At 38.1% G+C, this 72,089-nt stretch overlaps 1 long non-coding RNA gene across 6 annotated transcripts; it reads left to right on the top strand.

Moving 5' to 3' along the window:
• Nucleotides 1–24,653: 24,653 nt before the first annotated feature.
• Nucleotides 24,654–71,373, top strand: LOC128206678 (uncharacterized). Of its 6 annotated transcripts, XR_008256534.1 has the most exons (8): nucleotides 24,654–24,831; nucleotides 32,493–32,573; nucleotides 38,361–38,484; nucleotides 44,828–44,935; nucleotides 46,858–46,961; nucleotides 48,887–49,046; nucleotides 49,445–49,672; nucleotides 67,946–71,373. It is a non-coding gene; the product is annotated as an uncharacterized LOC128206678 (long non-coding RNA). The 6 variants fall into 6 exon arrangements; XR_008256538.1 differs by lacking the exon at nucleotides 48,887–49,046; XR_008256533.1 differs by having other exon boundaries at nucleotides 48,887–49,672.
• Nucleotides 71,374–72,089: the final 716 nt, after the last annotated feature.

The raw sequence follows: 72,089 nt of genomic DNA, 5'->3' as shown, positions 1-72,089 counted from the left end.
TGGGACCAATTTTTCCATGTAGGGGACGCTAAACCCTTCAAGATGCACCCCTTGGGGTGTGCGGGATGATAGTTTTTGACTGGTTTCAACAGCGTCAAAGTACGCGCAAATTCGCGACATTTCGTACACAAAACGCGCTCCCATATAGCTACTAAGGGGGAGCTAATCTCGAAGGTATCTTCGGAACCAAGAGTGATAGGAGCTTGGTTCTGGTATTGAAATTTACGTCTCACCATACCCTACGTCACGCGCACGTCGGTGCGTCGCTGTCGTTATTACGTGACCGTTTCCATTCGCCTATAACGTTATTTTATACACTAAAATGCAGCACAAAATGCCGTAAAATGGGGTTGGCAATCTCGAAGATATCTCAGCATCCCTACACGTGATCAGGCTGGGACCAATTTTTCCATGTAGGGGACGCTAAACCCTTCAAGATGCACCCCTTGGGGTGTGCGGGATGATAGTTTTTGACTGGTTTCAACAGCGTCAAAGTACGCGCAAATTCGCGACATTTCGTACACAAAACGCGCTCCCATATAGCTACTAAGGGGGAGCTAATCTCGAAGGTATCTTCGGAACCAAGAGTGATAGGAGCTTGGTTCTGGTATTGAAATTTACGTCTCACCATACCCTACGTCACGCGCACGTCGGTGCGTCGCTGTCGTTATTACGTGACCGTTTCCATTCGCCTATAACGTTATTTTATACACTAAAATGCAGCACAAAATGCCGTAAAATGGGGTTGGCAATCTCGAAGATATCTCAGCATCCCTACACGTGATCAGGCTGGGACCAATTTTTCCATGTAGGGGACGCTAAACCCTTCAAGATGCACCCCTTGGGGTGTGCGGGATGATAGTTTTTGACTGGTTTCAACAGCGTCAAAGTACGCGCAAATTCGCGACATTTCGTACACAAAACGCGCTCCCATATAGCTACTAAGGGGGAGCTAATCTCGAAGGTATCTTCGGAACCAAGAGTGATAGGAGCTTGGTTCTGGTATTGAAATTTACGTCTCACCATACCCTACGTCACGCGCACGTCGGTGCGTCGCTGTCGTTATTACGTGACCGTTTCCATTCGCCTATAACGTTATTTTATACACTAAAATGCAGCACAAAATGCCGTAAAATGGGGTTGGCAATCTCGAAGATATCTCAGCATCCCTACACGTGATCAGGCTGGGACCAATTTTTCCATGTAGGGGACGCTAAACCCTTCAAGATGCACCCCTTGGGGTGTGCGGGATGATAGTTTTTGACTGGTTTCAACAGCGTCAAAGTACGCGCAAATTCGCGACATTTCGTACACAAAACGCGCTCCCATATAGCTACTAAGGGGGAGCTAATCTCGAAGGTATCTTCGGAACCAAGAGTGATAGGAGCTTGGTTCTGGTATTGAAATTTACGTCTCACCATACCCTACGTCACGCGCACGTCGGTGCATCGCTGGCGTTATTACGTGACCGTTTCCATTCGCCTATAACGTTATTTTATACACTAAAATGCAGCACAAAATGCCGTAAAATGGGGTTGGCAATCTCGAAGATATCTCAGCATCCCTACACGTGATCAGGCTGGGACCAATTTTTCCATGTAGGGGACGCTAAACCCTTCAAGATGCACCCCTTGGGGTGTGCGGGATGATAGTTTTTTGACTGGTTTCAACAGCGTCAAAGTACGCGCAAATTCGCGACATTTCGTACACAAAACGCGCTCCCATATAGCTACTAAGGGGGAGCTAATCTCGAAGGTATCTTCGGAACCAAGAGTGATAGGAGCTTGGTTCTGGTATTGAAATTTACGTCTCACCATACCCTACGTCACGCGCACGTCGGTGCATCGCTGGCGTTATTACGTGACCGTTTCCATTCGCCTATAACGTTATTTTATACACTAAAATGCAGCACAAAATGCCGTAAAATGGGGTTGGCAATCTCGAAGATATCTCAGCATCCCTACACGTGATCAGGCTGGGACCAATTTTTCCATGTAGGGGACGCTAAACCCTTCAAGATGCACCCCTTGGGGTGTGCGGGATGATAGTTTTTGACTGGTTTCAACAGCGTCAAAGTACGCGCAAATTCGCGACATTTCGTACACAAAACGCGCTCCCATATAGCTACTAAGGGGGAGCTAATCTCGAAGGTATCTTCGGAACCAAGAGTGATAGGAGCTTGGTTCTGGTATTGAAATTTACGTCTCACCATACCCTACGTCACGCGCACGTCGGTGCGTCGCTGTCGTTATTACGTGACCGTTTCCATTCGCCTATAACGTTATTTTATACACTAAAATGCAGCACAAAATGCCGTAAAATGGGGTTGGCAATCTCGAAGATATCTCAGCATCCCTACACGTGATCAGGCTGGGACCAATTTTTCCATGTAGGGGACGCTAAACCCTTCAAGATGCACCCCTTGGGGTGTGCGGGATGATAGTTTTTGACTGGTTTCAACAGCGTCAAAGTACGCGCAAATTCGCGACATTTCGTACACAAAACGCGCTCCCATATAGCTACTAAGGGGGAGCTAATCTCGAAGGTATCTTCGGAACCAAGAGTGATAGGAGCTTGGTTCTGGTATTGAAATTTACGTCTCACCATACCCTACGTCACGCGCACGTCGGTGCGTCGCTGTCGTTATTACGTGACCGTTTCCATTCGCCTATAACGTTATTTTATACACTAAAATGCAGCACAAAATGCCGTAAAATGGGGTTGGCAATCTCGAAGATATCTCAGCATCCCTACACGTGATCAGGCTGGGACCAATTTTTCCATGTAGGGGACGCTAAACCCTTCAAGATGCACCCCTTGGGGTGTGCGGGATGATAGTTTTTGACTGGTTTCAACAGCGTCAAAGTACGCGCAAATTCGCGACATTTCGTACACAAAACGCGCTCCCATATAGCTACTAAGGGGGAGCTAATCTCGAAGGTATCTTCGGAACCAAGAGTGATAGGAGCTTGGTTCTGGTATTGAAATTTACGTCTCACCATACCCTACGTCACGCGCACGTCGGTGCGTCGCTGTCGTTATTACGTGACCGTTTCCATTCGCCTATAACGTTATTTTATACACTAAAATGCAGCACAAAATGCCGTAAAATGGGGTTGGCAATCTCGAAGATATCTCAGCATCCCTACACGTGATCAGGCTGGGACCAATTTTTCCATGTAGGGGACGCTAAACCCTTCAAGATGCACCCCTTGGGGTGTGCGGGATGATAGTTTTTGACTGGTTTCAACAGCGTCAAAGTACGCGCAAATTCGCGACATTTCGTACACAAAACGCGCTCCCATATAGCTACTAAGGGGGAGCTAATCTCGAAGGTATCTTCGGAACCAAGAGTGATAGGAGCTTGGTTCTGGTATTGAAATTTACGTCTCACCATACCCTACGTCACGCGCACGTCGGTGCGTCGCTGTCGTTATTACGTGACCGTTTCCATTCGCCTATAACGTTATTTTATACACTAAAATGCAGCACAAAATGCCGTAAAATGGGGTTGGCAATCTCGAAGATATCTCAGCATCCCTACACGTGATCAGGCTGGGACCAATTTTTCCATGTAGGGGACGCTAAACCCTTCAAGATGCACCCCTTGGGGTGTGCGGGATGATAGTTTTTGACTGGTTTCAACAGCGTCAAAGTACGCGCAAATTCGCGACATTTCGTACACAAAACGCGCTCCCATATAGCTACTAAGGGGGAGCTAATCTCGAAGGTATCTTCGGAACCAAGAGTGATAGGAGCTTGGTTCTGGTATTGAAATTTACGTCTCACCATACCCTACGTCACGCGCACGTCGGTGCGTCGCTGTCGTTATTACGTGACCGTTTCCATTCGCCTATAACGTTATTTTATACACTAAAATGCAGCACAAAATGCCGTAAAATGGGGTTGGCAATCTCGAAGATATCTCAGCATCCCTACACGTGATCAGGCTGGGACCAATTTTTCCATGTAGGGGACGCTAAACCCTTCAAGATGCACCCCTTGGGGTGTGCGGGATGATAGTTTTTGACTGGTTTCAACAGCGTCAAAGTACGCGCAAATTCGCGACATTTCGTACACAAAACGCGCTCCCATATAGCTACTAAGGGGGAGCTAATCTCGAAGGTATCTTCGGAACCAAGAGTGATAGGAGCTTGGTTCTGGTATTGAAATTTACGTCTCACCATACCCTACGTCACGCGCACGTCGGTGCGTCGCTGTCGTTATTACGTGACCGTTTCCATTCGCCTATAACGTTATTTTATACACTAAAATGCAGCACAAAATGCCGTAAAATGGGGTTGGCAATCTCGAAGATATCTCAGCATCCCTACACGTGATCAGGCTGGGACCAATTTTTCCATGTAGGGGACGCTAAACCCTTCAAGATGCACCCCTTGGGGTGTGCGGGATGATAGTTTTTGACTGGTTTCAACAGCGTCAAAGTACGCGCAAATTCGCGACATTTCGTACACAAAACGCGCTCCCATATAGCTACTAAGGGGGAGCTAATCTCGAAGGTATCTTCGGAACCAAGAGTGATAGGAGCTTGGTTCTGGTATTGAAATTTACGTCTCACCATACCCTACGTCACGCGCACGTCGGTGCGTCGCTGTCGTTATTACGTGACCGTTTCCATTCGCCTATAACGTTATTTTATACACTAAAATGCAGCACAAAATGCCGTAAAATGGGGTTGGCAATCTCGAAGATATCTCAGCATCCCTACACGTGATCAGGCTGGGACCAATTTTTCCATGTAGGGGACGCTAAACCCTTCAAGATGCACCCCTTGGGGTGTGCGGGATGATAGTTTTTGACTGGTTTCAACAGCGTCAAAGTACGCGCAAATTCGCGACATTTCGTACACAAAACGCGCTCCCATATAGCTACTAAGGGGGAGCTAATCTCGAAGGTATCTTCGGAACCAAGAGTGATAGGAGCTTGGTTCTGGTATTGAAATTTACGTCTCACCATACCCTACGTCACGCGCACGTCGGTGCGTCGCTGTCGTTATTACGTGACCGTTTCCATTCGCCTATAACGTTATTTTATACACTAAAATGCAGCACAAAATGCCGTAAAATGGGGTTGGCAATCTCGAAGATATCTCAGCATCCCTACACGTGATCAGGCTGGGACCAATTTTTCCATGTAGGGGACGCTAAACCCTTCAAGATGCACCCCTTGGGGTGTGCGGGATGATAGTTTTTGACTGGTTTCAACAGCGTCAAAGTACGCGCAAATTCGCGACATTTCGTACACAAAACGCGCTCCCATATAGCTACTAAGGGGGAGCTAATCTCGAAGGTATCTTCGGAACCAAGAGTGATAGGAGCTTGGTTCTGGTATTGAAATTTACGTCTCACCATACCCTACGTCACGCGCACGTCGGTGCGTCGCTGGCGTTATTACGTGACCGTTTCCATTCGCCTATAACGTTATTTTATACACTAAAATGCAGCACAAAATGCCGTAAAATGGGGTTGGCAATCTCGAAGATATCTCAGCATCCCTACACGTGATCAGGCTGGGACCAATTTTTCCATGTAGGGGACGCTAAACCCTTCAAGATGCACCCCTTGGGGTGTGCGGGATGATAGTTTTTGACTGGTTTCAACAGCGTCAAAGTACGCGCAAATTCGCGACATTTCGTACACAAAACGCGCTCCCATATAGCTACTAAGGGGGAGCTAATCTCGAAGGTATCTTCGGAACCAAGAGTGATAGGAGCTTGGTTCTGGTATTGAAATTTACGTCTCACCATACCCTACGTCACGCGCACGTCGGTGCGTCGCTGTCGTTATTACGTGACCGTTTCCATTCGCCTATAACGTTATTTTATACACTAAAATGCAGCACAAAATGCCGTAAAATGGGGTTGGCAATCTCGAAGATATCTCAGCATCCCTACACGTGATCAGGCTGGGACCAATTTTTCCATGTAGGGGACGCTAAACCCTTCAAGATGCACCCCTTGGGGTGTGCGGGATGATAGTTTTTGACTGGTTTCAACAGCGTCAAAGTACGCGCAAATTCGCGACATTTCGTACACAAAACGCGCTCCCATATAGCTACTAAGGGGGAGCTAATCTCGAAGGTATCTTCGGAACCAAGAGTGATAGGAGCTTGGTTCTGGTATTGAAATTTACGTCTCACCATACCCTACGTCACGCGCACGTCGGTGCGTCGCTGTCGTTATTACGTGACCGTTTCCATTCGCCTATAACGTTATTTTATACACTAAAATGCAGCACAAAATGCCGTAAAATGGGGTTGGCAATCTCGAAGATATCTCAGCATCCCTACACGTGATCAGGCTGGGACCAATTTTTCCATGTAGGGGACGCTAAACCCTTCAAGATGCACCCCTTGGGGTGTGCGGGATGATAGTTTTTGACTGGTTTCAACAGCGTCAAAGTACGCGCAAATTCGCGACATTTCGTACACAAAACGCGCTCCCATATAGCTACTAAGGGGGAGCTAATCTCGAAGGTATCTTCGGAACCAAGAGTGATAGGAGCTTGGTTCTGGTATTGAAATTTACGTCTCACCATACCCTACGTCACGCGCACGTCGGTGCGTCGCTGTCGTTATTACGTGACCGTTTCCATTCGCCTATAACGTTATTTTATACACTAAAATGCAGCACAAAATGCCGTAAAATGGGGTTGGCAATCTCGAAGATATCTCAGCATCCCTACACGTGATCAGGCTGGGACCAATTTTTCCATGTAGGGGACGCTAAACCCTTCAAGATGCACCCCTTGGGGTGTGCGGGATGATAGTTTTTGACTGGTTTCAACAGCGTCAAAGTACGCGCAAATTCGCGACATTTCGTACACAAAACGCGCTCCCATATAGCTACTAAGGGGGAGCTAATCTCGAAGGTATCTTCGGAACCAAGAGTGATAGGAGCTTGGTTCTGGTATTGAAATTTACGTCTCACCATACCCTACGTCACGCGCACGTCGGTGCATCGCTGGCGTTATTACGTGACCGTTTCCATTCGCCTATAACGTTATTTTATACACTAAAATGCAGCACAAAATGCCGTAAAATGGGGTTGGCAATCTCGAAGATATCTCAGCATCCCTACACGTGATCAGGCTGGGACCAATTTTTCCATGTAGGGGACGCTAAACCCTTCAAGATGCACCCCTTGGGGTGTGCGGGATGATAGTTTTTGACTGGTTTCAACAGCGTCAAAGTACGCGCAAATTCGCGACATTTCGTACACAAAACGCGCTCCCATATAGCTACTAAGGGGGAGCTAATCTCGAAGGTATCTTCGGAACCAAGAGTGATAGGAGCTTGGTTCTGGTATTGAAATTTACGTCTCACCATACCCTACGTCACGCGCACGTCGGTGCGTCGCTGTCGTTATTACGTGACCGTTTCCATTCGCCTATAACGTTATTTTATACACTAAAATGCAGCACAAAATGCCGTAAAATGGGGTTGGCAATCTCGAAGATATCTCAGCATCCCTACACGTGATCAGGCTGGGACCAATTTTTCCATGTAGGGGACGCTAAACCCTTCAAGATGCACCCCTTGGGGTGTGCGGGATGATAGTTTTTGACTGGTTTCAACAGCGTCAAAGTACGCGCAAATTAGCGACATTTCGTACACAAAACGCGCTCCCATATAGCTACTAAGGGGGAGCTAATCTCGAAGGTATCTTCGGAACCAAGAGTGATAGGAGCTTGGTTCTGGTATTGAAATTTACGTCTCACCATACCCTACGTCACGCGCACGTCGGTGCGTCGCTGTCGTTATTACGTGACCGTTTCCATTCGCCTATAACGTTATTTTATACACTAAAATGCAGCACAAAATGCCGTAAAATGGGGTTGGCAATCTCGAAGATATCTCAGCATCCCTACACGTGATCAGGCTGGGACCAATTTTTCCATGTAGGGGACGCTAAACCCTTCAAGATGCACCCCTTGGGGTGTGCGGGATGATAGTTTTTGACTGGTTTCAACAGCGTCAAAGTACGCGCAAATTCGCGACATTTCGTACACAAAACGCGCTCCCATATAGCTACTAAGGGGGAGCTAATCTCGAAGGTATCTTCGGAACCAAGAGTGATAGGAGCTTGGTTCTGGTATTGAAATTTACGTCTCACCATACCCTACGTCACGCGCACGTCGGTGCGTCGCTGTCGTTATTACGTGACCGTTTCCATTCGCCTATAACGTTATTTTATACACTAAAATGCAGCACAAAATGCCGTAAAATGGGGTTGGCAATCTCGAAGATATCTCAGCATCCCTACACGTGATCAGGCTGGGACCAATTTTTCCATGTAGGGGACGCTAAACCCTTCAAGATGCACCCCTTGGGGTGTGCGGGATGATAGTTTTTGACTGGTTTCAACAGCGTCAAAGTACGCGCAAATTCGCGACATTTCGTACACAAAACGCGCTCCCATATAGCTACTAAGGGGGAGCTAATCTCGAAGGTATCTTCGGAACCAAGAGTGATAGGAGCTTGGTTCTGGTATTGAAATTTACGTCTCACCATACCCTACGTCACGCGCACGTCGGTGCATCGCTGGCGTTATTACGTGACCGTTTCCATTCGCCTATAACGTTATTTTATACACTAAAATGCAGCACAAAATGCCGTAAAATGGGGTTGGCAATCTCGAAGATATCTCAGCATCCCTACACGTGATCAGGCTGGGACCAATTTTTCCATGTAGGGGACGCTAAACCCTTCAAGATGCACCCCTTGGGGTGTGCGGGATGATAGTTTTTGACTGGTTTCAACAGCGTCAAAGTACGCGCAAATTCGCGACATTTCGTACACAAAACGCGCTCCCATATAGCTACTAAGGGGGAGCTAATCTCGAAGGTATCTTCGGAACCAAGAGTGATAGGAGCTTGGTTCTGGTATTGAAATTTACGTCTCACCATACCCTACGTCACGCGCACGTCGGTGCGTCGCTGTCGTTATTACGTGACCGTTTCCATTCGCCTATAACGTTATTTTATACACTAAAATGCAGCACAAAATGCCGTAAAATGGGGTTGGCAATCTCGAAGATATCTCAGCATCCCTACACGTGATCAGGCTGGGACCAATTTTTCCATGTAGGGGACGCTAAACCCTTCAAGATGCACCCCTTGGGGTGTGCGGGATGATAGTTTTTGACTGGTTTCAACAGCGTCAAAGTACGCGCAAATTCGCGACATTTCGTACACAAAACGCGCTCCCATATAGCTACTAAGGGGGAGCTAATCTCGAAGGTATCTTCGGAACCAAGAGTGATAGGAGCTTGGTTCTGGTATTGAAATTTACGTCTCACCATACCCTACGTCACGCGCACGTCGGTGCGTCGCTGTCGTTATTACGTGACCGTTTCCATTCGCCTATAACGTTATTTTATACACTAAAATGCAGCACAAAATGCCGTAAAATGGGGTTGGCAATCTCGAAGATATCTCAGCATCCCTACACGTGATCAGGCTGGGACCAATTTTTCCATGTAGGGGACGCTAAACCCTTCAAGATGCACCCCTTGGGGTGTGCGGGATGATAGTTTTTGACTGGTTTCAACAGCGTCAAAGTACGCGCAAATTCGCGACATTTCGTACACAAAACGCGCTCCCATATAGCTACTAAGGGGGAGCTAATCTCGAAGGTATCTTCGGAACCAAGAGTGATAGGAGCTTGGTTCTGGTATTGAAATTTACGTCTCACCATACCCTACGTCACGCGCACGTCGGTGCGTCGCTGTCGTTATTACGTGACCGTTTCCATTCGCCTATAACGTTATTTTATACACTAAAATGCAGCACAAAATGCCGTAAAATGGGGTTGGCAATCTCGAAGATATCTCAGCATCCCTACACGTGATCAGGCTGGGACCAATTTTTCCATGTAGGGGACGCTAAACCCTTCAAGATGCACCCCTTGGGGTGTGCGGGATGATAGTTTTTGACTGGTTTCAACAGCGTCAAAGTACGCGCAAATTCGCGACATTTCGTACACAAAACGCGCTCCCATATAGCTACTAAGGGGGAGCTAATCTCGAAGGTATCTTCGGAACCAAGAGTGATAGGAGCTTGGTTCTGGTATTGAAATTTACGTCTCACCATACCCTACGTCACGCGCACGTCGGTGCGTCGCTGTCGTTATTACGTGACCGTTTCCATTCGCCTATAACGTTATTTTATACACTAAAATGCAGCACAAAATGCCGTAAAATGGGGTTGGCAATCTCGAAGATATCTCAGCATCCCTACACGTGATCAGGCTGGGACCAATTTTTCCATGTAGGGGACGCTAAACCCTTCAAGATGCACCCCTTGGGGTGTGCGGGATGATAGTTTTTGACTGGTTTCAACAGCGTCAAAGTACGCGCAAATTCGCGACATTTCGTACACAAAACGCGCTCCCATATAGCTACTAAGGGGGAGCTAATCTCGAAGGTATCTTCGGAACCAAGAGTGATAGGAGCTTGGTTCTGGTATTGAAATTTACGTCTCACCATACCCTACGTCACGCGCACGTCGGTGCGTCGCTGTCGTTATTACGTGACCGTTTCCATTCGCCTATAACGTTATTTTATACACTAAAATGCAGCACAAAATGCCGTAAAATGGGGTTGGCAATCTCGAAGATATCTCAGCATCCCTACACGTGATCAGGCTGGGACCAATTTTTCCATGTAGGGGACGCTAAACCCTTCAAGATGCACCCCTTGGGGTGTGCGGGATGATAGTTTTTGACTGGTTTCAACAGCGTCAAAGTACGCGCAAATTCGCGACATTTCGTACACAAAACGCGCTCCCATATAGCTACTAAGGGGGAGCTAATCTCGAAGGTATCTTCGGAACCAAGAGTGATAGGAGCTTGGTTCTGGTATTGAAATTTACGTCTCACCATACCCTACGTCACGCGCACGTCGGTGCGTCGCTGTCGTTATTACGTGACCGTTTCCATTCGCCTATAACGTTATTTTATACACTAAAATGCAGCACAAAATGCCGTAAAATGGGGTTGGCAATCTCGAAGATATCTCAGCATCCCTACACGTGATCAGGCTGGGACCAATTTTTCCATGTAGGGGACGCTAAACCCTTCAAGATGCACCCCTTGGGGTGTGCGGGATGATAGTTTTTGACTGGTTTCAACAGCGTCAAAGTACGCGCAAATTCGCGACATTTCGTACACAAAACGCGCTCCCATATAGCTACTAAGGGGGAGCTAATCTCGAAGGTATCTTCGGAACCAAGAGTGATAGGAGCTTGGTTCTGGTATTGAAATTTACGTCTCACCATACCCTACGTCACGCGCACGTCGGTGCGTCGCTGTCGTTATTACGTGACCGTTTCCATTCGCCTATAACGTTATTTTATACACTAAAATGCAGCACAAAATGCCGTAAAATGGGGTTGGCAATCTCGAAGATATCTCAGCATCCCTACACGTGATCAGGCTGGGACCAATTTTTCCATGTAGGGGACGCTAAACCCTTCAAGATGCACCCCTTGGGGTGTGCGGGATGATAGTTTTTGACTGGTTTCAACAGCGTCAAAGTACGCGCAAATTCGCGACATTTCGTACACAAAACGCGCTCCCATATAGCTACTAAGGGGGAGCTAATCTCGAAGGTATCTTCGGAACCAAGAGTGATAGGAGCTTGGTTCTGGTATTGAAATTTACGTCTCACCATACCCTACGTCACGCGCACGTCGGTGCGTCGCTGTCGTTATTACGTGACCGTTTCCATTCGCCTATAACGTTATTTTATACACTAAAATGCAGCACAAAATGCCGTAAAATGGGGTTGGCAATCTCGAAGATATCTCAGCATCCCTACACGTGATCAGGCTGGGACCAATTTTTCCATGTAGGGGACGCTAAACCCTTCAAGATGCACCCCTTGGGGTGTGCGGGATGATAGTTTTTGACTGGTTTCAACAGCGTCAAAGTACGCGCAAATTCGCGACATTTCGTACACAAAACGCGCTCCCATATAGCTACTAAGGGGGAGCTAATCTCGAAGGTATCTTCGGAACCAAGAGTGATAGGAGCTTGGTTCTGGTATTGAAATTTACGTCTCACCATACCCTACGTCACGCGCACGTCGGTGCGTCGCTGTCGTTATTACGTGACCGTTTCCATTCGCCTATAACGTTATTTTATACACTAAAATGCAGCACAAAATGCCGTAAAATGGGGTTGGCAATCTCGAAGATATCTCAGCATCCCTACACGTGATCAGGCTGGGACCAATTTTTCCATGTAGGGGACGCTAAACCCTTCAAGATGCACCCCTTGGGGTGTGCGGGATGATAGTTTTTGACTGGTTTCAACAGCGTCAAAGTACGCGCAAATTCGCGACATTTCGTACACAAAACGCGCTCCCATATAGCTACTAAGGGGGAGCTAATCTCGAAGGTATCTTCGGAACCAAGAGTGATAGGAGCTTGGTTCTGGTATTGAAATTTACGTCTCACCATACCCTACGTCACGCGCACGTCGGTGCATCGCTGTCGTTATTACGTGACCGTTTCCATTCGCCTATAACGTTATTTTATACACTAAAATGCAGCACAAAATGCCGTAAAATGGGGTTGGCAATCTCGAAGATATCTCAGCATCCCTACACGTGATCAGGCTGGGACCAATTTTTCCATGTAGGGGACGCTAAACCCTTCAAGATGCACCCCTTGGGGTGTGCGGGATGATAGTTTTTGACTGGTTTCAACAGCGTCAAAGTACGCGCAAATTCGCGACATTTCGTACACAAAACGCGCTCCCATATAGCTACTAAGGGGGAGCTAATCTCGAAGGTATCTTCGGAACCAAGAGTGATAGGAGCTTGGTTCTGGTATTGAAATTTACGTCTCACCATACCCTACGTCACGCGCACGTCGGTGCATCGCTGTCGTTATTACGTGACCGTTTCCATTCGCCTATAACGTTATTTTATACACTAAAATGCAGCACAAAATGCCGTAAAATGGGGTTGGCAATCTCGAAGATATCTCAGCATCCCTACACGTGATCAGGCTGGGACCAATTTTTCCATGTAGGGGACGCTAAACCCTTCAAGATGCACCCCTTGGGGTGTGCGGGATGATAGTTTTTGACTGGTTTCAACAGCGTCAAAGTACGCGCAAATTCGCGACATTTCGTACACAAAACGCGCTCCCATATAGCTACTAAGGGGGAGCTAATCTCGAAGGTATCTTCGGAACCAAGAGTGATAGGAGCTTGGTTCTGGTATTGAAATTTACGTCTCACCATACCCTACGTCACGCGCACGTCGGTGCGTCGCTGTCGTTATTACGTGACCGTTTCCATTCGCCTATAACGTTATTTTATACACTAAAATGCAGCACAAAATGCCGTAAAATGGGGTTGGCAATCTCGAAGATATCTCAGCATCCCTACACGTGATCAGGCTGGGACCAATTTTTCCATGTAGGGGACGCTAAACCCTTCAAGATGCACCCCTTGGGGTGTGCGGGATGATAGTTTTTGACTGGTTTCAACAGCGTCAAAGTACGCGCAAATTCGCGACATTTCGTACACAAAACGCGCTCCCATATAGCTACTAAGGGGGAGCTAATCTCGAAGGTATCTTCGGAACCAAGAGTGATAGGAGCTTGGTTCTGGTATTGAAATTTACGTCTCACCATACCCTACGTCACGCGCACGTCGGTGCGTCGCTGTCGTTATTACGTGACCGTTTCCATTCGCCTATAACGTTATTTTATACACTAAAATGCAGCACAAAATGCCGTAAAATGGGGTTGGCAATCTCGAAGATATCTCAGCATCCCTACACGTGATCAGGCTGGGACCAATTTTTCCATGTAGGGGACGCTAAACCCTTCAAGATGCACCCCTTGGGGTGTGCGGGATGATAGTTTTTGACTGGTTTCAACAGCGTCAAAGTACGCGCAAATTCGCGACATTTCGTACACAAAACGCGCTCCCATATAGCTACTAAGGGGGAGCTAATCTCGAAGGTATCTTCGGAACCAAGAGTGATAGGAGCTTGGTTCTGGTATTGAAATTTACGTCTCACCATACCCTACGTCACGCGCACGTCGGTGCGTCGCTGTCGTTATTACGTGACCGTTTCCATTCGCCTATAACGTTATTTTATACACTAAAATGCAGCACAAAATGCCGTAAAATGGGGTTGGCAATCTCGAAGATATCTCAGCATCCCTACACGTGATCAGGCTGGGACCAATTTTTCCATGTAGGGGACGCTAAACCCTTCAAGATGCACCCCTTGGGGTGTGCGGGATGATAGTTTTTGACTGGTTTCAACAGCGTCAAAGTACGCGCAAATTCGCGACATTTCGTACACAAAACGCGCTCCCATATAGCTACTAAGGGGGAGCTAATCTCGAAGGTATCTTCGGAACCAAGAGTGATAGGAGCTTGGTTCTGGTATTGAAATTTACGTCTCACCATACCCTACGTCACGCGCACGTCGGTGCATCGCTGTCGTTATTACGTGACCGTTTCCATTCGCCTATAACGTTATTTTATACACTAAAATGCAGCACAAAATGCCGTAAAATGGGGTTGGCAATCTCGAAGATATCTCAGCATCCCTACACGTGATCAGGCTGGGACCAATTTTTCCATGTAGGGGACGCTAAACCCTTCAAGATGCACCCCTTGGGGTGTGCGGGATGATAGTTTTTGACTGGTTTCAACAGCGTCAAAGTACGCGCAAATTCGCGACATTTCGTACACAAAACGCGCTCCCATATAGCTACTAAGGGGGAGCTAATCTCGAAGGTATCTTCGGAACCAAGAGTGATAGGAGCTTGGTTCTGGTATTGAAATTTACGTCTCACCATACCCTACGTCACGCGCACGTCGGTGCATCGCTGTCGTTATTACGTGACCGTTTCCATTCGCCTATAACGTTATTTTATACACTAAAATGCAGCACAAAATGCCGTAAAATGGGGTTGGCAATCTCGAAGATATCTCAGCATCCCTACACGTGATCAGGCTGGGACCAATTTTTCCATGTAGGGGACGCTAAACCCTTCAAGATGCACCCCTTGGGGTGTGCGGGATGATAGTTTTTGACTGGTTTCAACAGCGTCAAAGTACGCGCAAATTCGCGACATTTCGTACACAAAACGCGCTCCCATATAGCTACTAAGGGGGAGCTAATCTCGAAGGTATCTTCGGAACCAAGAGTGATAGGAGCTTGGTTCTGGTATTGAAATTTACGTCTCACCATACCCTACGTCACGCGCACGTCGGTGCATCGCTGTCGTTATTACGTGACCGTTTCCATTCGCCTATAACGTTATTTTATACACTAAAATGCAGCACAAAATGCCGTAAAATGGGGTCGGCAATCTCGAAGATATCTCAGCATCCCTACACGTGATCAGGCTGGGACCAATTTTTCCATGTAGGGGACGCTAAACCCTTCAAGATGCACCCCTTGGGGTGTGCGGGATGATAGTTTTTGACTGGTTTCAACAGCGTCAAAGTACGCGCAAATTCGCGACATTTCGTACACAAAACGCGCTCCCATATAGCTACTAAGGGGGAGCTAATCTCGAAGGTATCTTCGGAACCAAGAGTGATAGGAGCTTGGTTCTGGTATTGAAATTTACGTCTCACCATACCCTACGTCACGCGCACGTCGGTGCGTCGCTGTCGTTATTACGTGACCGTTTCCATTCGCCTATAACGTTATTTTATACACTAAAATGCAGCACAAAATGCCGTAAAATGGGGTTGGCAATCTCGAAGATATCTCAGCATCCCTACACGTGATCAGGCTGGGACCAATTTTTCCATGTAGGGGACGCTAAACCCTTCAAGATGCACCCCTTGGGGTGTGCGGGATGATAGTTTTTGACTGGTTTCAACAGCGTCAAAGTACGCGCAAATTCGCGACATTTCGTACACAAAACGCGCTCCCATATAGCTACTAAGGGGGAGCTAATCTCGAAGGTATCTTCGGAACCAAGAGTGATAGGAGCTTGGTTCTGGTATTGAAATTTACGTCTCACCATACCCTACGTCACGCGCACGTCGGTGCGTCGCTGTCGTTATTACGTGACCGTTTCCATTCGCCTATAACGTTATTTTATACACTAAAATGCAGCACAAAATGCCGTAAAATGGGGTTGGCAATCTCGAAGATATCTCAGCATCCCTACACGTGATCAGGCTGGGACCAATTTTTCCATGTAGGGGACGCTAAACCCTTCAAGATGCACCCCTTGGGGTGTGCGGGATGATAGTTTTTGACTGGTTTCAACAGCGTCAAAGTACGCGCAAATTCGCGACATTTCGTACACAAAACGCGCTCCCATATAGCTACTAAGGGGGAGCTAATCTCGAAGGTATCTTCGGAACCAAGAGTGATAGGAGCTTGGTTCTGGTATTGAAATTTACGTCTCACCATACCCTACGTCACGCGCACGTCGGTGCATCGCTGGCGTTATTACGTGACCGTTTCCATTCGCCTATAACGTTATTTTATACACTAAAATGCAGCACAAAATGCCGTAAAATGGGGTTGGCAATCTCGAAGATATCTCAGCATCCCTACACGTGATCAGGCTGGGACCAATTTTTCCATGTAGGGGACGCTAAACCCTTCAAGATGCACCCCTTGGGGTGTGCGGGATGATAGTTTTTGACTGGTTTCAACAGCGTCAAAGTACGCGCAAATTCGCGACATTTCGTACACAAAACGCGCTCCCATATAGCTACTAAGGGGGAGCTAATCTCGAAGGTATCTTCGGAACCAAGAGTGATAGGAGCTTGGTTCTGGTATTGAAATTTACGTCTCACCATACCCTACGTCACGCGCACGTCGGTGCATCGCTGGCGTTATTACGTGACCGTTTCCATTCGCCTATAACGTTATTTTATACACTAAAATGCAGCACAAAATGCCGTAAAATGGGGTTGGCAATCTCGAAGATATCTCAGCATCCCTACACGTGATCAGGCTGGGACCAATTTTTCCATGTAGGGGACGCTAAACCCTTCAAGATGCACCCCTTGGGGTGTGCGGGATGATAGTTTTTGACTGGTTTCAACAGCGTCAAAGTACGCGCAAATTCGCGACATTTCGTACACAAAACGCGCTCCCATATAGCTACTAAGGGGGAGCTAATCTCGAAGGTATCTTCGGAACCAAGAGTGATAGGAGCTTGGTTCTGGTATTGAAATTTACGTCTCACCATACCCTACGTCACGCGCACGTCGGTGCATCGCTGGCGTTATTACGTGACCGTTTCCATTCGCCTATAACGTTATTTTATACACTAAAATGCAGCACAAAATGCCGTAAAATGGGGTTGGCAATCTCGAAGATATCTCAGCATCCCTACACGTGATCAGGCTGGGACCAATTTTTCCATGTAGGGGACGCTAAACCCTTCAAGATGCACCCCTTGGGGTGTGCGGGATGATAGTTTTTGACTGGTTTCAACAGCGTCAAAGTACGCGCAAATTCGCGACATTTCGTACACAAAACGCGCTCCCATATAGCTACTAAGGGGGAGCTAATCTCGAAGGTATCTTCGGAACCAAGAGTGATAGGAGCTTGGTTCTGGTATTGAAATTTACGTCTCACCATACCCTACGTCACGCGCACGTCGGTGCATCGCTGGCGTTATTACGTGACCGTTTCCATTCGCCTATAACGTTATTTTATACACTAAAATGCAGCACAAAATGCCGTAAAATGGGGTTGGCAATCTCGAAGATATCTCAGCATCCCTACACGTGATCAGGCTGGGACCAATTTTTCCATGTAGGGGACGCTAAACCCTTCAAGATGCACCCCTTGGGGTGTGCGGGATGATAGTTTTTGACTGGTTTCAACAGCGTCAAAGTACGCGCAAATTCGCGACATTTCGTACACAAAACGCGCTCCCATATAGCTACTAAGGGGGAGCTAATCTCGAAGGTATCTTCGGAACCAAGAGTGATAGGAGCTTGGTTCTGGTATTGAAATTTACGTCTCACCATACCCTACGTCACGCGCACGTCGGTGCGTCGCTGTCGTTATTACGTGACCGTTTCCATTCGCCTATAACGTTATTTTATACACTAAAATGCAGCACAAAATGCCGTAAAATGGGGTTGGCAATCTCGAAGATATCTCAGCATCCCTACACGTGATCAGGCTGGGACCAATTTTTCCATGTAGGGGACGCTAAACCCTTCAAGATGCACCCCTTGGGGTGTGCGGGATGATAGTTTTTGACTGGTTTCAACAGCGTCAAAGTACGCGCAAATTCGCGACATTTCGTACACAAAACGCGCTCCCATATAGCTACTAAGGGGGAGCTAATCTCGAAGGTATCTTCGGAACCAAGAGTGATAGGAGCTTGGTTCTGGTATTGAAATTTACGTCTCACCATACCCTACGTCACGCGCACGTCGGTGCATCGCTGTCGTTATTACGTGACCGTTTCCATTCGCCTATAACGTTATTTTATACACTAAAATGCAGCACAAAATGCCGTAAAATGGGGTTGGCAATCTCGAAGATATCTCAGCATCCCTACACGTGATCAGGCTGGGACCAATTTTTCCATGTAGGGGACGCTAAACCCTTCAAGATGCACCCCTTGGGGTGTGCGGGATGATAGTTTTTGACTGGTTTCAACAGCGTCAAAGTACGCGCAAATTCGCGACATTTCGTACACAAAACGCGCTCCCATATAGCTACTAAGGGGGAGCTAATCTCGAAGGTATCTTCGGAACCAAGAGTGATAGGAGCTTGGTTCTGGTATTGAAATTTACGTCTCACCATACCCTACGTCACGCGCACGTCGGTGCGTCGCTGTCGTTATTACGTGACCGTTTCCATTCGCCTATAACGTTATTTATACACTAAAATGCAGCACAAAATGCCGTAAAATGGGGTTGGCAATCTCGAAGATATCTCAGCATCCCTACACGTGATCAGGCTGGGACCAATTTTTCCATGTAGGGGACGCTAAACCCTTCAAGATGCACCCCTTGGGGTGTGCGGGATGATAGTTTTTGACTGGTTTCAACAGCGTCAAAGTACGCGCAAATTCGCGACATTTCGTACACAAAACGCGCTCCCATATAGCTACTAAGGGGGAGCTAATCTCGAAGGTATCTTCGGAACCAAGAGTGATAGGAGCTTGGTTCTGGTATTGAAATTTACGTCTCACCATACCCTACGTCACGCGCACGTCGGTGCATCGCTGGCGTTATTACGTGACCGTTTCCATTCGCCTATAACGTTATTTTATACACTAAAATGCAGCACAAAATGCCGTAAAATGGGGTTGGCAATCTCGAAGATATCTCAGCATCCCTACACGTGATCAGGCTGGGACCAATTTTTCCATGTAGGGGACGCTAAACCCTTCAAGATGCACCCCTTGGGGTGTGCGGGATGATAGTTTTTGACTGGTTTCAACAGCGTCAAAGTACGCGCAAATTCGCGACATTTCGTACACAAAACGCGCTCCCATATAGCTACTAAGGGGGAGCTAATCTCGAAGGTATCTTCGGAACCAAGAGTGATAGGAGCTTGGTTCTGGTATTGAAATTTACGTCTCACCATACCCTACGTCACGCGCACGTCGGTGCGTCGCTGTCGTTATTACGTGACCGTTTCCATTCGCCTATAACGTTATTTTATACACTAAAATGCAGCACAAAATGCCGTAAAAATGGGGTTGGCAATCTCGAAGATATCTCAGCATCCCTACACGTGATCAGGCTGGGACCAATTTTTCCATGTAGGGGACGCTAAACCCTTCAAGATGCACCCCTTGGGGTGTGCGGGATGATAGTTTTTGACTGGTTTCAACAGCGTCAAAGTACGCGCAAATTCGCGACATTTCGTACACAAAACGCGCTCCCATATAGCTACTAAGGGGGAGCTAATCTCGAAGGTATCTTCGGAACCAAGAGTGATAGGAGCTTGGTTCTGGTATTGAAATTTACGTCTCACCATACCCTACGTCACGCGCACGTCGGTGCATCGCTGTCGTTATTACGTGACCGTTTCCATTCGCCTATAACGTTATTTTATACACTAAAATGCAGCACAAAATGCCGTAAAATGGGGTTGGCAATCTCGAAGATATCTCAGCATCCCTACACGTGATCAGGCTGGGACCAATTTTTCCATGTAGGGGACGCTAAAACCCTTCAAGATGCACCCCTTGGGGTGTGCGGGATGATAGTTTTTGACTGGTTTCAACAGCGTCAAAGTACGCGCAAATTCGCGACATTTCGTACACAAAACGCGCTCCCATATAGCTACTAAGGGGGAGCTAATCTCGAAGGTATCTTCGGAACCAAGAGTGATAGGAGCTTGGTTCTGGTATTGAAATTTACGTCTCACCATACCCTACGTCACGCGCACGTCGGTGCATCGCTGTCGTTATTACGTGACCGTTTCCATTCGCCTATAACGTTATTTTATACACTAAAATGCAGCACAAAATGCCGTAAAATGGGGTTGGCAATCTCGAAGATATCTCAGCATCCCTACACGTGATCAGGCTGGGACCAATTTTTCCATGTAGGGGACGCTAAACCCTTCAAGATGCACCCCTTGGGGTGTGCGGGATGATAGTTTTTGACTGGTTTCAACAGCGTCAAAGTACGCGCAAATTCGCGACATTTCGTACACAAAACGCGCTCCCATATAGCTACTAAGGGGGAGCTAATCTCGAAGGTATCTTCGGAACCAAGAGTGATAGGAGCTTGGTTCTGGTATTGAAATTTACGTCTCACCATACCCTACGTCACGCGCACGTCGGTGCATCGCTGTCGTTATTACGTGACCGTTTCCATTCGCCTATAACGTTATTTTATACACTAAAATGCAGCACAAAATGCCGTAAAATGGGGTTGGCAATCTCGAAGATATCTCAGCATCCCTACACGTGATCAGGCTGGGACCAATTTTTCCATGTAGGGGACGCTAAACCCTTCAAGATGCACCCCTTGGGGTGTGCGGGATGATAGTTTTTGACTGGTTTCAACAGCGTCAAAGTACGCGCAAATTCGCGACATTTCGTACACAAAACGCGCTCCCATATAGCTACTAAGGGGGAGCTAATCTCGAAGGTATCTTCGGAACCAAGAGTGATAGGAGCTTGGTTCTGGTATTGAAATTTACGTCTCACCATACCCTACGTCACGCGCACGTCGGTGCATCGCTGTCGTTATTACGTGACCGTTTCCATTCGCCTATAACGTTATTTTATACACTAAAATGCAGCACAAAATGCCGTAAAATGGGGTTGGCAATCTCGAAGATATCTCAGCATCCCTACACGTGATCAGGCTGGGACCAATTTTTCCATGTAGGGGACGCTAAACCCTTCAAGATGCACCCCTTGGGGTGTGCGGGATGATAGTTTTTGACTGGTTTCAACAGCGTCAAAGTACGCGCAAATTCGCGACATTTCGTACACAAAACGCGCTCCCATATAGCTACTAAGGGGGAGCTAATCTCGAAGGTATCTTCGGAACCAAGAGTGATAGGAGCTTGGTTCTGGTATTGAAATTTACGTCTCACCATACCCTACGTCACGCGCACGTCGGTGCATCGCTGGCGTTATTACGTGACCGTTTCCATTCGCCTATAACGTTATTTTATACACTAAAATGCAGCACAAAATGCCGTAAAATGGGGTTGGCAATCTCGAAGATATCTCAGCATCCCTACACGTGATCAGGCTGGGACCAATTTTTTCCATGTAGGGGACGCTAAACCCTTCAAGATGCACCCCTTGGGGTGTGCGGGATGATAGTTTTTGACTGGTTTCAACAGCGTCAAAGTACGCGCAAATTCGCGACATTTCGTACACAAAACGCGCTCCCATATAGCTACTAAGGGGGAGCTAATCTCGAAGGTATCTTCGGAACCAAGAGTGATAGGAGCTTGGTTCTGGTATTGAAATTTACGTCTCACCATACCCTACGTCACGCGCACGTCGGTGCATCGCTGTCGTTATTACGTGACCGTTTCCATTCGCCTATAACGTTATTTTATACACTAAAATGCAGCACAAAATGCCGTAAAATGGGGTTGGCAATCTCGAAGATATCTCAGCATCCCTACACGTGATCAGGCTGGGACCAATTTTTCCATGTAGGGGACGCTAAACCCTTCAAGATGCACCCCTTGGGGTGTGCGGGATGATAGTTTTTGACTGGTTTCAACAGCGTCAAAGTACGCGCAAATTCGCGACATTTCGTACACAAAACGCGCTCCCATATAGCTACTAAGGGGGAGCTAATCTCGAAGGTATCTTCGGAACCAAGAGTGATAGGAGCTTGGTTCTGGTATTGAAATTTACGTCTCACCATACCCTACGTCACGCGCACGTCGGTGCATCGCTGTCGTTATTACGTGACCGTTTCCATTCGCCTATAACGTTATTTTATACACTAAAATGCAGCACAAAATGCCGTAAAATGGGGTTGGCAATCTCGAAGATATCTCAGCATCCCTACACGTGATCAGGCTGGGACCAATTTTTCCATGTAGGGGACGCTAAACCCTTCAAGATGCACCCCTTGGGGTGTGCGGGATGATAGTTTTTGACTGGTTTCAACAGCGTCAAAGTACGCGCAAATTCGCGACATTTCGTACACAAAACGCGCTCCCATATAGCTACTAAGGGGGAGCTAATCTCGAAGGTATCTTCGGAACCAAGAGTGATAGGAGCTTGGTTCTGGTATTGAAATTTACGTCTCACCATACCCTACGTCACGCGCACGTCGGTGCGTCGCTGTCGTTATTACGTGACCGTTTCCATTCGCCTATAACGTTATTTTATACACTAAAATGCAGCACAAAATGCCGTAAAATGGGGTTGGCAATCTCGAAGATATCTCAGCATCCCTACACGTGATCAGGCTGGGACCAATTTTTCCATGTAGGGGACGCTAAACCCTTCAAGATGCACCCCTTGGGGTGTGCGGGATGATAGTTTTTGACTGGTTTCAACAGCGTCAAAGTACGCGCAAATTCGCGACATTTCGTACACAAAACGCGCTCCCATATAGCTACTAAGGGGGAGCTAATCTCGAAGGTATCTTCGGAACCAAGAGTGATAGGAGCTTGGTTCTGGTATTGAAATTTACGTCTCACCATACCCTACGTCACGCGCACGTCGGTGCATCGCTGGCGTTATTACGTGACCGTTTCCATTCGCCTATAACGTTATTTTATACACTAAAATGCAGCACAAAATGCCGTAAAATGGGGTTGGCAATCTCGAAGATATCTCAGCATCCCTACACGTGATCAGGCTGGGACCAATTTTTCCATGTAGGGGACGCTAAACCCTTCAAGATGCACCCCTTGGGGTGTGCGGGATGATAGTTTTTGACTGGTTTCAACAGCGTCAAAGTACGCGCAAATTCGCGACATTTCGTACACAAAACGCGCTCCCATATAGCTACTAAGGGGGAGCTAATCTCGAAGGTATCTTCGGAACCAAGAGTGATAGGAGCTTGGTTCTGGTATTGAAATTTACGTCTCACCATACCCTACGTCACGCGCACGTCGGTGCGTCGCTGTCGTTATTACGTGACCGTTTCCATTCGCCTATAACGTTATTTTATACACTAAAATGCAGCACAAAATGCCGTAAAATGGGGTTGGCAATCTCGAAGATATCTCAGCATCCCTACACGTGATCAGGCTGGGACCAATTTTTCCATGTAGGGGACGCTAAACCCTTCAAGATGCACCCCTTGGGGTGTGCGGGATGATAGTTTTTGACTGGTTTCAACAGCGTCAAAGTACGCGCAAATTCGCGACATTTCGTACACAAAACGCGCTCCCATATAGCTACTAAGGGGGAGCTAATCTCGAAGGTATCTTCGGAACCAAGAGTGATAGGAGCTTGGTTCTGGTATTGAAATTTACGTCTCACCATACCCTACGTCACGCGCACGTCGGTGCGTCGCTGTCGTTATTACGTGACCGTTTCCATTCGCCTATAACGTTATTTTATACACTAAAATGCAGCACAAAATGCCGTAAAATGGGGTTGGCAATCTCGAAGATATCTCAGCATCCCTACACGTGATCAGGCTGGGACCAATTTTTCCATGTAGGGGACGCTAAACCCTTCAAGATGCACCCCTTGGGGTGTGCGGGATGATAGTTTTTGACTGGTTTCAACAGCGTCAAAGTACGCGCAAATTCGCGACATTTCGTACACAAAACGCGCTCCCATATAGCTACTAAGGGGGAGCTAATCTCGAAGGTATCTTCGGAACCAAGAGTGATAGGAGCTTGGTTCTGGTATTGAAATTTACGTCTCACCATACCCTACGTCACGCGCACGTCGCCTTCCGTATTGAATGTCTAAGATAGTGGTCGCCGATTTATCAGGATCTGCGGGGTGGCATATCTTGTTTTGTAGTATTCTATAACCGTTTGTATCGTTAACGTTTTCTGGCGTTTATTACATAAGTAAGTACATTGTCACTCAAGAAGCACAGGTGTCAAAATAGTTTGTATGAAAATGGTATATAAATAAATTTGGGATCCCCGACCTGGGCATACAAAATATTTTTATTGTAAAACGATCACTTCCAACGCCGTAAACTGTTGACTGCTACCACGGGACTACTAAGTAGTTGCCTGCAACATATGCCAAACACAACAAAAACAGCAAAAGACGAAGAATAATTGTTGGCGTGTGCAGCCCTTACTAATATATCGCATGGGTGGATGAACGTGATTTAAAAGGCATCAACGAAACATTCGGTTCAATGATCATGTTTAGCAAAACCTTGCCTATTTAAACACCATGAGCAGAGGTACCTAGAGATCGGATGAACAAAGATTCGGATATCATGATCTTGTGATAGTGTCGCGTCTCAAATTAATGCAAAACAATATATTGACATCTCAATTCTATACATGCGTAAAAATAAAAACCTCAACCCTAACCCTAACTGAATTAAAATCATTGTATTAAAACGGTACCTGGTCAACTAGTCCACCTAAATGGCCGGCAACCAATTTTTGACGATTTTTAGACTATGGCAGACTGATAACCATTACTTTTTTGTATGTACGTTTTTCATTGAGACTTATCTTATAACTATTAAAACATCTTTCAAGTTATTGTTATAGTTGAAGTATATATAAGGACACGTTAAAAAGAAAGAGTTCATATAGCATAGGAACTTTTCATGTACATTGTTATATTGTTGATGCTACTGCAGAATGATGATGATGATGATGATGATGATGATGTTCGTGATGATGATGATGATGATGATGATGATGATGATGATGATGATGATTAGGTATCACCATTTTTGAACTATGTTGCGTTGCTCTGCAAAATACATAGAAAAGCGAGGATAACTGTGACTGCGCACAGGGTTAACAATCATTGACGGATGGGTACAAATTTATTCGATAAAAATCAACATGTATAAAAATGGTGGACTGCTACGCTCATTTCGTGACCCAGAGTATATTTATGTGAAAATAACGACTCTAACGACAAATCCAACCCAGTTAAGATCACTGTCAGGTACATTTCGAACAATTATATCATTATTATTCAACATCGATGCATAATATTACTATATATTGTTTCGCCCAGTGTTAAATGGTAGAGAGTTGTAGCGTTACAGGGATACACATGAAATGTCAAAATAATAAAAAAGTATCCCTGATCGCTCATTATTGTAGCAACCTGGTCAACAGGGATACACATGAAATGTCAAAATAATAAAAAAGTATCCCTGATCGCTCATTATTGTAGCTACCTGGTCAACTAGCCATTTTAAGGCAAATAGTCTAAAATAATAGACATGTTATACAGGATTCTTCCAATCCCGTACGTCTAAACTGGTTGGTACAAAAAAAACAAGGGTGTTTTGAAAAATACTGAAAGTGTATTAAGTGGAGTTTTATGGCTGAAATTGATCATAAAGGTTTATATTCATATTTTACCATGTAAGTGAAGAGTTATTTTGCACAAAACAAGCATTTGATGCATTAAAACACAAATGTCATGATTTTAACACATTATTTACCTTTCAAATAAAACGTAGGTTGACTGACACACACAACAATTATGCCAAGCGGAACAACTTAACCCAATCGTAATAACGCTGCCACCACCGACAAGCTTCAAATAGACCTCACAAATACATGTACAATCATAACAACTTGGCCATCGGAATCCGATTGTTTTAAAATTGTGCCCTAAAGCCTTGCAGGTGCCCTTCATGTATATATTGCTATGTTTTGACAGAATGAAATGAAGAAAACCGTTCAAACTCATAATTATTCGTTGGATATTTTTTGTGTACGGAACTAATTTAAATTAACATTATCTGGTAATATTTCTTATTTTTATGATAATTTATAGACGCAATATGCCTTAACCCGGAATCCCAAATAACTACCCACTTTTCATACATACAAAAGAATTTGTACGTGAAGGATTTGCCATATCAAAAATCGTAAAAAAATTCCGTCATACAATTACTTGGACCATTGAGCCAAATAGGCCCCATTTTGGTCAATAGCCCTCACTTGGAAAAAAATGGTTAAAACGCCCCCAATTTGGTCAAAACGCCCCAATTTGGTCAAATAGCCACCACTCCTTTTTATTTAAATGTATATTTGAAGGTAAGTTATAATATTTTTAAGATATTTGTATGAAATTTACATACCCAGTAATTGCTAATCAAACAACAGCATTTGTTGATAATTAAAATGTTTTAAAATATAAAATATAATTTGCACATATTAAAGACTTATTAATTAGAGATGATAAGGCATCTAAATTATCACATTGTGCAATAATCCTTCGTAGAAAGATTAAAGTGGGTTCATACTTATCTTAATAACTGACTTCAAAGGGTTCACACTTAGCTTAATTACTGACTTCAAATAATTAAGTTTGCACAATATTAAAGTCAGTTCACACTTAGCTTAATAACTGACTTCAAACAATTTAGTTTGCACACCTACTCATTGATATTTATGCCCCCCTTCGAATAAGAGGGGTATATATATATTGCTTTGAACATGTCGGTCGGTCGATCCGTCCGTCCGTCCGTCCGTCCGTCGGTAGACCAAAGCTTGTCGGGGTGATAACTCAACAATTCCTTGACATATGGTCATCAAACTTGACATGGAGATAGGGCATGACCAGTAGAGGAATATGAGGTCATCGGGTCAAAGGTCAAGGTCACAGTGACCTTAAATGGTAAAAGGATTTTAAAGCTTCCCGTGCCAAAAAAGGTTCGCTAAAGCTAAGCTAAAAGCTGAGCTAAAAGCACAGCTAAAAGCATAGCTAAAAGCATAGCTAAAAGCTTAGCGGTATTGGCCCGAAAAAGCGCAGCTTTTTTTTTATATAAAAAACGCAGCTTTCTGGAAAAAAAACACAGCTGCTGCGCTAAAGCTATGCTTTTTTGCCAAAATAGCTTAGCTAATTTCTTAAAAAAGCTCAGCTCTTGGTGATACTGGGCAAAATAGCTAAGCTATTTTTATGAAAAGCGCAACTTTATGGCGGTATTGGCCCAAAAGCTTAGCTTTTTCTAAAATAGCTTAGCTAATTATGAAAAGCGCAGCTTTATGGCGGTATTGGCCCAAAAGCTTAGCTTTTTCTAAAATAGCTTAGCTAATTATGAAAAGCGCAGCTTTATTGCGGTATTGGCCCAAAAGCTTAGCTTTTTCTAAAATAGCTTAGCTAATTATTAAAAGCGCAGCTTTATTGCGGTATTGGCCCAAAAGCTTAGCTTTTTGATGGAGCTGCGCTTTTTCTGAAATAGCTTAGCTAATTATGAAAAGCTCAGCTTTTTGGCGGTATTGGCCAAAAAGCTTAGCTTTTTTATCTAAAATAGCTTAGCTAATTATGAAAAGCGCAGCTTTATGGCGGTATTGGCCCAAAAGCTTAGCTTTTTCTAAAATAGCTTAGCTAATTATGAAAAGCGCAGCTTTATGGTGGCATTGGCCCAAAAGCTTAGCTTTTTCTAAAATAGCTTAGCTAATTATGAAAAGCGCAGCTTTATGGTGAATGGCCCAAAAGCTTAGCTTTATGATGAAGCTTTTCAAATAGCTTAGCTAATTTAGCGCAGCTTTTTTAAAAAAAAACGTAGCTCCTTTTTTCATGAAAAATACCACAGGTGAAGAAAAGGTTTTACAAAAAAACGCACTAAAAACGCACTTAAGTGTATCTAAAATGCGTTTTTTAACAAAAAAAATACGTTTAAAACGAACTAAAAGAAAAAAAATGCACTAAGTGTGTTTAAACCATGTTTTTTTTGGTAAAATAACGCACTCAAAACGCACTTCTGTGCAAAAGGGCACTAAAAGGTGCGGGGGAAAAACTGCGTTTTTTTATCTCCAAAAAGCAACTAAAAATTACCTTCAAAAACACGCTTCCAGAAAAAGACGCACTCAACTGCGTTTTAAGTGCGCATTTTGGTGTTAAAAACGCAGTTAAACACACTTCAGTAAAGAAGTGCTTAAAACACACTTCCTTTTGACTGATTGAAAGGGAATCTTTTGCACCCAAATTTTATGAAAAAAGCTGTGTTTAAAGTGTATTTTTCTGTGTTAAAAAAGAGCACAAATTCACTCAGGTGCATTTTACCTGCATTAAAAGTGTCCATTTTTACAAAAATATTTATATATATATATATATATATATATATATATATATATATATATATATATATATATATAAATATATTGAACCATCAAAAATAGAACACATTTGAATAAATACATACACATTTTGCTTAATTTAAATTTCCTAAACATGAGTTTGTGTAACATATATTTTTATTATTTCATATTTAATTTAACATGACACCTTGTAACTGGACATAATATATTTACAGACAGACAAACAAGTACACATTTGTCAAATTTAGCAATAATAAAATAACCTTTTACTCAGTGGCAAAAATAATTGATAGAAAATCATGAAACTGTTAAAGCTACAAATTTGAAAATGACAGTCTCAAGGATCTTTTGTTATATTTTTGTCAAATCTAGAGATTCCTGACAGCTCTGGAATAAAACAGGGTATCATATTTTAAATAAGTAATGACTTTATCAGTACTTAACTTAAATTGATTGACCCAATTTGGCCAGTTTCCAATAACTGGTAAGCCATGTGGCAGATGGCAGTTTTATGACCCCTCCAAAACCAACACTGTAATCATTTGTATAGCTTCAAAGGTGCTAGTGTGCATATGTATGGCAATTTCAGCTTAATATGTTAATATGATATTAACATATATATAAGGATGAAAACAAGTGCATATTGATAGTTGATTTACGCTATCTGGGACCAATAATCCTACATCCATCTACTATCTACAACAGCATTGTTATTTATCAAAATATGTGCACTAGATTGAAAGTTGACAAATAAAAGTCCAACAAGTAGTCAAGTGTCATAACAGTGAAATTAACAACTGAAATAAAGAATACATACCATGACCTGAGTGCTTTCACATGTCAGTTTATCACAAATCATCCAATAGTGGTATGTCATGTTTCTAATCATAGTTCATATTTACCTGATCTAATGATCATTATTTTACTTCACTAATACCTTTACTATTAATTTGTTTTAATTGGTGTGAATTCATTTATTAATTAAAACATCATCAAAATTATTTTAATGAAATCCCAACAAAATGGCTACCAGTAGCTTTGATTTGAAATTGGCTCCCTAAATGCTGAGATTTAATTGGTCCTTGGTACAATCAGATAAGATCAGGCTTATCATGCATGTTGTAAGATTGGAAAGGAAATGACAAAGAATTTGGTAGTGGCATTACAAGAAATTTAAGGAATGATAAATCTATAAATGTTATTATTACATGCAAGTGATTCTTGCCTATAAGTAAAATGTGTTCTTTTGATTTAAATAAGAAATTATAATACATTTTTGATTTTTAAAATAAGCTTTCTTTTTATTTCATTATTTTATTTTATTTTAGTTTGAAGGTATATTGATCAATAATAAAATGCTTATTTACTGGTTGATTGATTAATTGATTTTTGATTGATTCATATTCTTGTATTTATGTGTGTAATTTCATAAATGTTTACTTTATTACACAAAGATACTACTTTTTTTACCTAAACTAAAAGATGCACTTCTTAGTAAAAAGATACACTTTAAATGCACTCTTTAATGACAGTAGATTATCAATAAAACTAAAGATACACTTTTAAAAGGGATGCCAATAAAAAAAGATGTATCTTCTGTTCCTGCCAAAATATTTATGCCAAAAACTACAGAAACTAGCTCTGAGTAGCAAAAAGTTTAAACATAAACCCAGTTTAATGGCACTGGTTAAATGCCAAAGACAGCCAAAAATTGTCTTATTTTAAATCGAATCAGCATGTACAGAGACAAAAAATAACTTGACCAAAATGGATTCAATTTTAGTTTAAAATAAAAAAAAATAAAATAGAATAATCAGGACCTGACGAGATGGGACACATTTTCAAAACAATTTAAAGGATTTTAGGAAAATGATATATTTTCAGACACCTGAATAAAAAAAAAACACAAAAAAATATTTGGAATTTCTATTTAACTGTGTTATAAATAAATAAGAAAATTTTGAAAAGTGAATTTCACAATATAAACCTTTGTTTTTCTCCAAAAGCTTAGTCTTTTGTTTGATAAGCTTAGTCTTTTGTTTGAAAAGCTTAGTCTTTTAAAGAAATACTAACCCAACTTTAATTTTGGAAAAGACGCAGCTAATATGAAAAAGACGCAGCTTTTATAAGAGGCAATCTTTTACCTAGTCAAAAGACGCAGCTTTAGCTAAGCTTTGATTTAAAAAACGCATCTTCATAAACAAAAAGCGCAGCTTAGAAGAAAAAACTCAGCTTTTAGAGAAAAAGAACATAGCTTTTGTGCAGCTCTTTTTTAAAAAGCGCAGCTTTGAAGAAAAAGCGCAGCTATTTAGAGAAAAAAAACATAGCTTTAGCTAAGCTATTATTAAAAAGCACAGCTTTTGCTAACCTTTCTATAAAAAACACAGCTTTTGCTAAGCTTTTTCAAAATAGCTTAGCTAAAAAAACGCAGCTTTTTGAAAAGCATAGCTTTAGCTAAGCTAAAGCTGCGCTTTTTAGAAAGCTGAGCTTTTTTTTGGCACGGGTTGTCCGAGTGATTAATCAACAATGCCTAGACCTATGGTCGTCAAAATTTACATGGAGGCTGGGGTCATCGGGTCAAAGGTTAAGGTCACAGTGACCTTTAATGATACATGGTTGTCCGATTGGCAATTTGATGCCTGCACCCATGGCCCTCAATCTTGACTTGGAGGTGGGGTCTGACCAGTAGATGACCCCTATTGATTTTGGGGGTCTTCAAGTCAAAGGTCAAAGGTCACAGTGACCTTGAAGTCAAACACAACAATTCATGGACCATCAAATTGGCATGAAGGTTGGGCCTGACCAGCAGTCTCATGATTCCTCTTGATTTTGATTTCATTGGGTCAAAGATCACAAAAAGGTTAACAAAGCTTCTCCCAGAGATATCTCAACAAAGCCTGGACCTATGATCATCACATTTGACTTGGGGGTTGGGCCTTAACTGTAGATGACACCTTTTAATATATGTGGAAGGGGTCATCGGGTCAAAGTTCAATGTCACAGTTACCTTGAACGCAAAAAGCTTGTCTGTGTGATAACTTGACAATGCCTGCACCCATGGCCCTAAAGCTTAAAATGATTGATTGTTTAACTTTCATTGTAGAAATGAGTTCATGAATGTGGTGCTGGATGACAATTTTTAAAGAGTATATCGGATTATTCATGTTTGTTTTGTCGTATTGACATTTTTAAGTGTATATTGGTTTTTTCATTTTTATTAAGTCATATTTATTAATTGTGAGTGTTTGGTTGCAAAATGGACTATCCTTGTGTAGAAAGCATTAAAACTGTCAAATATATATATGGCGCAATATATTCTCCATCAACAGATTCTTGCATTTTTCTTTTCGGATTTTTTTTGAAAAGGAATATTTATAACAACACCAAAATTTAAGTGTTAAGTACAAATAACGCCATGTCAGCCGTTGTATAAAAAATGAGTTGTCCGATATATCACTGTCTGTTTCCGGACTTTTCCTGTGCCATCATACTTCATTACAACTGGAATTTTAAGCTTCTTGACCCGACCGACACTTTCCACATAATTATATTTGAAAAAAGGTATTGAAAATATTTACTAAATGTAAAAAAATATATCTGAGTGGCTAAATCTAGTTGTCTTGTATATGTGTTTTCAGAGCAAAACCACAATAAAGAAGCTTGATTTTGTAACAGAAACCTGGTTGTATATTGCTGACTAAAGACCGAATGACTGTATAACATTACAAGCTCCTGTGTGCTGTGCTTGTTTTAAGTCAACTTTTTTCAGTCAGTTTGATATATAATTATGTTAACACTTTTTTTTCCTTTTTAACAGGACCATTTCCTGTATTGGTGGAGGAGAAAACTGATGCTCCCTCCTATTGGGATACAGATGCAGAGAACTCGATATTCAAAAGTATGTAACGATTATTGTGATTCTTTATGATTTATCTTCTCTTTTTCATTCTGCAGTATATGTTGATAAGCTAGAATTGAAAATAGTGATATTAAGTGCCAAGTAAATAACACCCACTTTTGAATATTTTTAAATTATGTTTTTGTTTTCTGACATGCATGATCCTTACCACTCCTGTGATTTCTCTAGATAACGCTCCAGGGCTTTCATTAAAGTGACACTCTTAATCAAAATCAATATATACACATGTAAACAAACATATATTTTTACTGATAAACCTTTAACGACTTACTAAAAAATGCATTTATGTACAATATTTAATACTGATAAGTAAGTTTGTAACCCTGTATTTTAAAACAGAAAATTGCAAAAAATATTAAATGATTGGTGATAGTTAAAAGATTTACTGTGATCTACTATAGTGGCATAGGGTAGAAATACAGTCTTTTAATTTTATGCACATTTATTACAAATTAAACTCCATATCCTTCTTAAGAACAATTGTTTTCAACATTTATTCATCCTTAGTGGATATTAAAACAAAGAATTAATTGTAGTAAATCTAATTTGGGAGTATTAAAGAGTGTATATTTAAGACTTTGAAACTGGAAGTATTAACTTCCTGTCAATCATTACTTGAAGTTGTTACTGAAATATGGAAGTTTAGGTCTCTCGCAGTTTTCAGCTTGTAGTAAAAAATCAAATAATTTGCAAGTTGCCATAATCAGAGATTTATATTATTAAAATACATACTTCTTGAAGCCTGATTCAAATTGTGACCATCAAAGTAATATTGACACCAGGTGTTGATATTTTTAAATTCCAAGCTCTCAACTGTGGAAGTTTTCTTCAAAATTATGGAAGTTTCTGTACATCCAAAGAATCAATTTTGGAAGTATGAGCCAATATCTAATCTAGGGAGTAATATACTTTAAACTTTAACGGAAGCCTTTACACTCTCCAAAACATGCAGATAATGATTTTTGCCAGAAGCTCTTTCCTTCATGAAACAATACCAAATTATTATGTGTACACCTGTGCTTGGCATCACATTATTTGAACAAGCCTGTCTATATAAAATCTAGAATTTAATAAAAACAAGAAAGCAGTTCACCAGTGCAAGGCTTATAGGCTTGTGCAGTTTTTACAACATGTCTTGAATGTTTAATTTTTGAGGGATGTCACTTTAGCTTTTATTAAATAGCAGACACTTTAATTGCCAAATATTAAAAGGTCATCCTCTTCAGATGCATGAATATGACCTGCCCCACTCACATGGGTCTGTTCATTGTAAATCATTTTCTTTTTGTTGAACAAAACTAATTTAAAACTATATTAAACTTAGACAATATTGATGTATGTCCCTATTTATGTTAATGACCAAATATAATCAAAGTTGTCAAAAAAATCAATCTGTGAGAGTGCAGCTTTTAAACTTCTAAATTGTCTACACAGTTAATCAACAAACCTGGTACATAATACTTACACTGTACCGACATTCCTCGTACATATACTTACACTGTACCGACATTCCTCGTACACAATACTTACACTATACAACATTCCTCGTACATAATACTTACACTATACGACATTCCTCGTACAAAACCCGTGCCAAAAAAGGTTCGCTAAAGCTAAGCTAAAAGCTGAGCTAAAAGCACAGCTAAAAGCATAGCTAAAAGCTTAGCGGTATTGGCCCGAAAAAGCGCAGCTTTTTTTTTTATATAAAAAACGCAGCTTTCTGGAAAAAAAAACACAGCTGCTGCGCTAAAGCTATGCTTTTTTGCCAAAATAGCTTAGCTAATTTCTTAAAAAAGCTCAGCTCTTGGTGATATTGGGCAAAATAGCTAAGCTATTTTTATGAAAAGCGCAACTTTATGGCGGTATTGGCCCAAAAGCTTAGCTTTTTCTAAAATAGCTTAGCTAATTATGAAAAGCGCAGCTTTATGGCGGTATTGGCCCAAAAGCTTAGCTTTTTCTAAAATAGCTTAGCTAATTATGAAAAGCGCAGCTTTATGGCGGTATTGGCCCAAAAGCTTAGCTTTTTCTAAAATAGCTTAGCTAATTATTAAAAGCGCAGCTTTATTGCGGTATTGGCCCAAAAGCTTAGCTTTTTGATGGAGCTGCGCTTTTTCTGAAATAGCTTAGCTAATTATGAAAAGCTCAGCTTTTTGGCGGTATTGGCCAAAAAGCTTAGCTTTTTTATCTAAAATAGCTTAGCTAATTATGAAAAGCGCAGCTTTATGGCGGTATTGGCCCAAAAGCTTAGCTTTTTCTAAAATAGCTTAGCTAATTATGAAAAGCGCAGCTTTATGGTGGCATTGGCCCAAAAGCTTAGCTTTTTCTAAAATAGCTTAGCTAATTATGAAAAGCGCAGCTTTATGGTGAATGGCCCAAAAGCTTAGCTTTATGATGAAGCTTTTCAAATAGCTTAGCTAATTTAGCGCAGCTTTTTTAAAAAAAAAACGTAGCTCCTTTTTTCATGAAAAATACCACAGGTGAAGAAAAGGTTTTACAAAAAAAACGCACTAAAAACGCACTTAAGTGTATCTAAAATGCGTTTTTTAACAAAAAAAATACGTTTAAAAACGAACTAAAAGAAAAAAATGCACTAAGTGTGTTTAAACCATGTTTTTTTTGGTAAAATAACGCACTCAAAACGCACTTCTGTGCAAAAGGGCACTAAAAGGTGCGGGGGAAAAACTGCGTTTTTTTATCTCCAAAAAGCAACTAAAAATTACCTTCAAAAACACGCTTCCAGAAAAAGACGCACTCAACTGCGTTTTAAGTGCGCATTTTGGTGTTAAAAAACGCAGTTAAACACACTTCAGTAAAGAAGTGCTTAAAACACACTTCCTTTTGACTGATTGAAAGGGAATCTTTTGCACCCAAATTTTATGAAAAAAGCTGTGTTTAAAGTGTATTTTTCTGTGTTAAAAAATAGCACAAATACACTCAGGTGCATTTTACCTGCATTAAAAGTGTCCATTTTTACAAAAATATTTATATATATATATATATATATAAATATATTGAACCATCAAAAATAGAACACATTTGAATAAATACATACACATTTTGCTTAATTTAAATTTCCTAAACATGAGTTTGTGTAACATATATTTTTATTATTTCATATTTAATTTAACATGACACCTTGTAACTGGACATAATATATTTACAGACAGACAAACAAGTACACATTTGTCAAATTTAGCAATAATAAAATAACCTTTTACTCAGTGGCAAAAATAATTGATAGAAAATCATGAAACTGTTAAAGCTACAAATTTGAAAATGACAGTCTCAAGGATCTTTTGTTATATTTTTGTCAAATCTAGAGATTCCTGACAGCTCTGGAATAAAACAGGGTATCATATTTTAAATAAGTAATGACTTTATCAGTACTTAACTTAAATTGATTGACCCAATTTGGCCAGTTTCCAATAACTGGTAAGCCATGTGGCAGATGGCAGTTTTATGACCCCTCCAAAACCAACACTGTAATCATTTGTATAGCTTCAAAGGTGCTAGTGTGCATATGTATGGCAATTTCAGCTTAATATGTTAATATGATATTAACATATATATAAGGATGAAAACAAGTGCATATTGATAGTTGATTTACGCTATCTGGGACCAATAATCCTACATCCATCTACTATCTACAACAGCATTGTTATTTATCAAAATATGTGCACTAGATTGAAAGTTGACAAATAAAAGTCCAACAAGTAGTCAAGTGTCATAACAGTGAAATTAACAACTGAAATAAAGAATACATACCATGACCTGAGTGCTTTCACATGTCAGTTTATCACAAATCATCCAATAGTGGTATGTCATGTTTCTAATCATAGTTCATATTTACCTGATCTAATGATCATTATTTTACTTCACTAATACCTTTACTATTAATTTGTTTTAATTGGTGTGAATTCATTTATTAATTAAAACATCATCAAAATTATTTTAATGAAATCCCAACAAAATGGCTACCAGTAGCTTTGATTTGAAATTGGCTCCCTAAATGCTGAGATTTAATTGGTCCTTGGTACAATCAGATAAGATCAGGCTTATCATGCATGTTGTAAAATTGGAAAGGAAATGACAAAGAATTTGGTAGTGGCATTACAAGAAATTTAAGGAATAATAAATCTATAAATGTTATTATTACATGCAAGTGATTCTTGCCTATAAGTAAAATGTGTTCTTTTGATTTAAATAAGAAATTATAATACATTTTTTATTTTTAAAATAAGCTTTCTTTTTATTTCATTATTTTATTTTATTTTAGTTTGAAGGTATATTGATCAATAATAAAATGCTTATTTACTGGTTGATTGATTAATTGATTTTTGATTGATTCATATTCTTGTATTTATGTGTGTAATTTCATAAATGTTTACTTTATTACACAAAGATACTACTTTTTTTACCTAAACTAAAAGATGCACTTCTTAGTAAAAAGATACACTTTAAATGCACTCTTTAATGACAGTAGATTATCAATAAAACTAAAGATACACTTTTAAAAGGGATGCCAATAAAAAAAGATGTATCTTCTGTTCCTGCCAAAATATTTATGCCAAAAACTACAGAAACTAGCTCTGAGTAGCAAAAAGTTTAAACATAAACCCAGTTTAATGGCACTGGTTAAATGCCAAAGACAGCCAAAAATTGTCTTATTTTAAATCGAATCAGCATGTACAGAGACAAAAAATAACTTGACCAAAATGGATTCAATTTTAGTTTAAAATAAAAAAAAAAAAAATAGAATAATCAGGACCTGACGAGATGGGACACATTTTCAAAACAATTTAAAGGATTTTAGGAAAATGATATATTTTCAGACACCTGAATAAAAAAAACACAAAAAAATATTTGGAATTTCTATTTAACTGTGTTATAAATAAATAAGAAAATTTTGAAAAGTGAATTTCACAATATAAACCTTTGTTTTTCTCCAAAAGCTTAGTCTTTTGTTTGATAAGCTTAGTCTTTTGTTTGAAAAGCTTAGTCTTTTAAAGAAATACTAACCCAACTTTAATTTTGGAAAAGACGCAGCTAATATGAAAAAGACGCAGCTTTTATAAGAGGCAATCTTTTACCTAGTCAAAAGACGCAGCTTTAGCTAAGCTTTGATTTAAAAAACGCATCTTCATAAACAAAAAGCGCAGCTTAGAAGAAAAAAACTCAGCTTTTAGAGAAAAAGAACATAGCTTTTGTGCAGCTCTTTTTTAAAAAGCGCAGCTTTGAAGAAAAAGCGCAGCTATTTAGAGAAAAAAACATAGCTTTAGCTAAGCTATTATTAAAAAGCACAGCTTTTGCTAACCTTTCTATAAAAAACACAGCTTTTGCTAAGCTTTTTCAAAATAGCTTAGCTAAAAAAACGCAGCTTTTTGAAAAGCATAGCTTAAGCTAAGCTAAAGCTGCGCTTTTTAGAAAGCTGAGCTTTTTTTTGGCACGGGAATACTTACACTATACGACATTCCTCGTACATAATACTTACACTATACGACATTCCTCGTAGTCATAATACTTACACTACTTACAATGTACCAACTTTTTTTTTGTCAGCAGCTCTGTATCACTGGTTTTCAGACAATGTGCGGAAATTGGCTCATTCCAAGACAAAAAGTGAAATATGTTGTCAACCTGTGAGACTGCAGCTTTAAATATGAGTATTTTTCACTCAAGCTCCTTGATCACTTACCTTTAGGTTAAATGCACCTCCATTTTTATTTGTTTTAGGATTTTATTAATTTGTTTTAAAATGTATTACAGGCTGGAGCTACAGCTGCGGCAAATTAAAATGGAAATTATGATGGCAGTGGCCTACTTGAGTTTCACAAAACTTCCACTGAGATTGAGACCAGCATGCAAGACCAAAGTCAAAGAACACAACAAGGTACATTCTTGTTTTATAATTCTTATCGGGTTTTTTGTCACTGTTTGTAACCTGTCTCTGAGCTATTGAAATAAAACACTGCACAGAAGATTATCTCAATAACAAGGATTTTCGGTGAAATAACTGTTTTGTGCACAATGTTAGAAGACTGAGCACAAGTTAAAATTTATTTATTCTACAATAATTGTGAAGGAAGTTTTATTAAATTGTACAAGTTCGCTCTCTTGGAATGATGTTGAGAGAGAGTCTGTAGTTACAAGTTTGCTCTCTTGGAATGATGTTGAGAGAGAGTCTGTAGTTACAAGTTTGCTCTCTTGGAATGATGTTGAGAGAGAGTCTGTAGTTACAAGTTTGCTCTCTTGGAATGATGTTGAGAGAGAGTCTGTAGTTGAGGGCCAACCAAACTCAAATGTGCCGAAGAAATCAAACCAACCATACAAATAATTGAATAGTTAGTTATTGCTTAGTTGAAGCTCTGTCTATTGGTAGCAAATATGCCTGTATGGTTAGTGTATTAAGACAAGAAAACTTTAATGTGTGAGAAATATTTTAAATTTTGTCCATTAATGTTACGTTTAAAATTCCAATTTGATTACATTTTCTTAATTTGTTTTTTTTTCAAACTTTTATAAAACAAAGTTTTTGTAGTATTAAAGTACTTAAAGTACTTTAAGGGACTCACTTATGCTTTTGGATCAATTTAAATGTACCTGAAGACTTATTTTATAATTATTTGACTCTTTGAAACCAAAATTGCAGAAAAACAGCAACAATTAAAGTATTTAAAATAAGCTGGCTGTATTGGGGTGCAAACCCACTGCAGAACAGGCAAGAAAAAAAGAAAACTGATGCCTTCACCACTCAGTCCAAAGGATTCCTTTAATAGCTGATGTATATTTTAACTGTAGTCTGGGTATACAAGTATTATGGGTCAGTCCGTTTATATTCTTTATTTCCAATTAAAAAAAGAAAAAGGCCAGCAGTGTAATAAGTATTATTTAACAACAATGCAAAAAAGTAGAAAACATTTTTCAGATGCGAATTCAATAAGTGTCAGGACAGCAATGCCTGAGAGATAGAATGTTACGGGTAATTACATGTATGAATGAATTCTAATATTATCCAAATGATAGTTGTTAAAATGACCACTTAAATACATACACACTGACCACCCTCTCACACACTATATAATAATGTACGCGCAATCTAAACGCAAGCAGGCAATGATAAATTAACATGAACATATGAATAAAACACCCCATTACACTTCCCCCATAAGGGAAAGTTTGTTATTTAAGTTGTCTCCCTAGCACCGTATAAAATGTTAAATGCCTCATCAAAAAGGAAGAAACATACAAATACTAAACAATGTGACAAATATATGCATGTGCACATATCTGAGTCGCAAAACAAGAATCTTTTTTAAACACCATTGAATGCAATTACAAGTTCAGAAAACTAAACGTACAGTTTATATATATAAGATCAAATAAATAAAATATGAGCACTGAAATAAATTCATTATAGATAAACTTGTCTATTACAACCTGAAATAAAACAGAAAATTAATTTATCTCCTGAGACTGGGTTTATACTAAAACAATCAACAACAGATAGATAGATAGATAGATAGATAGATAGATAGATTCTTTTATTCCTCCAACAATGGAGAGCATTACATATTTATAACATACAATACATGAATATACAGTTGATATATAATCATAACATAGAAAAGAATAGGAACATGATATGCATGACATCAATTTCAGGGTACACAACAATACAAAGTATGGGAAATAAATGACATGTCCCTACATTACACATTGTCCTGCATTTTAGATAGAGTTATGACAATGATATAAAAGGAGTGATATTTATAAGTAAAGTAAACATAGTAAAATAGATAGTTACTTTTACAAAAAAAACAACAACAAAAAAACAACCCAAATGAACGAGACTTCAAAAGAGGGTATGTTTACACACATTGTACATGTAATTACATATGCGGTAAAAAATGAGCCAGTGGCTTGCTGAGAAAATGTAAGTATCGTAGTACCGTCTTGAAAATATGTACTCGACTGTGGTCGCTGAGCGTAAAAGATCCGAAACCGGACATCATTTCTAATAATTGTTCGGAATAATGCATTTGACAAAATTCGTCATACTGATTTACTGTGAACATTAAACTTAATTTTCGCCAAAGGCACTGCCTAGTAGTATCGTTCGAACGACAAAATAACAAAACATGTTCTGAAATGAAATACGTTTGATCAGAACATAGTGTGCACTTAGTAACGTAGGGTCTACTGAAAATTTTACTTAAAGCTAGAGCCACCGTCCTGCAATATTTGAGTTGCTCGCGATATATTTGACTGAACCTCCATATAATGCATGGTGATATTTCATTATTTATAGACAGAAAACCACGCAAACTGTCTTCACTCAATAGCCTTGATTGATATTCTGCGTTAGCAACTTCGTAGATAGATTTCTTAACTAGGTTTTTCCACGTACACATTTCTGGAAACGTGCCATTTTCTAGATACTGGTTTACATAAACCAAAAAATTGTATTTGCATGATATTTTGTATATGTCGGGGAAAAATCCTGTTATTTGACTTGGATTCTCGAGGAATTCAAGAAGTCTGTATATGAATATTCGTTTAACGGTTTTCGCGGGGTCCAGTTTGCAAAGTTGTCCGAAGAACAAAAGTTTTCTTTTGTCTATTATGTAGTTAATAGATAAAATACCGATAGAGCCTAGTGCTACTTCTGATCTACATGCGCGTGAAAATCCTTGAATCGACTTAATACATTGTTTATGGACACGATTAAGGGAGTTTAATTGTGTTACTGAGATATTATACCAAACCTCGCAACCGTATAAAGCCTTTGGAAGTACTATCGTTTCGTACAAATGTTTCATGGTTAGGGGGTGTAGACTTTGGTCATCTGATGCCCCACAATCTGTAAGACCGAAATAGGTTTTTCTTAATTTACTGCATGCATCTTCTATACTCTTATCTATGTTCATATACTTGTCGCATAGTACCCCGAGATGCACGTAACTAACTGTCTCTTCTACACAGTCTCTTCCTAAATACCACGATCGTTCACTACGTGTGAACATCGACTTTGATTCGTTAAATACAACTACTTTTGTTTTACTAGCATTATACTGATATCGTCCTTTGATTGAATTAGAATAACAAATGTTCATTAGTTCGCTCAGGCCATTTTTGCTGAGCGAGAGTAGTACCATGTCGTCGGCATGCGTTGGACAACCTACACTGGCGTCTAATATAGTCAACGAGTTCCTTGATTTCTCAATTGTGTGCATAAGATTATTAATGTAGAGGAGATACAAAAATGGACTCCAGCACTGGCCCTGTCTCGTTCCTTGTTGTATAGGGAACCATTTGGATACCAATCCTTGTGTTCGTACGCAACTATAAACGTTTTCGAACATATTAATGCAAACTTTTAACAAATATGGGTTAACACCGGCATCGTATAACTTTGTAAGCAGAATTGTAAAATTAACATGATCAAACGCCTGACGAACATCAAGTGAGCATGTATACAGCTTACTATTGTTTTCCCTTGTGAAATATATGCTTTCACGAACAAGAAATGACGTCATAATACAACTAAAATGTTTTTGAAAGCTACCTTGGAGGTTATTGCACGTAAGCCAGTCTTCACCTTTCATGTCAAATAGAATTACCTTTTCATAAAGTTTCAGTACTGTAGAGCACAATGATATAGCACGATAGCTATTCGGGTCGCTTTTCTTTTTGTTCCCGCCTTTGTATAAAGTCGTGATTATGCCTCTTTTCATGTCAATAGGGAAACAGGTGAGCGATACAGGGCTTTCAGGGCCCTCTTGTTTATTTAAAATCATTTTATGCCCCCGAAGGTGGGCATATTAAAATCGCACCGTCCGTCCGTCCGTGTGTCCGGCTCAATAACTCGTGTCCGGGCTGTAACTTTCCCTTGTATGGACAGATTTCAAAAAAACTTGCCACATTTGTTCCACATACAAAGACGACGTGTCGCGTGCAAGACCCGTGCCCCTACCTCAAAGGTCAAGGTCACACTTGGGGGTTTATTCACAATGGAGTGCTGCATATAGGACATAGAGTATAGGTTGTCGTGTCCGGGCTGTCACTTTCCCTTGTATGGACAGATTTTAAATAACTTGCCACATGTGTTCCACGTACCAAGACGACGTGTCGCGTGCAAGACCCGTGCCCCTACCTCTAAGGTCAATGTCACACTTAGTGTTTATTCACGATGGAGTGCTGCATATAATGACATAGAGTATAGGTTGTCGTGTCCGGGCTGTTACTTTCCCATGTATTGACAGATTTTAAAATAACTTGCCACATGTGTTCCACATACCAAGACAACGTGTCATGTGCAAGACCCGTGTCCCTACCTCAAAGGTCAAGGTCACACTTAGTCTTTATTCACAATGGAGTGCTGCATATAGGACATAGAATATAGGTTGTCGTGTCCGGGCTGTAACATTCCCTTGTATGGACAGATTTTAAAATAACTTGCCACATGTGTTCCACATACCAAGACGACGTGTCGCGTGCAAGAACCATGCCTCTACCTCTTAGGTCAAGGTCACACTTAGAGTTTATTCACAATGGAGTGCTGCATTTAGGACATAGAGTATAGGTTGTCGTGTCCGGGCTGTAACTTTCCCATGTATGGACAGATTTTAAAAAAACTTGCCACATGTGTTCCACATACCAAGATGACGTGTCGCGTGCACGACCCGTGTCCCTACCTCTAAGGTCAAGGTCACACTTGAGTGTTTATTCACAATGGAGTGCTGCATATTAGGACATAGAGTATAGGTTGTCGTGTCTGGGCTGTCACTTTCCCTTGTATGGACAGATTTTAAAATAACTTGCCACATGTGTTCCACATACCAAGACGACGTGTCGGGTGCAAGAACCGTGTCCCTACCTCTAAGGTCAAGGTCACACTTAGTGTTTATTCACAACGGAGTGCTGCATATAAGGACATAGATTATAAGTTATTTTGTCCGGGCTGTAACTTTCCCTTGTATGGACAGATTTTAAAATAACTTGCCACATGTGTTCCACATACCAAGACGACGTGTCGCGTGCACGACCCGTGTCCCTACCTCTTAGGTCAAGGTCACACTTAAGTGCTTATTCACAACGGAGTGCTGCATATAAAGATTTAGTGTATAGGTTGTCATGTCCGGGCTGTAACTTTCCCTTGTATGGACAGATTTTAAAATAACTTGCTACATGTGTTCCACATACCAAGATGACGTGTCGCGTGCAAGACCTGTGTCCCTACCTCTAAGGTCAAGGTCACACTTAGGTGTTTATTCACAACGGAGTGTTGCATATAAGGACATAGAGTATAAGTTGTCGTGTCGGGGCTGTAACTTTCCCTTGTATGGACAGATTTTAAAATAACTTGCCACATGTGTTCCACATACCAAGACGATGTGTCGCATGACAGACCCGTGTCCCTATCTCTAAGGTCAGGGTCACACTTGGGTGTTTATTCACAATGGAATGCTGCATATATAAGAACATAACAGTGTCGGTTGTCAAGTATGGGTGGTATTTTTTATGTCTAGAGGCAATTTAAAATAACTTGCCATATGTGTTTGACATGTAAAGGCAAGATCAACTTTTCATGTACTGACCTTGTTCATAGGTCAATGTCACAATCGGGGGCATTCGTCACATATTGTGACAGCTCTTGTTATTTTTAATAACTGGGTACACTTAAAAGGTCAAATAACAGGAATTCAGTTAAAATACTTCCGTTTTGAGTTTACCCATAAGAAAAACCGTGGTGAAAGGTGTGATTTCAGGAAAAATGAAAATCTGGACAGCACTTCATAAGTATGAAAAAAAGAGTATTCAAAGGGGTATTGTTAATCACTTCCTTTCACGTGGAGAAATTAGCCTTACAACCTTTGTTAAACAAAAACAAGATTTCTATATACATTTATATAGCGTAAAAGAAACACTGTATTTCTTAAATTGTGCCAGTATCATAAAATTTCAATCCATATAATTATGAATCTTTCTTGGTAGTTCTGTTGTGTTCATTTTGCTTCAAATATCCAAAAACTACCACCAAAATGGTGGTAAACACATACTCGAGTTGGCATGATCTATCCTCCAATACTAATACAATTGCAATAATGCTGCATAGATGTACCCACTCTCCCATAAGACAGTGTGATTTAAGATGCACAAGCTAGTTCCCCTAGAGTATATGATTCTTTTACTTCTATGCATAGTCTAACCATGCATGCTGTCCTTCATTGCAGATTCACAATATGGAATCGAAAGGAGCTGACAGGGTAGACTGATATATTAAAACACAGATGATAACACAGAAAGAAGTTTCAACAGCGGTAGTCTTCGATATGTTAAAGGTACATTGAAGATGTATTCAACCCACATGTACATGTATCTCTACCTGAGTGAGGTTTCTTTTCAATATTGTAACCGTAGTCATAATAAAAAAGCATATCAAGAAGAACATTTTGCTAAAATTTCACATTCACCTTCAGGTAATATCACTCTTGCATTTCATATTCAAAACAAAGATACGTGAAACAATACTATTTTAATGCAAAAGTCCATGTATTTGGCAGCCACATAAAAAATAAATTGTCCGATTACGTGAAAGTAATTTAAATTCCGTATTGAGAACACAAACATGTCTGTATATCGGCATTGTCAAAAAAATATACAATTCTACCGTTTTCATTGCATATTTTCTAGGCCTAAGACATTTATCTAGGTAAACATGCCCTTTTGTGCATATTTTGTAAGTGATGATAATATCTGATTCATTCGGCCACAAACATTTATGAGTGTCTAATCACCTTACAATAAAAATAGACAATTAGCAAAAAATCATTTGTGTTTGAATAATAACTAAACTTTGTTTTTAAATATGGAAATATTCAACTAATCATCAAAGTTAAAGTGTTTTTTACTGCATTTATATTTCAAATGCATGTGTGCTCGCCAATTTAAATACACATTTATTTTAAATGCATGTTTTACAGAATATTGTCATGCACTGATTATTAAACGTCAAATTAATAAATTGTAAACGTTGAAAATATATCCTTTTTAACTAGGTTTCACTATGTGACGACAAATGACGGTATTGGGGCGGGCAGAAAGGCGGCGTCAAACTCACATATGAAACTGAACGATTTCAGTAATAGTAGACATATCTTGACCTTTAGGAAGATTTCATGTATACCTTTCATGGGGTTGTATTTGGTGTTCCTAGAGTCAAGGTCAAGGTCATTGTTACTTAAAAAAACAGTTAAAACATATTTACTTTTGTTAGGGTTGACATACCTTGAGTAAACTTGATATAAAGGAAGACTTTAAAGATGCCTTTCATTGGATTGCGTTTTGGGTTTCAAAGGTCAAGGTCACTGGTTCTAAAAATAAAAAATAAAGTTTTAACTAAATAACTTTAGTAAAGGTTGACATATCTTGAACCAGCTTGAAATGAAGGAAGAGTTAATGGATATCTTTCATGGCTTGTGTTTGGGGTCCTAATTAGAGTCAAAGTCACTGTTACTAAAATAGTAAAACGGTTGAACCTAAAGTATTAGTTAAGGTTGACATACCAAACTTGGTATTAAGGAAATGTTTATGGACACCTTTCATAGGTTTGTGTTTGGGGTCCTTAGATACAAGGTCAGGGTCGCTGTTTCTAAAAATAGAAAAAAGTTGAAGCTGAATAACATTAGTATTACATTAAAAGGTTGACATATCTTAATCAATCTTGGTATGAAGGAAGATATTATTGATACCTTTCATGAGATTGCGTTTAGGGTCCCTAAGGTCAAAGTAACTGTTACTAAAATGCAATGACAAGCAACACAGTTCAAAATGAGCATTAATGTTAAACATTGATTTTGATTGCTGTCCTCTGATACCCGTGTCTTTGACCAACTTCTTTTTTTTAAACTACATAAATTTCGACCATGAGTACAGTTTTAAAGCATTTTTTGATGACCTTTACTTGGCACATAGTAAAATAGTTTATGCAGAGAGATCTACTTACAATACTTTCTGTCCTGAGATGTTGAACGTGCAACGTTTTCAGGTAACCCAAACACAAAATGTAATATTTATGTATGTTGCCTTTTACCCATACATACATGCTTATGATTAAAAATGACCACAAGAGCCATGCCAGTAGAGCATAGGCCCTTATCGGCCTCTTCTTTACCAAAACTGTGAATGTCTCAATGCTAGATAAAACCTTCTTAAATAAATTACCCTGTATGCAGTTATCTAGATTTTTACGCTCCTTTTGCAGATACTGCTGTGGGTGTACATGGACTTCTGAAGCATCAGTCTGATTTACCAGCAGAGCTGTGAATGCAACATCTCTAGCCAGAAATAATTTTCCTGAGCAGCATGGTAAACTTTTGCATATTAATTTCCAGACTTCCTTTGCCTAAGCTTCGTTTTGTTTGTTTTACAAAAGGATGCAAGACTTTTCCAAAATAATAACTGATGTACTTTGGTAAACGTTGACAAGGCAAGTTGACATTTTTACTAGTGATTATATACCATCGTGCCATTGTAGTCATGTAGGAGCGGGGGCGACCGCGACCCAATATTCTGGCTAGAAACGGCAAAGGTGTCGCGAATATTTGATAGCAATTTTCCTAATAATCGTTTTTTTAATAAAGCTACGCGCATAAAGATCAATACAAATCTAACACGATATGAAATAAAGAGATCATCAGGTCATATCTAGCTGATTTGTTAGGGAATGGCTTGAAAACGGTCAGCGGATTAATAAAGATGGTTAAGTCGAAGAAAAGGCAATAAGACAATAATAATTTGTATTCTGATGTTTCAAAAACTATAGTTTATTGTGATAATTGCAATTACTCGGTTACACAGAATTGTTGGTAAATAGCCAGCAATATGACTGTATCATTTCAAACTCTTATAAAAGTTTGAATTTAAAATTGACATACCAAATCAGCCTAAAAGTTTTAGTGCTCTGCTAATATCAAATTAAGAAAATGTTTTAAAAAATTATCTCCGAAATATAGCCTTTTTTCAGATTGGTACCACTTTTGCAAATTTGTCATAAATGTGATTGCCAATGGAAAACAACATTATTTTTTATCATTTAGCACAAATGTGTCTTTAATTTCCAGAATGCATGTGTGAACCTATAGATAAATAAGTTTATAGAACCAATTAATGACCTTATGTAGCATTAGCTCTTAAGGCATTGCAAGAAGTAAGTGGTTTTATATCATTGTGCATTTGAGAGAAACCCCCATATTGACCTCCCTTTTCAACAGTGACAATAAAATGTGCCAAATAACCTCATCAAGCTCACAGTTAATATTTATGTCTCCCCCATTCATGTGAAGACAAATTGTTTTTCTTGGTATGCTAGTTGTGCATGATTTTGAGATGGAAAGGTCAAAGGTCAATGTTACTTTCAGGAAAAAAGGATATGTTGGCAGTGACCTTAAGCTTAAACATGGTTTCTGCTCAATAACTAAAAAAAAGCTTGTACCAAGGGACTTCATACTTGGTATGCTAGTTGTTCACGACTAGTAGATGACTCCTTTTGACTTTGAGATCAGTAGGTCAAAGGTCAAGGTCACCATGACCTTCAGTTGAAGAAACGGTTCCCACTCAATAACTAAAAAACACTGGCAACCAGGAATTTCATACTTGGTATGCTAGTTGATCATGACTAGAAAGTGAACCCTAGTGATTTTGAGATCAAAAGTTTAAAGTTCAAGATTATCTTCAAGTAAAAAATGATATTTTGGTGGTGACATTTAGCTTAAAAATGATTTATGCTCAATAACTAAAGAACTCTTGTACCCAGGAACTTAATACTTGACTTAATACCGTCAGTCTGAAAATCACACTTTGTTTCCGCTCAATAAATAAAAAATGCTTGCACCCAGGAAATTCATACTTGGTATGCTAGTCGGTCATGACTAGTAGATGACCCCTATTGATTTTGAGATCAATAGGCCAAAGGTCAAGGTTGCTGTGACATTGATGTGAAGAAACGATTACCGCTCAGTAACTCGAGAACACTTTAACCCCTATTGATGTTATGATCAGTAGGTCAAAGGTCACGGTCATGATTATATTGAGCTGAAAAAATGGTTTCCATTCAATAATTGAATAACGCTTGCGCCCAGAAACTTCAAACAATGCAAAATTTGTTTACATTTTCCAGGATTAATCAACAACTCTTTTTCGCTTAAATATATAATACGGTTGAATAAACTTCACTTTGGTTCATCTCCAGTCCAAAATTACAAATTTCATGTTCATCATTTATTTTTTCTCAGATACCAACACACAATAGCGGGGACAAGCGCATTTTCAAAAAAGCAATCTTTAGTTAGAATAACCTTAGGTTTTGAAAGGTTTAGAATAATTGTGGTTGGATGGCCATAGGTGGCAGTGACAGTCAGGGATGGTCAGCATACACTTAAGTAAAAGATAAAGGTAAATCAATGCAGTAATTGTATACAGTTTATATATAAATTACAACTTAAAGGTCCTTTATATTTTTTGTTCAAGCTATGTTGGATTGCTTTAACCTTTGCCAACATTATGCAGGGCTAGATTCACTATATAACGATAAATCAATGGAATCTACTCTCCACTAACAACAGGCCAGATTGTTTAACAGAAGTGCTCCTAAGGTGGCCTTATAAAACTCTTTCAGGCCATGTGTTTTGTTTTTAACTTGGCCTTTCATGGAAGTACTTAGGGGACAAGTGGTTTAAACTTAAAAGGTTGACTTTTAGTTGCATAATGTAGAAAGGAACTTGTATGATTAGATAGGACATAGCATGGTATATGGAAAACTAGATGGCATGACCAAAATGTTCTGTTTTTAGTCTTTCATGCGTACTGAAAACTAACTATGGATACTTGAGGCTGATAGAACCAAGCATGGACACTGGTAAATCCAACCCTGGATGTTGATAGAAACAACCATGGATGCTGATAGAACCTACTGTATAAGCCGATATAACCAACATTGGACAATATCATAACTTACCATGGGCAGTGAAAGAATTGAAGAATTGACCAAAGGCAGTAAATAATGCAGGAACGAGTTCAAGGTAGGAGGCACCAGTCACGTTAATAAGAAAAGGAAAAGCTTGATAACACTCTAGAGATCACATTTATAACTGTATCTTCATGAAAGTTGGTCAGAATGTTTATATTAATAATTTCTAAGCCAATATTTAATCCGGGTTATGTGTGGTTAAAAACTAGTTCATTATGTCAAGTTATAGGAAAACCTTGTTAGCACTCTAGAGGTGACATTCGTGACTGTATGTTCATGAAACTTAGTCAGAATGTTTATATTGCTTAGCTTTAGGCCAAGTTCGAATCTGGATCAGGTGAGCGATACAGGGACTTCAGGGCTCTGTTAACTTGATGGAATTTGAAATTTTAGAATCAATAGAAATGTATTAAGAACTAAAATAGACTAACAAAAATGAAACATAATGAATAGTATCAATTGCTCAGAAACCCCGCAAATAAGCTTCATTAACCATCAAGTTGTGATACCCTGCCGTGAATGACCATAGGTAATTTTTGTATACATTTTAAAAGAATCATAGATGATGCATAAAATAGATGTATTAGTATATCATAGATAAAGTAATTTGGGTTAGTGTTTTAGCCCTTTTTTTAATTTTTAGCCCTATTTTTTATTTTCTAGCAAAAATCATGTCTGGCCATTAGTAGTTTCATTTGAATATATAGTGCTGTGTCCTTCCAGATGTAACCATAGTCACCATATGTCTATGTCCTTAAAGATATAACCACAGTCACCTTATGTCTGTGTCTTTCAAGACAAATCCACAGTCTCAATATGACTGTGTCCTTTTTTATTTCGTTGTCCTTCCAAATATAACCACATTCAACATATGTGTGTGTGTGTCCTTCCCGATGTTACAAAGTCACTATACATCAATCAAAGGATATTTCAATCATCCGCTTTCTTCTGGCACCATTTCTTCTCTTCTTCTAATGCTGAAAACTGCATGGACAAGCCCAGTACCAAACCGCAAACCTGCCACTAAAACCTTATTCTTTAATTGGTAGCCTTTGGTGTATTGTTTATTGTGGTCTTAAGGTGAGTCTGTATTAATAAATTTGTGTATACATTAATGTTTGCAGTAATTTAATATTTCTTTGAGACCATAGTCAAACCCCTGGTTGGGATTAGAGTTGAAACAATTAAAATAACAAAAGATCACAAGCAGGTAGTGACTACCTTCTTTTAAGAAAGGAATTTAAAGTATGTAATAACCTAATTCTTGAAAGAACTTTATTCAAGGACATACATACAAGAAGTCAAGAACTTAATTCAAGGAAAGACTTTCAAGTAGTCAAGAACTTTAATCAAGAAAGGTACTACATGTACAAGAAACGATTAACTTCATTCAGGAAAGAAACCATAACAAGAAGTCAAGAACTTCATTCAAGAAAGAACCTTTAAGAAGCAAAGATCTTCATTTTGAAATGACCTCAAAGTATTAAAGATCTTCATTCAAGAAAGGATCTACAAGAAGTCTAAAACTTTATTCAAAGAAGGATCTACAAGAAGCCATAAACTTCATTAACGAAAGGACCTAGAAGAACAAAATAGAACAGACAGTTTATTTGACTTTTACAAGTGTAAATGTCATAATACATATAGTTATACATATCAACATGCCACATGTCTAAACTTACAAACAGAATATAATGAAATATGAAATAAGCAAACATACTATGTAAATTGAATACCAAATAAGTAATATGTTAACTTTGGCAGTGAGGGTATGTTTCAGAGCTACTATATCAAGTTAAATTATTAAGTGAGTTGAGTATAACACTTGATTCTTTAATATATTTACAAACATTCATAGCATCCTTTTATTACATGATTCCAATAACTGATGGAATTTGAATACAGATGGAATATATACATTATATACAGCATTGTTTTATATAAGTTACATGTAACTGATGATATCATGGACAAATACTTATGAGGTGATTGATATTCATCCTCTATGTCCCTACGATTACAACATAAACAATATCTTTCATTACGAGGTATATTATTACGAGGTACATTATTAGTGCATAACGTCCTGTTTGTATTCTCAAAAGGTGTACAGAAAATCTCAATCTTACAAATTATAAAGTAAGTTCTTTGAAACTAAATCTAAATATATTTCATAATCAAAGGCCAAAAACTTCACAATCAACAGACTTATAAATATATTATTGTTCACTCACATTCTTTTTTCATGGGGATTGTGTTTGTTCAAAAAGTAGGTGCAACAACATTCATAAACATGCAAAGTAACATTCTACTCTTCTTTGTATTGTTAGAACTACTTTGCCTTTCTGATTTTAGCCATGATATATGTTTTTCAGGATTTTATTGTAATTTTAATGTTAGTCATGGTAAATGTATTATGCTTTGATGAAAAATATTTTTGCTCAACTTTGGTTTATGCTATGCATACTATTAGAGTAGTGTTGTTTATTTTTAAACTTGTGCCTGTATTGTAGCCACAGTACTTGTATTGAGTGACTTGAATGATGTTGTCTTAATTGTGTTTTAATGTTCATTTTATAGCAAGATCTATATCGGAAAAAAATGTTTTATATTTGCTGTGTTTTTAGCTATTTTTATGGTAGCCAATGTTAGTGTATGACATGATTGTGCTCAAGTGTCTTAAGTTTTTTATGTATTCTAAGTTCTGTTTTGGAAGCCTCAGTTTCTTTATATCATAATTTTAGTGTGGTGTTTTGGCTTTATTTATTTTTTGTTTATTTATAATAGCCACATTAAATGAAGCTTTAAGCTTATGTTGTTAATGTTACGTCAGGTTGTTTTGGCTCCTCTAAATAGCACTTTGGTGTATATAAGTTAGTTTGTGTCATGTATTGTCTTGTTTTTCCAGTGTTTTGTGTTAAACTTGAAATCTTTGTGTTAGTGTTGTTGGTTTGTTTTTGGTTTCTTTAAAGCCATAATTCCTGCATCAAGAAGCCATGTATCAAGTGATATTGAATGCTTTGGCTCATTTAGGCAGCAATAGTCTATGTTCTATTATCTGAGGAAGTATATTGTAAATTTGTTTTTGGCTTATGCAGTGAATTGCATTTTAATATCAGCTTGGTTAATTAAGTCTGTTGTATTGTTAGTTTGTTTTAACTGTGTGTGAAGCCGCGCTGTATGAATGAAGTCTGTTGTATTGTTATTTTGTTTTAACTGTTTGTGAAGCCGTGCTGTGTGTATGCAGTCTGTTGTATTGTAAGTTTCTTTTAACTGTTTATAAAGCCTCGCTGTATGTATGAAGTCTGTTGTACGTTAGCTTTTAGCTCTACTGGCCAAAGGCAAGAAGAGCTTATGTGATGGTAATGTGTACGTAGTATGTGCATCCGTGCGTGCGTCCGTGTGTTAGTGCGTCTGTAAACAATTTCTTGTAAACATTTTTTTGTTAACGCGATACAGTCTTCAGTTTTGATTGTATCTCGATGAAACTTGTCCAGTATTTAGATATCAATTAGAGCTTGGTTCCTTTCGAAAATCGGCTATATCCGGATATGCATGCCTAGATAAAGGGCCTTGAAAGTTTTAAATTAAAGAAATGCTATTTTTAGCTAACCTAGTTTTAGCCAGGTCTGCATGAGCGAATTCTATTTTTAACCAAGTTAACATGTGAAAACTCAAGTTTAGGACTAAGGGAGAGAATTTGCTTTTTGTACTGCAGTTGATTTTGTCAATTACTCTGCCCTGTTCTTGTTGAAAGCCAAAAGGCCAGTTTTTTAGCTCTAAGTGTCTGTAGTTTGCACATTCATCTTAACAAAATTGGTTGTGAATGTTTGTTCAAGTTATGCACCTGGGGTCATTACTGGCCGCACCCAGGGTTCACAGTTTTGGTAAAATTAAATTGGGATAGGTTTGAAAATCTTTTTGTGTGTTTTTGCATCCATTTCAGCAGAATTGCTTGTGAATCTTTGTTCAAACGATCAATGTTGTCCTCGGATGCCCTTGATTTTGACCTTTTGACCAACTCATTTAAATTTATAAAACTACCAAAAAAATACCATGAGTACAGTTTTGAAAGCATTTTTTTTGTCAGATGACTTTTACTTGGCACATATTAAAATAGTTTATGCAACTATTCTGCTTACAATTCTTTCTGGGCTCAGATGTTGAACGTGCAATGTTTGTCATGTATTGTCTTGTTTTTCCAGTGTTTTGTGTTAAACTTGAAATCTTTGTGTTAGTGTTGTTGGTTTGTTTTTGGTTTCTTTAAAGCCATAATTCCTGCATCAAGAAGCCATGTATCAAGTGATATTGAATGCTTTGGCTCATTTAGGCAGCAATAGTCTATGTTCTATTATCTGAGGAAGTATATTGTAAATTTGTTTTTGGCTTATGCAGTGAATTGCATTTTAATATCAGCTTGGTTAATTAAGTCTGTTGTATTGTTAGTTTGTTTTAACTGTGTGTGAAGCCGCGCTGTATGAATGAAGTCTGTTGTATTGTTATTTTGTTTTAACTGTTTGTGAAGCCGTGCTGTGTGTATGCAGTCTGTTGTATTGTAAGTTTCTTTTAACTGTTTATAAAGCCTCGCTGTATGTATGAAGTCTGTTGTACGTTAGCTTTTAGCTCTACTGGCCAAAGGCAAGAAGAGCTTATGTGATGGTAATGTGTACGTAGTATGTGCATCCGTGCGTGCGTCCGTGTGTTAGTGCGTCTGTAAACAATTTCTTGTAAACATTTTTTTGTTAACGCGATACAGTCTTCAGTTTTGATTGTATCTCGATGAAACTTGTACAGTATTTAGATATCAATTAGAGCTTGGTTCCTTTCGAAAATCGGCTATATCCGGATATGCATGCCTAGATAAAGGGCCTTGAAAGTTTTAAATTAAAGAAATGCTATTTTTAGCTAACCTAGTTTTAGCCAGGTCTGCATGAGCGAATTCTATTTTTAACCAAGTTAACATGTGAAAACTCAAGTTTAGGACTAAGGGAGAGAATTTGCTTTTTGTACTGCAGTTGATTTTGTCAATTACTCTGCCCTGTTCTTGTTGAAAGCCAAAAGGCCAGTTTTTTAGCTCTAAGTGTCTGTAGTTTGCACATTCATCTTAACAAAATTGGTTGTGAATGTTTGTTCAAGTTATGCACCTGGGGTCATTACTGGCCGCACCCAGGGTTCACAGTTTTGGTAAAATTAAATTGGGATAGGTTTGAAAATCTTTTTGTGTGTTTTTGCATCCATTTCAGCAGAATTGCTTGTGAATCTTTGTTCAAACGATCAATGTTGTCCTCGGATGCCCTTGATTTTGACCTTTTGACCAACTCATTTAAATTTATAAAACTACCAAAAAAATACCATGAGTACAGTTTTGAAAGCATTTTTTTTGTCAGATGACTTTTACTTGGCACATATTAAAATAGTTTATGCAACTATTCTGCTTACAATTCTTTCTGGGCTCAGATGTTGAACGTGCAATGTTTTCAGGTAACCCAAACACAAAATGTGAACTATATGTCTGTTGCCTTTTACCCATACATACATGCTGTGGATTGAAATGACCACAAGAGCCATGTCAGTAGAGCATATGCCCTTTTGGGCCTCTTGTTTACAGTTGGTAAAGCCATGCTATATGTAAGAAGTATGTTGTATTGTAAGTTTGTTTTTACTGTTTGTTTAACCATGCTATAGGTATGAAGTATGTTATAATGCTAGTTTGTTTTAACTGTTTGTAAAGCACTGCTATATGTATGAAGTATTTTGTATTGTAAGTGTTTTTCAGTTTGTAAACCATGTAAGAAGTCTGTTGTATCATTATTTGTTTTTACTGTTTGTAAAGCCATGCTGCATGTGTGCATTATGTTGTATTGTAATTTGTTGTTTTTTCTGTTTGTAAAGCCATGCTATATGATATACGTCTTTTGTGTTGTAGGTTTGTTTTTACTGTTTGTAAAGCCATGCTGTATGTAAGAAGTCTGTTGTATTGTAAATTTGTTTTTACTCATGTGAAGCCATGATGTGTGTTAAGTATGCATGAAGGCTTTTGTATTGTTAGTCATTTGTATTGTAAGTTTGTTTTACTGTTTGTGAATCCATGCTTCACGCATGTTGTCTGTTGTATTGCATGGATGATACACTGTTTGTAAATCAATGCTGTATTTATGAAGTTGGTTGTATTGTAAGTTTATTTTGACTGTTTGTAAAGCCATGCTGTATTTAAGGAGTCTGTTGTATTGTACGTTTGTGTTTACTGTTTGGAAGCTATGCTGTATGCATAAGGCCTATTGTATTGTAAGTTTGTTTTTACTCTTTAAAAAGCCATGCTGTATGTATGTAGTCTGTTGTATTGTAAGTTTGATTTTACTGTTTGTGAAGCCATGCTATATTTATGTAGTCCTTTATATTGTAAAATGTTTTTATTGGTTGTGAAGTCATGCTGTACATATGAAGTCTGTTGCATTGTAAAGTTGTTTCTTATTGTTTATAAAGGCATGATGTATGTTTGTATGATGTCTGTTTTATTGTTAGTTTGTTTTTACTGCTTTCAAAGAACTGCTGTATTTATGAAGTATGTTGTGTTGTAAGATTGTTTCTACTTTTTGTAAAGCCATGTTGTATGTATGAGGCTTATTGAATTGTAATTTGTTTTTACTGTTTGTAAAGCAATGCTGTATGTATGTAATATGTTGTATTGTAAGTTTGTTTTTACTGTTAGTAAAGCCATGCTGTAAGTAAAGAAAATGTTGTATTGTAAGGTTGATTTTCCTATATTTAAAGCCATGGTATATATAAGAAGTCCTTTGCATAACTTTTACTGTAAGTTTGTCTTTACTCTTTGTAAACCAATGCTGTATGTATAACATTTGTAGTATTTTTGTAAGATTGTTTTTTACTCTATGTAAACCAATGTTGTATGTATAACATTTGTAGTATTTTTGTAAGATTGTTTTTTACTCTTTGTAAACTAATGCTGTATGTATAACATTTGTAGTATTTTTATAAGATTGTTTTTTTACTCTTTGTTAAACCAATGCTGTATGTATAACATTTGTAGTATTTTTGTAAGATTGTTTTTTACTCTTTGTTAACCCATGCTGTATGTATAACATTTGTAGTATTTTTGTAAGATTGTTTTTACTCTTTGTTAAGCCATGCTGTATGTATAACATTTGTAGTATTTTTGTAAGATTGTTTGTTACTCTTTGTTAAGCCATGCTGTATGTATAACATCTGTAGTATTTTTGTAAGATTGTTTTTTACTCTTTGTTAAGCCATGCTGTATGTATAACATTTGTAGTATTTTTGTAAGATTGTTTGTTACTCTTTGTTAAGCCATGCTGTATGTATAACATCTGTAGTATTTTTGTAAGATTGTTTTTTACTCTTTGTTAAGCCATGCTGTATGTATAACATTTGTAGTATTTTTGTAAGATTGTTTTTTACTCTTTGTTAAGCCATGCTGTATGTTTAACATTTGTAGTATTTTTGTAAGATTGTTTTTACTCTTTGTTAAGCCATGCTGCATGTATAACATTTGTAGTATTTTTGTAAGATTGTTTTTACTCTTTGTTAAGCCATGCTGTATGTATAACATTTGTAGTATTTTTGTAAGATTGTTTGTTACTCTTTGTTAAGCCATACTGTATGTATAACATCTGTAGTATTTTTGTAAGATTGTTTTTTACTCTTTGTGAAGCCATGCTGTATGTATAACATTTGTAGTATTTTTGTAAGATTGTTTTTTACTCTTTGTTAAGCCATGCTGTATGTATAACATTTGTAGTATTTTTGTAAGATTGTTTTTACTCTTTGTTAAGCCATGCTGTATGTATAACATTTGTAGTATTTTTGTAAGATTGTTTTTACTCTTTGTTAAGCCATGCTGTATGTATAACATTTGTAGTATTTTTGTAAGATTGTTTGTTACTCTTTGTTAAGCCATACTGTATGTATAACATCTGTAGTATTTTTGTAAGATTGTTTTTTACTCTTTGTGAAGCCATGCTGTATGTATAACATTTGTAGTATTTTTGTAAGATTGTTTTTTACTCTTTGTTAAGCCATGCTGTATGTATAACATTTGTAGTATTTTTGTAAGATTTTTTTTTAGCAATTTGTTAAGCCATGCTGTATATATAACATTTGCAGTATTTTTGGAAGATTGTTTTTTACTCTTTGTTAAGCCATGCTGAATGTATAACATTTGTAGTATTTTTGGAAGATTGTTTTTTTACTCTTTGTTAACCCATGCTGTATGTATAACATTTGTAGTATTTTTGGAAGATTGTTTTTTTACTCTTTGTTAACCCATGCTGTATGTATAACATTTATAGTATTTTTGTGAGATTGATTTTTACTCTGTTAAGCCATGCTCTATGTTAGAACATTGTTTTATTGTAAGTTTGTTTTTACTTGTTGTAGAGCCATGTTTATTTATGAAGCCTATTGTATTGTAAGTTTGTTTTTACTGTATGTGATGCCATGCTGTAATGTTAGCTTAGTGTACTCGTTTAATTTATTGTATATTATAAATGTAAATAGTATGAATGAAGTATATATGTATGTAATGCTGTATGTATGAAGTCTGTTGTATTGTGAGTTTGTTTTTACTCCTTGTAAAGTCTTTGATAAGGCATGCTGTATGTATGAAGTATGTTGTATTATAAGTTTGTTTTTACTCTTTGTAAAGCCATGTTGTATGGTAAGTATGTATTAAGGCTCTTGTATTGTAAGTCTTTTGTATTGTAAGTTTACTCTCTTTATTCTTTGTTAAGCCATGCTGTATGTATGATTTTTTTTGCATTGTAAGTTTGTTTTTTACTGTTTGTAAAGCCATGTTGTTTGTATGTAGTCTGTTGTATTGTAAGTTTGTTTAGTAAAGCCATGTTGTATGTATGAAATCTTTTGCATTGTAGTTTGTTTTTACTGTTTGTTAAGCCATGCTGTTTGTATAAGTCTGTTGTATTGTAAGTTTGTTTTTCCTTTTGTAAAGCCATGCTGTGTTTATGAAATCTGCTGTTTTGTAAATTTGTTGTTTTTTCCATTTGTTTAGCCATGTATATTTATGAATCCTATTGTATTAATGGTCTGTTTTTACTCTTTGCTAAGCGGATGCTTGTATGAAGTCTGTTTTATCGTAAGTTTGGCTTGACTCGTTGAAGCCATGCCATATGTATGAAGTCTGTTGAACTCTTAAGTTTGTTTTTACTCTTTGTAAAGCCAAGCTTTATGCATTTAGTATGATGTACTGTAAGTTTTTCTTTGCATCTTCTTATAGGCCATTACAACTTATACACATTATTCTTACGTTTGATTTGGCTCCATACTGATTGTTTTAGATCTTTATATTTTATGGTATATGTTTTGATTTATGTTGATTATTTAAAACTCCCTCCCAGTTTGTTTTTTTTTACCTTAATACCATACCAAATGGATGGAGTATGTTGTCTTGTAAGTTTGCTTTTGTACTATCATTGTAGCCATGCAATATCTATGTATAGATTCTGGCATATTGTTTGTTGTTTGGGCTTTATATGGTAGCCATCCTACATGTTTAAAGTTTGGTGTATTGTTTTTTTTTTAAGTTTTAAAAACTATGAATTGTAGCCATGCTATGCATATAACGTCTGTTGTAGTGCAAGTTTGACTACAATTGGCATGTTATTGCAGCCATGCTATATGTATGAAGTATTATAATATTATATTATTAGAATGTTATCGTTTTTATTTATTAAACCTGGTGTATTGTTTGTTTTGGCTTTTTATTAAAGCCATGCAACATGTATTCAGTCTGGGGTAATATGAGATTGTTTTGGGCTCTTTATTATAGTCTTCCTCTATGTATGAAATATGTTGTATTGATAGATTATGTTTGGCTCTTTATGGTAGCCATGTTACCTGTATGAAGTCTGAGGTATTGTTAGGTTGTACATGTATTTGGTTCTTTATTGTAACCATATTAAATGAATGAAGTCTGGTGTACTGTTAGGTTGTTTTAGGTTCTTATATATAACCATGTTATATATATATATATATATGAAGTATGGTGTATTGATAGGTTGTGCTTGACCTTTCACTGTAGCCATGCTACATCAAATGTATGAAGTATGGTATATTGTTCGTGTTTTTTATCTCTTTATTATAGCCTTGTTAGCTTGTTTTGGCTCTTTATGGTAGCCATGCTTTGTTATCTGTTGTGTTGTTAGTTATTTTGTGTTTTAATATATAATAACATTTATATATTTATATAAGTGCCTGTGTATTGTTAGTTTGATTTTTATGGCTATATGTATGAAGTCTGGAATACTGTTAGAATTGTTTTGCTCTTTATTGTATACATGCTTTATGTATAAAATATTGTGTATTGTATGTTTGATTATTGTCAGTTTATGTCAGCCATGCTATATGTATGGATGATGATGCATTGTTGGGTTTTTATTTTTTATGATAACCAGGCTACATGTATTGATTTTGTTGTTTGTTTATTTTTGGCTCCTTCTTGGATGCCCTATTTTTGCAATATGTGTATTGTTGTTTTCTTATTGGCTCTTCATTGTGGCCATGTTAAACGTATGAAGGCTTATGTATTGTTATCTTTTTATCTTTATGGTGGCCATGCTTCATAGTAACATGGGTTAAATATGTTGTATTTTTATATTGTTTGTATTTTATGAAAGCCATTTTCTGTGTATGGAGTTTGGTGTAGTGTTAGTTTGTTATAGTGTCTTTCGTAGCAATGTAACATGTATTTAATATGTTGTGTTGCTATTTTTGTGAAAGCCTTCCTCTGTGTATGACTTGTGTTGTATTGTTGTTGTTTATTCTTATTATTATATCCATGCTGTATTTATGAAGTATGCTGTGTTGTAAGTTTGTTTTGGCTCTTTATTTCAGCCATGCTATTTGAATGAAGTCTTGAGAAATGCTTCTTTGTCTTTTTATGATAGCTTTTCTATATGTAAAAGGTGTGTGTAATCTAAGTTTGTTTTGGGGTTTATTAGTAGCAAAACCATAATTATGTATTTGATATGTTAAATTGCCATGTTTTGTTTAAAACAATTTGTCGGGTAAAATGTGTTGGTACTTTTATTATGTTTTTTTTTATGGTAAGCTTCCTTGCTTAGAGCATATAGTAATATTAGTTTGTTTTTGTCTGTTATGGTACCCATGATGGGTATGAAGTGTGTTGAAATTGTAACTATTTTTAAGTGTTGTTTTAGAGTAGTGCGCCATTCTAGTTGTATTAAATCTGGGAAATTAAGTCTTTAATTATAGCAATGCTATTTGTATGTAGTTGAACTTTTTGTCTTCTTTTGGCTCTGTATTGTTTTTGTTTGTTTCTTTGTTATTTTTCTATGGTTGTCATTTTATGGAATTGTAGGCTGATGCATCACAATTTGTGTTTGTAATTGTAAAGTAGCCATGCCATATAATTTATGAAGTATTTGTTTTTGCTTTTTGCTCTTTACAGAATCCATGCTTTATACACACGTTCTGTTGTATTGTTAGAGTGTTTTAATGGTCTGCTTGTTAACTTTTTATATGTTTAAAGGAATTTGATTGTTTTAGTTAATTCTTGTTATATGTATGAAGACTGTTGTGTTGTTAGTTTGGTTTTGGTTTTTTGGTAGCCTCGATTGCTATTAGTATGGTTTGGTGTATTGTAAGATTGTATGTTGGTTGCTGTTTGTTATGGTTGTCTTGCTATATGTATGGATTATTGTGTATTGTTAGTTTGTTTTTCTCTTTTTGTTGTAAAATTCATATGGTTTTAAAGCCATTTGTATTGTTAGATTTTATTGTTTCTTCGTGGCAGCCCTGTTATAAATGTGAAGTCTGTTGTATTGTTAGTTTGTTTTTGGCTCCCCATGGCAACCATGCTGTAAAGATGAAGTCTGGTATATTTTTAGTTTGGTTTACGCTCTTTTATGTATGACATGTTAAATGTGTGAAGTCAGTGTTTTAAGGTTTGTTTTTGGCTCTTTTTGGTAGTTCTGCTATTTGTTTGAAGCCTGTTCTTTTTGCTATTCTTATTATTTGGTTTGGAGATTTATATGACATTGTTTTGTTTTTTTATGTAATAAAATGTTTTGTTTGTTTTATGTAATAGGTAACAAGCTATATCTATTTACATTTTTGCAGTTGAGTGACTTTTAAGCATTAGTTAATATTAATAGTCTTTGGCAACCATGGTCTATGTAATTTGTTAATATATTTTTAATCACTGCCATATTTTTGTTTTTCTGTCCTAGTTTTGAAACATATATTGAGTGATTTTGCAACCATTCTGCTTTAACTTATATTTCTCCATTAGAAAAGAACACTTTATATATTTAGATTTTCTTTCAAGAACTAAAAGGTAATTGGATTGCATTAAACGTGTGTCTTCCATGTAGTGGGTGTGTCCCTGCAGTCCTATATATGTCTACTACACATTCTCTTCTACTAGAACATTCTCTGTCAGCTTGGCCACAAAACATATAAAAAAAAACTCCTTATTATTTAAAAACAAATAAGCCCACAATAATTCCTGACCAATTAGGCCTCGGAAAAAAACAAAAAAAAACATTTAGTTTTGGCAACCCAACCCATTAGTTTTGCCTACCCAACCCAACATACCAAATAGGCACTGACCTTTCCCTTTTTATACTTTGTTGTTTTTAGATCTACTGGCCAAAGAGCTTATGAGATGGTTATGTGTACGTAGTATATGCGTCTGTAAACAATTGCTTGTGAACACGATACAATCTTCAGTTTTGCTTGTATTTCAATGAAACTTGTACAGTGTTTAAATATATATTTGAGCTTGGTTCCTTTCAAAACAATGCCAAGATTATTGCCCTTGATAGTTTAAAAAAATGCTAGTTTAGCTAACCTAGTTTTAGTCAGGTCTGCATGAGCGAATTCTATTTGTAGCCATGTTAACATGTAAAGTCAAGTCTAGGATCAAAGGGAGACAACTTGCTTTTTGGTTCTGCAGTTGATTTTGTCAATTACTCCGCCTTGTTCTTGCTGAAAGCCATAAGGCCAATTTATTAGCTCTATTGTCTGTATTTCGCGCAAATTGTTTAAATTATACACCCGGGGTCAGTACTGCCCACACCAAGTGTTCACAAGTTTGTACACTTAATTTGGGAATTGTTGAAAAACTGTTCGTGTTTTCGCGCATCCATCTCAGCATAATTGCCTGTGAATGTTTGTTCAAATTATGCCACTGGGGTAATAACTGGTCATCCAACGTGTTCAAAGGTTTGGACTTGCTATTTTGAATAAGGCACAATTTAGTGATCTGCTACCAGGGTTGTTCAAATTATGAACATTGGGTCAAAGCTGGCACTGCCCCATGGGGTCACAATTTTTCCAGAAACTTATTTAAGAAAATTTTCAAAATCCTCTTGTTTCAAACCACAAAGCTCGTACCTTTGATATTTGTTGTGGAGCATCATATGATGACTGTCAAGCAAAGCATTTGAAAATATGCCCATTGAGCTAAAGCTGGCCCCACCCCTTTTGATTTTTTAATTTTTAAAGCTACAGCAATGATATTTAGACCATGTCTACAGTTTTGCAAATGAGAACCAATGTTGCCCTTAATAATTGACCTTTTGACCAACTTCTTATTTTTAAAACTACAGAAAATTTGACCATGAATACAGTAATATTAAGCAATTTTTTGTCAGATGACCTTTACTTGGCACATATTCAAATAGTTTATGCAGAGAGAAAAATAGAGATCTGCTAACAACACTAACTGACCTCAGATGTTGATCGTGCAACATTTTTATGTAACCAAAACACATAACGTGAACTATATTTATGTTGCCTTTTACCCATGCATACATGCTCTGGATTAAAAATTATCACAAGAGCCATGCCGTTAGAGCATAGGCCCTTATTGGCCTCCTGTTCATAAGTGTGTTTAAACACATAGTTTGAAACCGTTAAAGGTACTTGAACACTCCTACCTAATGATAATAACTTTTTTACATAAAGCATAATAGAAAACGAAATATTTCATTTGAAAAAAGCCAACATACAAGTACCCTGTTTTGAAAAAGATATAATCCTTACTAAAAAGTTCATTTTTAGCTCGAGTATTCGAAGAATATGGAGAGCTATACTACTCACCAAAGCGTCGGTGTCGGCGTCGGCGTCACCCCTTGGTAAAGGTTTTGCGTGCAAGCACACATAGGTTAATATCTCAGCAACTAGTCGAGGTATTGCATTGAGACCTGATACAATGGTACTCAACCATCCAACCTACTTTATTAACCAAGTTAGATAACTCTACTTTGCCTTTAATGCAAATAATAGGCCTTTATTATTCGACTTAAAAGATCTGGTTTAGGTTTTGCGTGCAAGCACACATAGATTAATATCTCAGCAACTACATGAGTTATTGCATTGAGACTTGATACATTGGTACTCAACCATCCAACCTATTCAATTAACCAAGTAAGATAACTCTACATTGCATTTAATTCAAATAATAGGCCTTTATTATTCGACTTAGAAATTCTGGTTAAGGTTTTGCGTGCAAGCACACATAGGTTAATATCTCTGCAACTACTTGTGGTATTGCATTGAGACTTGATGCAATGGTACTCAACCATCCAACCTAATTAATTAACCAAGTTAGATAATCTACTTTGCATTTAATGCAAATAATTGCCCTTTATTGTTCGACTTCGAAATTCTGGTTAAGGTTTTGTGTGCAAGCACACATTATTTCAATATCAAAGCAACTACTTGATGTATTGCATTGAGACTCGATACAATGGTACTCAACCATCCAACCTACTTAATTAACCATGTAAGATAACTCTAGTTTTATTTTATGCAAATGATTGCCCTTTATTATTCGACATAGAAATTCTGGTTAAGGTTTTGCGTGTAAGCACACATAGGTTAATTTCTAAGCAACTACTCGATGTATTGAATTGAGACTTTATAGAATGGTATTCAACCACTCAACTTCATTGAATAACCAAGATATATAACTGTATTTTGCAAATAATTGCCCTTTATTATTAGACTTAAAAAATGTGGTTGAAATTTTCAATGTGACCACATTTATGTTATTATCTCAGCACATCATGAATTGCATTGAAATCTAATCTAACAGTGATCCATGCATGTTTGGCCAAAACTTTTCAATCCTTACACTGAAAAGCGGCGGAATTGTCGAGCACGCTGTCTCTGTGACAGCTCTTGTTGTATGCCTTATACCATCCAACAGAAAATAACGTTCAAGGCTTATATTAATTGTGTTGGTCATTGTGAAATAAAGAAGTAAGGAAGTGAAATAACAATCCTACCTACATCTTCACAACTAGAGTTGAGAGTAGGGAAAAGCCAAAATATCCATTAGATGATTGGAGCCTTTTTATAAAATAAATGTATGTCAAAACAAAGTTTCGACATATTTAAACTTAATCGTGTGAATTTCAGAATTTAGTTCACAATATAGTGAACTCATGTTTTTCCACTTCACTCTGAAAAGCCTAAAATATAAATGTCCTTTCTTTGTGCTGCTGTGGCTTTATTCAAGTAATTGCATGCATATTCCTAGATCATAATGTCACACACTTATATAACTTGCTGTGTTGATAGACCTATTTCAAAAGAAACCATTGATATACCAGTCCTTTTAGCTCACAAGTGCCCAAGGTGAGCTATTGTGATCACAGATCAGTCTTTGTCCGTGGTCTGTCCGTCCAAAATCAACAATTGCTTAAAAAATAATCTCCTTTGAAATTTCCAGGCCAAATTTATTAAAATTTTCAAAAAGCTTCCTTGGGTGTCCCTCTACAAAAATACAACAAGGGATCGCGATTGATAAACAACAACAACAACAACAGCAACAACAAAATTACTGACTTTAAAAGCATCTCCTCTGAAACTTACACTCCAAATTCAATTATACCTTACAGAAAGTTTCCTTGGGTGACCCAAAAATACCACAAGGAATCATGATTTATCAACAACATCAAAAGCAACAACATCAAAATGGCTGATTTCCTGTTTTGCTTAAAAAAGCATATCCCCTGAAACTAACACTTCAAATTCAATAAAACTTCTACAAACAATACAACAAAGAGTCACGATTGATCACCAACAACATTTACAAAATGACCAACTTCCTGTTTGCTTTATAAAAAACATCTTTAAAACTACCAGTCCAAATTCAGTGAAACTTTACAGGAATCTTCCTAGGGTAACCTTTTTGGATAACCTTCTACAAAAATTTAAGGTGTCGAGATTGATTAAATACAAACAACATTCTGGCAAACTTCTTGTTTTGCTTTTAAAGAAATCTTTCTTCTTAAACTACAGGGCCATATTCACTGGAACTTAACAGGAAGCTACATTGCATCATACTCCAAATTTAATAAACTATACAGGTAGCTTTATTGCATGACCCTTCACAAATATAAATTTAGGCATCATTATCAGTAAAGATTTGTTTTAATTGCAACATTTTTATACAGAGTTGTAGCCATTGAAAACATGAATGGCATCTGAAATCTGTATAAACAAATTCTGAGCTTCTTTTCCTATAACTAGACATTTACTGTGTCACTGTTTACATAACCTCGGTTTCAACATAACTAACTAGACATGTACTGTTTCACTGTTACCATAGCATGGGTTTTTACATGTCTAGGTATTGTGTCACTGTAACCCCCGGTATCATAGCCAAGCTTTTTACATGTCTAGGTACTGTGTCACTTTTATCATAGCCTGGGTTTCAACGTATCTAGAATCTGTGTCACTGTTGTCATAGCCAGGGCTTTTACATAGCGAAACCTGGTTATTAGAATGACGAACGTCGTTGTTCGGGCCGGCATCCGGGCGGCGTCAAACTCACCTATGAAACTGAATAACTTTAGTAAGGGTTGACATATCTTGACCAAACTTAGTCTATAAAAAGAGTTTATGGGTACCTTTCATGAAATTGCGTTTAGGGTCCATAGGATCAAGGTCAAGGTCACTGTTACTAAAAATAGAAAAATGGTTGAAACTGAATAACTTTAGTTAGGGATGACATAATTATCTTGACTAAACTTGGTCTGTGGGAAGAGTTTATGGATACCTTTCATGGGATTGCGTTTGGGGTCCCTACGGTCAAGGTCACTGTTACTAAAAATAGAAAACGGTTGAAACTGAATAACTTTAGTAAGGGATAACAGATCTTGACTAAACTTTGTCTATAGGAAGAGTTTATGGAGACCATTCATGGAATTGCGATTGGGGTCCCTAGGTTCAAGGTCACTGTTATAAAAATAGAAAAATGGTTGAAACTGAATAACATCAGTTAGGGATGATATATCTTGACTAAACTTGGTCTATAGGAAGAGTTTATGAAGACCTTTCATGGGATTGTATTTGGGGTCCCTATGGTCAAGGTCAAGGTCACTGTTACTAAAAATAGAATAAAAATAGAAAAACGGTTGAAACCGAATAACTTTAGTTAGGGATGACATATCTTGATCAAACTTGGTCTATATGAAGAATTTATGGAAACCTTTCATTGGATTGCGTTTGGGTTCCCTAGGTTCAAGGTCAAGGTCACTGTTACTAAAAATAGGAAAACATTTGAAACTGAATAATTTTAAGGGTTGATATATCTAGATCAAACTTGGTCTATAGAAATAGTTTTTGGATACCTTTCATGGGATTGCGTTTTGGTTCCTTAGAGTCAAGGTCAAGATCACTGTTACTAAAAGTAGAAAAACAGTTGAAACTGAATAACTTTAGTAAGGGTTAATCTTAACCAAAACCAGGTATAAAGGACGAGTTTATGGAGACCTTTCATGAGATTGCGTTTGGGGTCCCTTGATTCAAGGTCAAGGTCACTGTTACTAAAAATAGAAAAATGGTTGAAACTGAATAACTTAAGTTAGGGTTGACATATCCTGACCCAACTTAGTATAAAGGAAGCGTTTATGGATACCTTTCAATCGATTGCATTTTGGGCCCCTAGGGTCAAGGTCACTGTTATTAAAAATAGGAAAACAGACACAGGCTAAAGTTCTTCTGTCAATCATTAAAACCCTGGTTTCGTCGCATTGCGGCGTTTCTTGTTCATTCTTACATTTGGAAAATGTGGGCGTTTGGTTGGTTTAACAAAAAATATTAAAAGGTACAATTTCTTCACTTATATGTTGTTGTTTTTTTCTTCTATATATAAAGAAAAACACTGTGTCTTCTTCTGTTTCAAACTAAAAGTAATTAATTAAATAGTGTTGATAAAATGTATATTCGAAGTGAACACTTAATTTGATTCAATAATACATCTGTTTTATACTTGCATAAGCATATTCTTCAGGATCCCCTACATCTCTACATAGAGGGACACGCAAACAGCCACATCATATTCCTGAGGACCTTTACATCTCTACAAAGAGGGACACACAAACAGACACATCATATTCCTGAGGACCTTTACATATCTACTAGGAGGGACACATAAACAGACACATCATATTCCTGAGGACCTTTACATCTCAACATAAATGGTCACACAAACAGCCACATCATATTCCTGAGGACCTTTACATCTCAACAATGAGGGACACACAAACACCCACATCATATTCCTGAGGACCTTTACATCTCAATATAGAGGGACACACAAACAGACGCATCATATTCCCGAGGACCTTTACATCTCTACACGGAGGAACACACAAAAAGCCACATCATATTCCTGAGGACCTTTACATCTCAACAATGAGGGACACACAAACAGCCACATCATATTCCTGAGGACCTTTACTTCTCAACAATGAGGGACACACAAACAGCCACATCATATTCCTGAGGACCTTTACATCTCAATATAGAGGGACACACAAACAGCCACATCATATTCCTGAGGACCTTTACATCTCAATATAGAGGGACACACAAACAGCCACATCATATTCCTGAGGACCTTCACATCTCAATATAGAGGGACACACAAACAGCCGCATCATATTCCCGAGGACCTTTACATCTCTACACGGAGGAACACACAAACAGCCACATCATATTCCTGAGGACCTTTACTTCTCAACCTAAAGGGTCACACAAACAGCCAAATCGTATTCCTGAGGACCTTTACATCTCTACAAGGAGGGACACACAAACAGCCACATCATATTCCTGAGGACCTTTACATCTCAAAATAGAGGGACACAGAAACAATCACGTCATATTCCTGAGGACCTTTACAACTCAAAATAGAGGGACACACAAACAGACACATCATATTCCTGAGGACCTTTACATCTCAAAATAGAGGGACACACAAACAGCCACATCATATTCCTGAGGATCTTTACATCTCTACAAGGAGGGACACACAAACAGCCACATCGTATTCATGAGGACCTTTACATTTCTACAAGGAGGGACACACAAACAGCCGCATCATATTCCTGAGGATCTTTACATCTCAAAATAGAGGGACACACAAACAGCCACATCATATTCCTGAAAACCTTTACATCTCAACATAGAGGAACAGATAAACAGCCACATCATATTCCTGAGGACCTTTACAAGTCAAAATAGAGGGACACACAAACAGCCACTTCGTATTCCTGAAGATCTTTACCTCTCAACGTAGAGGGACACACAAACAGCCACATCAAATTCCTGAGGACCTTTACATCTCAACATAGAGGGACACACAAACAGCCACATCATGTTCCTGGAGACCTTTACATCTCAATATTTAGTGACACACAAACAGCCATATCATATTCCTGATGACCTTTCAGCAAATTGAGTTATTGTCCTGTGTTACGTTTCTTGATCAGAATCATTTTTGAAAACTACAGGATGTATTTCAACTACTGTCTACACACCACAGTTAAGCACAATGAGAATAAGTAGAGTGTGCAAGAAACTGTTAAAGCTACTAACAGATCGTTTGCCCTTTGTAACTTTTTCATAACCAACTGGCTCCGATTTCTCGAAACTACTTAAGTTTTACAGGCTTAAGTAGCTTATTTCAAAATGCCAAAATATATACTTAACTAGATTTTGATAAATCATAAAAACCTCTTCTTATAATCATGATGATAATTCCTTTCTCAAGTATAAAATATCTTAAAGAAGTAAACATTACGCAATTTATTGAAATCCAAACATAGTGAGCTTAGCTTAATCCTGTTTAAAGGGACTTCAGAAGATTCGAGAATTCGGGGCCAGAGCATTTCTTTAACATTTCTAGATCAAATTCAGTGGAGCTTCATTCAATGATAGAATTGAATGAGAGTAAGTATATTATATAAGAACTATTAGTCAAGTTAAGCTTTTCGCAGTTATTGCCATGTATGACATTTTTCCTTGTCCATAACTTAAAAATACTTGTTAGAACTTAATTAAACTACATACAATTGTAAAGCACAGTGATGGTTAGAACTTAATTAAACTACATACAATTGTAAAGCACAGTGATGGTTAGAACTTAATTAAACTACATACAATTGTAAAGCACAGTGATAGGAAGTAAAGTATACATAACACTATTATACCTTATAAAGATGGCATTATTCCCCTGTCCGGAACATAACTACTTGATGAAACTTTATGAAACATTTTTTAAAGCACAATGAGCGGAAATGCACTGTATGAAAAGCATAACTCTATTTCAGCTCAGTGCAGAGCTACTCCCCTTTGTCACTTTTTTTGTTCGGAAAACTTAAATACTACTCGATGGAATTTAAATAACAACTCTTTTTTAGGGAATATTAGAATAATAATGAATGCTTCACTTGTTTCCCTAGCGCCGGTTGGTGTCTCAGTTTGTTGAAGGATTTGCATAATAGCAACAATACATTCAAGATCTAAGCAAGTATATCTTGTATTGATTGAAAAAAAATATATGTGTTCCCAACATAACAAAATAATTATTAATGATTCTGTTTGATTATACGTATAGGAAAACAAAGCAAATTATGGACATTTTTCTTTTGACATGGACATTCTGATTAAGGTTTTGCATGTAAGCACACACATCAGCCATTAGTTGATGCATTGATTGTATTTCGACTTTATACAATGATACTCAACCGTTCATCCCAATCAAATAACCAAGTTTATTTGTGACATTTGTACTCAACTATCCAACCTCTGATTAGGCCAATTTTATAGTTCTTTTGGGTTGATTATGGCTTGTACGTCAAAACAAATTGTTTAAGTTGTGCATGTAAGAAAACATAGCATACTTGATAAATTGCATTGAAACTTAATACAAAGGTACCATACTGTCTTTTAAGTAGTGTTTGTTCCTTTTTTATTCAATTTCTTCCGTCTGGTTTAGGTTTTGCATGTTATCACATTTAATTCAATAGCTCAGCAATTACATCATGTACTACACTTTATAAAAAAAGACGCCCTAACAGTCATAATTTTGCTTACGGTTTTGCTTGTTAGCATATGAAATTCAATCTAACATCTAATCCATGTATTGTTTTGAAACCTTATACAGTTTGCTCACTCTGGATTGCATATAATGCAAATCTGGCAAAGTTCCTTGAGCTTAAGCTTTTGCGATAGAGGGATTGTTCGTCGTCAACATTTTATCGTAACAACAACTTTACCACTACGACAAGATCAATTAAACTCCGCAGGAATGTTCCTTGGGTGGTTCTTATCCAGATTTCGATAAAAGTGGTCCAATTAAGGAACGGATTGCGGAGTTGATGTGTATGTGGAGTCCGAATGACTCCACGTGTAATTTGACCAGCCCAATTGCGTTCATATCCCCGATAATGACATCAACCCCGCAATTAATTCCTTATATTTACACTAATAGTTCATTATTTTATTCAAGAAACGTTAAAAATGTACTTCATTTCATTTCCGATTATCTTTCGGTAATCCTTTCTTACCCATTCTGTAAATAGGACGACCCGACTGTTACCGGAAACATTTTTTTAAATGACGTAACAATAACGGGAAAAGATCAACCACTTTAAATCACCTTTAAACGTAAAATTGAAACACTTTTGGCAACAAAACGTTTAAAATATAATAACTTAACATTTTCTAAAATGTTGATTCATATTTTACGGGGCCTGCTGACACGATACAAACAATAACAAGATCAATAGTTTCCATGTATATTGTTATGCGATGAATTGCGATCCGAACATATCCGAAGATGTTGCGTTCATCGATTGATGAACGCAATTGCCGAAAGGCAGTTCATTTAAGGAATGGAAGTTGAGGTGTAAATATTATTTACTAAACGGCCAATTACGGCAGCCATTTTGGTTTTCATTAACTGATTCGTTAACTTAACGACTGATTTAACGGTTTCGTTATCGTTAAAATTTCCAACAACCGAAATTTAGCGAAATAAATTAAACGAAGGTATTTAAGGAATTTTTAGCAATTTTAGTCATTTTAACGCTAAATTTCATCGTTATGTATTTAACGAATGTTCCAACAACCGGGCCAATATGTTGTTCTGA

This window comes from Mya arenaria, chromosome 2 (assembly GCF_026914265.1).
Source record: "Mya arenaria isolate MELC-2E11 chromosome 2, ASM2691426v1".
Lineage (NCBI taxonomy): Eukaryota > Metazoa > Mollusca > Bivalvia > Myida > Myidae > Mya > Mya arenaria.
The sequence above is the reverse complement of the archived record's forward strand: the minus strand, read 5'-3'. Positions and strand labels throughout refer to the sequence as shown.